The 72,089-nt window shown below is 40.7% G+C and overlaps 1 protein-coding gene across 1 annotated transcript; it reads left to right on the top strand.

The window, feature by feature from the left end:
- Positions 1–20,210: 20,210 nt before the first annotated feature.
- SEPSECS (Sep (O-phosphoserine) tRNA:Sec (selenocysteine) tRNA synthase) lies at positions 20,211–58,140 on the top strand. Its single transcript, XM_047798787.1, has 11 exons — positions 20,211–20,482; positions 21,292–21,446; positions 23,255–23,373; positions 23,723–23,881; positions 26,446–26,599; positions 31,020–31,122; positions 38,514–38,643; positions 38,770–38,861; positions 50,523–50,616; positions 52,990–53,080; positions 53,955–58,140. The coding sequence occupies exons 1-11, from the start codon at positions 20,369–20,371 to the stop codon at positions 54,253–54,255; spliced, it is 1,512 nt and encodes a 503-aa protein (XP_047654743.1). The 5' UTR covers positions 20,211–20,368; the 3' UTR covers positions 54,256–58,140.
- Positions 58,141–72,089: the final 13,949 nt, after the last annotated feature.

Genomic DNA, 72,089 nt, shown 5'->3' with positions numbered 1-72,089 from the left:
GTTCAATCCCTGACCTTGCTCAGTGGGTTAAGGAGCTGGCATTGCCGTGAGCTGTGGTGTAGGCTGCAGATACAGCTCAGATCTGGCGTTGCTGTGGCTCTGGCGTAGGCTGGCAGCTACAGCTCTGATTTGACCCCTGGCCTGGGAACCTCCATATGCCTCGGAAGCAGTCCAAGAAATGGCAAAAAGACAAAAAAGACCAAAAAAAAAAATTAAACTTTATTTTTTCTATAATTGAATTAAAATTAACTTGGAGTCTTCTAATATCAGAAAACTTAAATCTTTTGCTTCTAAGTAAACCCAGTTGCTTTAGGATTTTTATTCCCTTAGGCCCGCTCTCTTTTTTTCTTGGTGAGTCTCTCTAAAGAATTGTCAAATTTGGGAGTTCTGTCATGGCTTGGTGGTAACGAACCTTACTAGTAAACGTGAGGACTAGGGTTCGCTCCCTGGCCTTGCTCAGTGGGTTAAGAATCCAGCATTGCCGTGAGCTGTGGTGTAGGTCGCAGATGCAGCTTGGATCCTGAGTTGCTGTGGCTGTGGCATAAGGCCAGCATTTACAGCTCTGATTCAATGCCTAGCCTGGGAACTTCCATATGCTGCATCTGCAGCCCTAAAAAAAGAAAAATAATTATTGAATTTATTTATCTTTTCAAAGAACTAACTCTGAGTTTCACTGATCTTTTCTATTTTTTTTTTTTGTCTCTGCTTCATTTATTTCTGCTCTGATCTTTATTAATTTCCTTTTTGAAACTTTGGGTTTTGTTTATTCTTTTTCTAGTTCATTTAGGTGTTTCCTCCATATCCATATCTTCAGGTCTTCACTTTTCGTTTTTTTACAATCTTTTTAGGGCTGCACCCGTGGCATATGGAGTTGCCCAGGTTAGGGGTGGAATCAGAGCTGCAACTGCCAGCCTACACCACAGCCACAGCAAGGTGGGATCCAAGCTGTATCTACGATCTACACCACAGCTCATGGCAATGCCTGATCCTTAACCCACTGAGCGAGGTCAGGAATCGAACCCACATCCTCATGGATATTCGGGTTCGTTACCGCTGACCCTTGACGGGAACTCCATGGTCTTCACTTTTCTAGGAAAGCCTCCAAATGCATAAGTAATAATAAACCTTTTCTCCTGTTAATCTGTCTTGCATCAGTCTAATTTGCAGGGTCCCATGTACTGAATCTAAGAAGGTAGAGGAAAAAGTCACTTTTTCCCTTCTTTACATTTGTTATAATTTATCAGTATAAACTAGAAAAGAAATAGTTCATGAAACTAAGTGGCTTGATTTGGTCAATAAAGCTCAGTCTTTGGTCAATTGTTTTTATCACTGGTCGTATCATCTCTCTGGGGGTATACTCTAGAGGCTGTTTATTGTGAGGTAAAATGTGTTGGTGATGCTTTGCTCTTGAGAGAGAAGCTGCCACTGTGATGGTGGAGGCTGAGTCTATAATTTCTGAAGGAATCAGCATGTCCTATGATTGGGTGTTTGAAGAGACAAGCTTTATACAAGAGATACAGATGATCCGGTAAATGCGCACCAGAATATTAACAAAGCATTTATGTTCCATTGTTATAAAACAAAACACTTCCTTCAGAGCAGAAGTGAGGACTGAGACGGCGTGGGTAGTGTTAGCTGTGTGGGCTTCCGCAGAAGGAAGATCTTCAAATCGCAGCTCTGCCATGGATTAGCTGTGCCTTTTGGACAAGTTCCTTTCCCTCTCTGAGCCTCAGCTTCTTTACTGGCAAAGGTGAGATTCACTCACTCATTGCTTCATTTATTAAAACACTATTATTTGGACAACCTGCCTTGGAACTTACTCTTATTAGTTGTAAGATCTCCAACTTTTGAGGGGTATTGTTGGTTCTTACTCTTCACTGCTCTCTCTGTCCCATCACCGCATTATCTAGCTTGATTAATGCTTTGGATCTGAACAAAGTATTATGTACTAGGAATTTCAAAGCAAAAGGAGGAGGGGGCCAGGAGATACCCTTTCCCTCCCCTCCTTCTGCTCTGTTCTGAAGTTCCCTAGGCTCGAGCATTCTAAAGCAGATCTCTTGTGCTTTCTACACTATTTGATATCTTTTACATATTGGGTAATGTACAAAATGCAGAATATACAAAACCAATGAACCATGATCTATGTTCTTTAGAAGCCAGTAATATTCCAAAAAAAATTTTTTTTTTTTTTTTGTCTATTTAGGGCCACACCTGTGGCATATGGAGGTTCCCAGGCTGGGGGTCTAATCAGAGCTGCAGCTGCCGGCCTATGCCAGAGCCACAACTATGCCATATCCGAGCCATGTCTGCAACCTACACCACTGCTCATGGCAACACCAGATCCTTAACCCACTGAGCAAGGCCAGGGATCGAACCTGTATTCTCATGGATGCTAGTCAGATTCATTTCTGCTGAGCCACAAGGAATTCCCCAAATTCTAAAAATGGACCAGACAGACCTCAGAATCTCCAAGAGTGTAAGAAGGATGTTCTTCAATGAATGTTCAGGACAGTGTTTGGCAAAAATAGGCCTCATAATTTTTATAAATTCAAAGGCAACACAGTATCCCATGGGCAGAGAATTTTCCTTGATGTCTTAACTATCGGCTAACTTGCGTCCTGTCCCTTATTCACTTTTACTTCACCTGGACAGCTCCTAACATTCTGAGAAAGAAATGTTTCTAAGCTATAAAGAACTTGGGATGTGTTTTTTAGAGGTATATTTTTCAACATTCAAGGAATTTCAAGAAAGGTACCATTTGCCTAAGGGCAGATAATTTAAAAGATCTCTCTTGGGATGGCTTCCAATAAGTTGGTGATTGGAAAACTGATGCATGAATATAACGCATTATTATTCTGCACTGATGTTTCAGAGGAGGAAACTAGTTGGGGAATATTTTTCTCCCTAACATTTGATCCCTGCTGAAATGAGTCAAAATACCCAATGTTCTTTGTATTCAGAGGTGACACTGGTACTAGCACGACTGTCAGCTGCTGTCAGTCCTGGGCTATTGGAAGCAATGTCACAGTGCTTTAACTTGCTTTTCAGTTTGCTCAGCATGTCTTTGAAGCATCACCTCTACTCATCTCTTCCACAGCTCACTGTTCAGCCAAATTGCACTATTTCAGCAGGAACTCAGCCAAATGCTTAAAAACTACTGGGCCAGTCTCCTCCTTGTTGAGGATTTAGGACTTAAATTCTCAAAGGGGCAGCAGCCATACTGCCTGGGGTGCTTGTTACACTGCCTATTCCTGGACCGTATCCCTTCACCAAAGGATTCAGAAACTCTGGGGATGGAAGATCAGGTAACCTGCATTTTAAGCATATGCCCCTGGTGACTCTTATGCACTGGGGGTTCAGAGTTGAGGGCTTTTATGGTCACCAATTATGTTTTGGTCGAGCCTTCTATTTTCTTTTACACATGGCGACAGGAGCAACCTGCAGAAGCCTGTTCCCAGAAATACACCTGGACATCCCCACAAAAGGCAGGTCTGTTCATAGGATTCAGTCTTCCCAGAAAACTCCCCCTGTTCCTTATATGTTTTACAGCTTATATTTTGAAAATGTCCCACTCGCAATCAAGTAGATCTTTCTAAATAGCTAGGTAGATCTGGAACAAAGACAGAAAACAAACCAAGTCCAAAACATGAACAGACTGTGAGAGAAGAGCTTAAAAACTGAGAGTAGATGGAGTTCCTGTCATGGCGCAGTGGTTAACGAATCTGACTAGGAACCATGAGGTTGCGGGTTCGGTCCCTGCCCTTGCTCAGTGGGTTAATGATCCGGCGTTGCCGTGAGCTGTGGTGTAGGTTGCAGACGCAGCTCGGATCCCGCGTTGCTGTGGCTCTGGTGTAGGCCGGTGGCTACAGCTCCGATTCGACCCCTAGCCTGGGAACCTCCATATGCCGTGGGAGTGGCCCAAGAAATGGCAAAAAGACAAAAAAAAAAAAAACAAACAACAAAAAAAACAGAGTAGATTTGTAACTTCCACGGGAAGGGGAAAAGCCCTCAGCTTGACTGATAACACAGGCAAGAGCTCTTTTAGGTATTTGTCACAAAAATGAAAATAAGTGCAATATCATGGGCTTCCTTCCCAGACAGGTATCTACTCCCCCACCCCTGCTCAGAACAGGCTGCACTTCTTCCCCTGGTGGCCCAGATGCAGCCTCTCGGGCTCAAAACTTCCTTTCTTTCTGTATTGTTTCTACAACCACAGACAGCTGTTCTGCTCATTTTAAAAAAACTTTTGGAGTTCCCGTTGTGGCGCAGTGGTTAACGAATCTGACTAGGAACCATGAGGTTGCGGGTTCGGTCCCTGCCCTTGCTCAGTGGGTTAACGATCCGGCGTTGCCGTGAGCTGTGGTGTAGGTTGCAGATGCGGCTCGGATCCTGCGTTGCTGTGGCTCTGGCGTAGGCCGGTGGCTACAGCTCCGATTCAACCCCTAGCCTGGGAACCTCCATATGCCTCGGGAGCGGCCCAAAGAAATAGCAACAACAACAACAACAATAACAACAACAACAACAACAAAAGACAAAAAAAAAACTTTTGATTTTGGAATAATTATAGATTTGTAGTAAATTGCAAAAAAAAGTGTACAGGGAACTTCCATACACCTTTTGCCCTGTTTCCCCAATGGTGACATCTTGCACGGCTATAGTACAACATCAAAGCCAGGAAACTTAACACTGGTCCTTGGTATGACCCGTGAGCTTCTTCACACTTGACCAGTTATACCTGCACTGTATCTGTATAAATCTATGCAAATCTATCACATGTGTAGATTAGCATAACTACTACCAGAACTAAGCTACAGAACTGTTTCATCACTCAAGGCTCCCTTGTCTACTTCCTGACAGCCACGCGCAGCCTCTTCCATCACCATTGCTAACCCAGCAATAGCTAATCTAGTTGCCATCTCTACAATTTCACACAATTATTTTTAATAGCATTTTAATAGCCTTGAAGCAACTTCCAACCATACTGAGCTTCCTGCATGGACTGTCCAAGTTGCCTCCCAGGGTACCAATTACTGTTTTGTTAGCATTCTAATTACAAAGTTGTATACATTTTTAGTGGTCTGACGATAATCCTCGTATTCCTACAAGCATCCTTTTGAATGCATAATTTTGCTGAGCGTGTGGTTTTTCAGCAATGTCTAGTATGCCACAGAAGAAATATTTGTATAATGGCTCCAACATAATATGAGTTTTTTACTTACAGGGGAGTTCAAGGAAGATCTGTCTGGCAAGCATTCCTCCTCCAACTGGCAGTCAAGTCACCCACATTCTTTTCATCTTGTGACTCTGCCACTTTGATGGCTAATTTTACATGTCAACTGGACCAGGTCATGGGATGCCCAGAGATTTGGGTAAACATTTTCTCTGGGTGTGTCTGTGAGGGTGTTTCTGGATGAGAGTATATTTGAATCAGTAGACTGAGTAATGCTGATTGCCCTCCCCAGTGTGGTGAGGCCTTATGCAATCCACTGAAGGCCTGAACACAATAAAAAGCAAAGAAAGAATTTTTTCTCTCTGCTGACCATCTTTGAGCCAGAACATGGGTCTTCTGTCTTTGAATTCAGATGCAGGCTGGAATTTACATCATTGGCTCTCCTGGTTGTCAGGCCTTTAGACTAAGACTAGAACTGTATTATTGGCTCTTCTAGATCTCGAGCTTGCTATTTGCAAATCTCAGAATTTTCAGCCTCCATAATCAGGTGAGCCAATTCCTTATAGTAAAGCTCTTTATAAATACACACACACACACACACACACACACACACACACACCGTAATAGTTCTGTTTATCTGAAGGACCCTGACTAATACAGCCACCCTCTAGGGCCATGTGTAGCTGTGGCTGCATCTCTCTAGAGGATGGGTACGTAGGGAATGGAAGAGGCACAGCTGCTGCTTCAAGCTTTGACTAGGAAATGGCCTGATCACTTTCACTTTCATCCGATTGGCTAGAGCTCAGTCACCTGGCCACACCCAGCTGCAAAAGGGGTTGAGGAAAGTTGTCTAGATCAAAGGACAGCTCTCTTGTAACTTCTAAAAATGGAGGTTTCATTGAGAGGAAAAACTGGGAAAAGCAATGGCTTTGGGATAGGCAAAAACTGCCCAAAATAAGGATGAATGCAAAGATGATGCCCTAAAAATGTTCATCACAGATTTGTTTATCATAGTGAAAATATTTTAACAATATAAATAAGCCATACTAGGAGATTGGTTAAATACACTAGGATAGATTCATACAACAGAATAAAAGCTGATGTTCAATGATATTTTAGAAGAAAACATGATTTAGACCAACATGGTAAATGTGTATAATGCACTGTTAAGTATGAAGAGCAGGCAATGAGATCAAGACGATATGTTCCTTTTTTTGTAAATACCAAAAACAGTGACTATGTGCACAGAAGAGAGACTAGATGGGTGTACACCACAATTTTAAGTGTGGTTATCCCTCTTAGGGAAATCATGGGTGATTCTTATTTTCTTTTTTTATCTGTACTTTCTAATTTTTTTGAAATATATAAAAAATGTATTACACTTGAAATAGAAACAATAAAAAGTTATTTAAAGGAAGGTAATGAAATGGAAGACTATAACGCAAGAATAAAAGGGACAAGGTTGAAAGAGAAAACTGGTGACCTGGGTTTGAATCTTCACTTTACCACTTACTAGTTGTATGACTGCGAGTGGGTTATTCGCCTTTCGGAGCCTTGATTTCCTCAGCCACAAAATGAGAACGTTGGTAATAAACACACTGACCTCGTGGGCTTGTTATGAGGCTTCAGTAAAATAACATTCTTAGAGTTCGGTACTTGGCACGCAGGAAGTGCTCTAAAAGCTTAACCATTGTTATGATCATCATTATTATTATTATTATTATTTTTTGCCTTTTCTAGGGTCTCTCTTGCAGCATATGGAGGTCCCCAGGCTAGGGGTCTAATCGGAGCTATAGCCACTGGCCGATGCCAGAGCCACAGCAACGCGGGATCCGAGCTGCGGCTGCAACCTACACCACAGCTCATGGCAATGCTGGATCCTTAACCCACTGAGCAAGGCCAGGGATTGAACCCAAACCTCATGGTTCCCAGTTGGATTTGTTAACCATTGAGCCACGAAGGGAACTCCATGATCATTATTAACAGTAGGGTGTCTTGGAGAAACCCAGGGTCATGGGGTAACATGAAAGTTGTTGATGGTTCTCTCCGCTCCTGGGCCAAATATCAATCTTCATAAATAAAGTCCTGCTTCTCCCAAATCTATAACGCTTTTCTTTCACCTTGGTTTTGGCACTATTCTTGTTCCGAAACTCCAAACATGTTTTTTGTTATCATTACTCTTTGGACTAAACTCTATTATCACTTAAAAAATCATATATACAATCTTCTTTATTTCATTTTATTTTATTTATTTTTGTCTTTTTGCCTTTTCTAGGGCTGCTCCTGCAGCATATGGAGGTTCCCAGGCTAGGGGTCTAATCGGAGCTGTAGCCACTGGTCTACGCCACAGCCACAGCAACACGGGATCCAAGCCGAGTCTTCGACCTACACCACAGCTCACAGCAACGCTGGAACCTTAACCCACTGTGCGAGGCCAGGAATCGAACCTGCAACCTCCTGGTTCCTAGTCGGATTCGGTAACCACTGCACCACAACGGGAACTCCTACTTCATTTTAACAGAAGATCATACCATCAAGCAATCATGATTACAGGTCGTTTCTAAAGAATCCAGCCCTTAGGAAGCTGCTAAGCAATGGCAATGACCACATTTTATGGAACACATCTCTCTCGCGACCACACCACACATAGATTCCAATCTCCATTCCCAGGGTTTCTTGTATGGTAGAAGTATCTCGCCTGGCCCTCTCCAGCCCCTCGATCACTCCTCTCCCTCTCCCTAGGCAGGCCTTCCTTCTTCCTTCTCTTTGGGGAGTTTCCCTGGGCCAGCACTCATTATGGTTGAGTCTGGTTAATCCTGGATGCTGTAGGGAAAGCCCACTTGGCAGTGTCTCTAACCTAGACTTTATCAGCAATAAAGAGGACATTTTGGCCCCTATCGGTAGGGGTTTGTTCTTTGTCTTCCTTCTTAATTGGTTCAGAACCTGGATGGGGAAAGCAGTTTTATTTGCTGGGCCCTACTCAGAGTTCTCAAGAAAACACACAAACACACACACACAGTTTGTTAATAATATAATCTCAAAGAATAAAGGTTTTTTTTTTTTTCCTTCAGTGTGTGGGTTTTGTTTTTACTGAAGCTATAGTAAGAAGCAGGCAAGCAGGAAGGTATACTAAAACATCTAGAGACAGAGTTCCCGTCGTGGCTCAGCTGTTAACGAACCTGACTAGTATCCATGAGGACGCAGGTTTGATCCCTGGCTTCACTCAGGGGGTTAAGGGTCCCACATTGCCATGAGCTGCGGTGTAGGTAGCAGATGCGGCTCGGATCTGGCATTGCTGTGGCTGTGGTGTAGGCCAGTGGCTGCTGCAGCTCCAATTTGACCCCTAGCCTGGGAACTTCCATATGCCATGGGTGCAGCCCTAAAAAGACAAAAACAAACAAACAAAAACTGTAAAACATCTAGAGAAATAAAAATATCTGACCAGAATAAGAAAGACTAGGTGAGTGTTCAATGTGGATTCAGTTTGCATTTTTAGGATAGGATAATGCTTCTCAAATTTCAATAGTGCCAAAGAATCACCTGGAGATGTTGTTGAAATTCCTATTCACAACACATTCAGTGGGTTTTGTGTGGAGCCTAAATTCTATATTTCCAATAAGCTTCGGGTAATGCTGATGCCTTTGGCCCATAGACAACACCTTAAGTAGCAAGGATGTAGTATATCATGAACTGCTACTTTCCACACTCAATAAGCACTTGTCAACTTTCTTTTTATTTCAAAGCTAATTTACATCAATAATTACTTTGCTTAATCTGTTTATGATGTGCCTATAATTTCCGGAGTGTACGTCTATCAGGATAGCACATCATATTTGCTCAAGTCATTCACCAGTCCTCACCTCTCTCTTTTTTTCTTTCTGCGCACGCCTGCAGCATATGGAAATTCCCAGGTCAGGGATCAAACCTGTGCCAGAGCAGTGACTCAAGCCACTGCAGTGATAATGCCGGATCCTTAACCCACTGCACCACGGAGAATTCCTGCCCCCACATTTTAATGGCTCCCATTATCAGCAGACTTTTACTGCTTAACAAACCATGCCCAATGCATCTGCTTAAAAAAAAACAACCATCATTTGCTCACAGTTCTTTAGGTTGGGCCCAGCTGGGTGATTCTGCTGCTGGTGTTGCCTGGGCTTGCTCTTGGATCGATGGCCAGCTGCAGGGAGCTAGGTTCCTGTTCTCCTGGCAGTGCTGATTGTGGACTCGGTCAGTGGAGAGAACTGGACCACATGTTTCTCATCACCATCCTACTAGCTAAAGCGGGCTTGTTCACATGGCTGCAGAAGGGTTCCATGTGCAGCATGGGTCACCCACACGTGCAAGCTCTTTGCTTGCCTCTACCTGAAGCACGTTTGCTACCCCTGGTCATCCCCTTGGTCGAAGCAAGTTGTATGGCCAAGTCCAGTGTCAGTGTGGGATAGATTTACTTGAGTTATGGATGCTGGAGAGGGAAGCATTTGTGGCTGCTTTTGCAATCCAAATATTCAAGTTCAAGTTGGCCTTTAAGGTCCACCTCCTACCCCCTGAAAAGCCTATCAGGCTTCTTTTTACCTCCACACTATTACTCTTTCACTGCCCTCCTCCTGGAATACTCTATCTTTGGACAGAGACTTGGTCCATTTTCAGATGGTATGTCCTACTGAAACTTGTTGTCTAAATTGGACGGGATCTTGAATTATATGGCACATCTCATTCCGACTTATAGTTACTTACATACAGGAGGTTCCCAGGCTAGGGGTCAAATTGGAGCTGTAGCTGCCGACCTACGCCAGAGCCACAGCAATGTGGGATCTGAGCTGCGTCTTCGACGTACACCACAGCCCACAGCAATGTCGGATCCTTAACCCACTGAGCAAGGCCAGGGATCGAACCCGCAACCTCATGGTTCCTAGTCGGATTTGCTAACCTCTGAGCCACTACAGGAACTCCATTGATATTTCTAAAGGTTTTTTTCTTTAATGATTTTTTTTCCATTATAGCTGGTTTACAGTGTTCTGTCAATTTTCTACTGTACAGCAAGGTGACCCAGTCACACATACATGCATACATTCTTTTTTCTCACATTATCATGCTCCCTCATAAGTGACCAGGTATAGTTCCTAATGCTACTACACAGCAGGATCTAGACGGTTTTGATTGCAGATCGTTCATCTTTGCATTCCTCTGACATCCAGCAAATAATTTCAATAGGTATTACTTATTGAACGGTACCATTTATTGATCGATTCATCTCATAAATAGTAGATATTCTTTAAATTTTTTTTTAATTTTATGGCTGAACTCATGACATATGGAAGTTCCTGGGACAGAGACTGACTCTGAGCCACATCTGCAACCTATGCCACAGCTGCAGCAACAACAGCTCCTTAACCTACTGTGCCAGGCCAGGGTCCAACCTGCATTTCCACCGTGACCAGAGCTGCTGCAGTCAGCTTCTTAACCCATTGCATCACAGTGGGAACTCCTAAAAATTTTTATTGAATATTATGTCAGTCATAGGTGTACAACATATTCACATTTTTAAAAGGTTATATTCCATTTATAGTTATTATAAAATATTGGCTATATTCCCCATGTTGTACAATATATCCTTATAGCTTATTTTATACAAAATAGTTTATACCTCTTAATTCCCCTACCGCTATATTGCCTCTCCCTGTTCCCTCTCCCCACTAGTTTGTTCTTTCTATCTAAGTGTCTGCCTCTTTTTTGTTATGGTCACTAGTGTGTTGTATTTTTTAGATTCCACATATAAGTGATATCATATGGTATGTCTTTGTCTGACTTATTTCACTTAGCCTAGTGCCAAGTTTGTCTATGTTGGAAGATTGACAAATGGAAACTTTCATGCTTTTTTATGGCTGAGTAGTATTCCTATATATCACTTTTTCATTCATTCATCAATTGATGGACACAGGTTGCTTATGTATCTTGGTGATTGTAAATAATGCTGCTATGAACATTGAGGTACACGTGTCTTTTCAAATTAGTGTTTTTTCTTTCTTTGGATATATATCTAGGAGTGGAATTGTTGGATTACCTGGTAGTTCTATTTTTAGGTTTTCAAGAAACCTCCATACGACTTTCCACAGTGGCTGCACCAACTTACATTCCTACCATCAGTGTATGAGGTTCACAAACTGTTCTCAGTTCTCTATGGAAGAGCTTTCAGACTCGGTAGAACTGAATCACTGGATAAAATGATTCCAGACTCACAAAAAGCTGAAAAAAAGTCTGGCATGCTAACTCAGTAGCATCTAGGGAGACAGAGAAGTTATAATCGCACCAGCACAGGTGTCAGATGGGCAGCATGATCTTTTGTCAAGAGGGAAACCAAGTTAAGATGAAAAGGTTGCAGAGTGTGTTTATTTCCTGCCTCCTTCGGAAAAGGATTTAAGTCCACGGCAAAGGGAGTGGCTATTTTTAAGTAGTACAGTCATCAGCAAGGCATGGTGAGTCATTCTCTAAGAAAAGGCTAAATCTGCCAAGCTGACAGGAAGACTCACATTGAGTCATCCATGCTCCATCTCTCTTGAGCAGTTCTGGAGAAATTCGTCTCTCTCAATGTGTCCATTCTCAATATTCCATGATCACATCCTTTTTTCTTGGTTTGGGGTTGTGAAGTCTGTTCTACTCTGATTTCTCTCCAATGACTCCCTCCCCAGTAGGGCAGGAGCAATTTAGGCAGCTGTCACCAGAGGACGACAATGCCTCAGGCTGAGTTACATAGGGATGGGGTAATTGGTCAACCTTCCTGTAGGTGAGAATAACTCAGGGGAAATAATATTACCCGGTAATGTGGATGACGGTTTAAAAACTTTTTTTATTCATTTGTGAAAAATATGATACACAATTAAGATTGTAAAGGAAAGAAATGTAAACATCTAGTGTGTAGTCAGGATTGAGTGCAGGAAGCAGACATGACTCTAGATATTTTAAATGTGAAGGGACTTAACGCAGGGAATAAGGCATTTACAAAATCACTGGTCAGTCTAGGGATGTGGGCTCTTGACTGGGCCTCTAGAAATACCCCTCAGAATACTGTAGAACCGACCTGCCAGGGGAGCTACCACCTCTGGGGCACCTGCTAGGGTTACCAATGTCAAGAGGTAGCAATGTCACAGGAGCTGAAACTGTGTTCCTGGTATCAAGAAGCCACAATGCCTCTGGACACCCAAAAGTCTAAAGAACGGATGCTGAGAGTTCTCACTGTGGTCCAGTGGGTTAATGATCTGGCTTGTCTTTGTGGCATTGCTGGTTCCAACCCTGACCTGGTGCAGTGGGTTAAGGATCCAGCATTGCTGCAGCTGTGGAATAGGCTGCAGATGCCGTTTAGATTCAGTCCCTGGTCTGGGAACTTCCACATACTGCAGGTGTAGCCAAGAAGCAGAAAAAAAAAAAAGAGAATGGACTGTGAAAGGCCAAAAATTTCATGTCTCTCCTGCCTTGCTTGCCTGTGACAATAAACAGCCAAAAGAAGCAGGAAATACCCTGCACCTTCCAAGTCTCTGATGGGTTAAACTTAACTTGCTTCTAGAGTGCTAGCTGGGAGTTGGCGGAATGTAGTTTGTAGTTGTCCAGCTTTCAGAAAGGCCGGTGAGGAGGCTGATGGGGCCGGTACACACCACACCCCCAGGGCAGGTGGCTTCTTCCTTACTACCACGGCCACGACAGCGGCGACCATGCTCTCCTGTGTGCTGCATGCTCCCTCTGTGCCAGCGCTGGGCTGAGCCATTTACATCCATCACTGCCTTCCCCTCATGTTATTAACCCCCTTTCACAGAGGAGGGTCTAGACAGATTGGGTCCTTTGCACAACATCATGCGGGAGGAAGAGGAGGAGGAGGAGCCAGGCTCTGACCTCCATCTGCCTGCTTCAGGGCCCACCTCCTTTCTCTTGATCACCAGCCACCTGAGCAGCCATCACTCCAAGTCAAGGGCCTCCTCCCTCTCTTTCTAGTGCCAGCAAGCCCCAGGCTCCGCGCAGTTCACAGCCTCCTGACAAGTCTCCCGCAGCTTTCCTCCTGCTCCTGCTTTGACGGGGAATTGTAACTATCTCGCAGTTTTACTGCTTGGAGGGAGCTTGCTCAACCGGGCGCCTCCTCCCTCCGGAGAGAGAACTGCTGCACTCTTCCCAGGGAAGGTCTTAAATTACCTTCTGCTACATCCACATGTACTTGGATTTCATCTCCCTTCATCTGAAATAGAGAAGCTGAAGATGAGACCAGGCTCTCGGAATTCTCAGTCTTAGCAAAATGCAATTACTCCATTTTTTTTTTCTTTTTCCAATCACAGAAGACTTTTCTGAGCACTCTAGTTCCTATTCTACCACACCCTCACTTCCTCCTTCCAACTGCTCTTTGACGCTTGACATTGGCGTGGCTTTTGCTTCAAATTGCTTAAGAGGTCCCATTAAGGAGGTTGACAACAGCCAGATCTCTCCACGCTTTGTGAGACTTGTCATGTTGCCCACCCTAAACATTTTCACACACGTGTGAGTGGAATGACAAAGTGATGAGGTCGTTATTTGTCTATTTGCTTCTGCCTCGGGAAAATCTCTCTTTGACTTGAAACGCCCTCATCACATAAGGTGTCATCTGTTTATCTACGGTCCCTGCTCTCTCCCCCTCTCTCCATATCTGGGTTCATTCAGCAACCACCACATGATAAGCAATCTTTGGGAGCCATTCTTATCACGCACTCATTCAAAAAGGTCTGTGAATTCTTACCACGTGGCAGTCACCGTGCTAAGTGCTAGGAAGAGCAGGTGAAGAGCCACACTTCCTGTCTTCTGGGAGCTTCCATTCCAGACATTACCCAAGTAATCAGCTCATAAAAGAATTTTAAGTGAATCTATAGAGCATTTACTTCAAACTAGGTTCCTACTTAGATAAGGAAGGCTTCTCAGAGGAGGTGACATTTATACGGAAGGAAAAGTCGGAGCTAGCTATGCACACTGAGGAAGGGAAGATCACTTAAGGCAGCAGGCACAGCATGTGTGTAGGTCCTGAGGTGAGAAAGGAAACATTTGGTGCGTTTCAGGAGGTCCGTGGGGTGGGAGCCCAGAGGCTACTGGGGAAGGATAGGACTTGATGTCAGCGGGGGTTAAAACTTGCAGGGCTTTATAGGTCAAGGTAATGAGTCTGGATTGTATGTGCAGTTGTCTAAGGTTGATGACTGGATGGAAAGGGGGAGACGGAGAGACAGGGTTTGGGTGAAGGATGACAAAAGTGTGGTGGATTGCAGAAGTCTGTGATGCCTTCTGGGTGTTCAGAGGCTACCGGAGTTCAGCATTAAGGAATCCTGAGACCAATAAGGCGGTGTCTCTTCTGCCTATAAGATACGATGGGCTTTAAGATGTCATGCGCTTTTGGCAACCGATCCTCTCTCTGCTTCTGGCAATGTTCTTATTAGTCCATCCACTCCCCGGTGGACAGAACTTTGAGGCTGCATATGTACCTCGCCAAAACCTGCACCATGCATACCTCTTGGCTCTGAGAGTGGTGTGTGTGTGTGTGTGTGTGTGTGTGTGTGTGTGTGTGTGTGACAGGGTGATTACGAGCACAGTCGCCAGAACCAGACAACCCAGTCCGAATCCTGGCTATTTCCCTTGACCAACGGTGCCACCTCACCTGGCTTCTCCGAGCCTTAGCCTCTTCCATGGTAAAATGGGGTGAGGATAAAAATGCCTGCCTCACAGAGCTGCTGGGAGGACTGGATGAGTTACTGCAGGCTGAGTCCTCAGAGCAGCACCTGGCACAGGACCTCAGCGTGAGCTCTTATTAGCGTAAATCAGAAGGGACCAGGTGCTTTTGAGCTGCCTTTATTTCGCTCTGCACGCATGCTGATAATAGGAGTTAGTCGTTCAAGGCATTTCCCAAGTAGATCCAACCCCATGGTGGGTTAACAAAAAAAGGCTATTTTACTAAGTAGCTCACAGGGAGATGGAGAGAATGGGGTTTCCTCCAGGGAGTACAGCATTGCACTGCAAAATCCCCGATGACAATCTGGCCCCTTCTCTCCCTGCCTGGCCACTTGCTGCACACCTATCTCCTCGCACACTTCCTTCCTGCAGGTTCCCTGGCCTGGACCAAAACTTCCTTCTCATCTCACCCTTAGTTTTTTTTTTTTTCTTCACAGAAACCACTATTGCTTTTGCCAATCCTCTTTGTTTTCTTTCTTTTTGCTCCTTTCTTTTTTGTTTTTTGTTTTTCGGGGGTTTTTTGTTTTTGTTTTTTAAGGGCTGCACCTGCAGTGTATGGAAGTTCCCAGGCTAGGGATCAAATTGGAGCTACAGCTTTGCTGGCCTACACCACAGCCACAGCAACACCAGATCCAAGCTGCATCTTCAACCTACACCACAACTCATGGCAAGGCCTGATCCCCAAACCACTGAACGAAGCCAGGGATCGAACCCTCATCCTCATGGATACTAGTCGGATTCGTTTCCACTGTGCCACAACAGGAACTCCTCTTTGCTTTCTATTTCCCTAAATTCTAGTCTTATCTTTATTATTTCTTCTATTATCTTCAGGTATATTCTCTTTTCTTTTACTAATTCTTAGGATAAAATCTTAGCTGAGGAAAGTTTAGCCTTTCCCCTTCCATTCCTGGTCCCCTTTTTCTTTCATTCTCTCTCTCTTTTTTTTTTAGGGCCACGCTGGCAGCATATGGAGGTTCCCAGGCTAGGGGTCTAATCAGAGCTACAGCTACTGGCCTACGCAAAAGCCACAGTAACTCGGGATCCAAGCCGCGTCTGTGACCTACACCAGAGCTCACGGCAGGGAAGGATCCTTAACCCCCTAAGCAAGGCCAGGGATCGAACCTGCAACCTCATGGTTCCTAGTCAGATTCGTTTCTGCTGCACCACAATGGGAATTCCCCCTTTTGCTTTTAAACTCATGTTTCTCCCTAAGTATGTTTGCCCTGCTTCCATAAATCTTGATATGTGGTATTTTTATTATCATTCGGTTCAAAATACTTCCTAATTTCTATTATACCATCTTCTGTGATATATGGATTACTTAGATATTGCTTAATTTCCCAATAGCCTTGTTTTTGTTATTGATTCTTAGCTTAGTTGCATTGTATCAGAGGATGAGCTCTGCTTGGTTTTATTGCTTTGAAATTTGTTGTGACTTATTTTATGACCCAGGATATAGTCAATTCTGGTAAATGTTCCATGTGACCTTGAAAAGAATGGGTGGTCCTGCAGTTACTGGATATAGAGACTCTATGCATGTCCATTAGGTCAAGTTTATTAAACATGGGGTTTATCTTTACTAATTTTTGTTCTATCAGTTCCTAAAAGGTGTTTCGTAATATCCCAGAATAACTACAGATTTAATCTATTCTTCCTTTGATCAGTTTTGACTTATGCATTTTTAAATTATGTTATTAGGTATACACAAATTTAGAATTATTTTCCTGATGAATTGAATATTTTTATCAATATGAAGTATGTCCCTTTATGTTTAGAATGCCATTTGCCTTAAAGTCTACTTTACCCAATATTAAAAATCTACGGCAGCTTTCTTTTCATTAGTATTTGTATGTTATATCTCTTTCCAGTCTTTTCCTTTCAATTTTCAGTCTTTATATAACCTTTGGTTTTAGATGTGTTCTCCTCACAAAGCATATAATTGTTTTAAAAATCTAGTCTGATAATTATTACCTTTGAAAGGGAATATTAACCTCACTTATATTTTTTTGTTGTTGCTGTTTTTTTTTGTTGTTGTTTGTTTTCTTTTTTTGTTGTTGTTTTTTAGGGCCGTACCTGCAGCATATGGAGGTTCCCAGGCCAGGGGTCGAATTGGAGCTGTATCTGCTGGCCTACACCACAGCCATAGCAATGCAGGATCCAAGCCACATCTTCGACCTACACCACAGCTCACGCAACACCAGATCATTAACCCACTGAGCAAGGCCAGGGATCGAACCTGCGTCCTCATGGATGCTAGTCAGATTTGTTAACCACTGAGCCATGACAGGGACTCCTAACCTCACTTATATTTAATATGGTTTCCATGTTGTCCTGGCTGTTCTGTTTTTCACTCTTTCTTGCCTTATTTTGAACTGATTTTTGTTGTTGTTATTATTTCACTTTTTCCCTGTTAGATTGAAAATCACACTTTTTTAAAACTATTTCTTTATTGGTTACCCTAGAGATTATAAAATAAATTCTAGATTTGTGAAAACCTAATATCAATTGGTAGTTTTATTCTCTTTTTGAGACAATACAAGCACCTTTGGAACAGCATTTCCCCAAATTTAACGTGCATGTGAATCACAGGGAAGCTTGTTAAAACGGAAGTTCTGATTTAATAAGTCTGGAGAGAGGCTCAAGATTCTGCTTTCTAGTAAGTTCGTGCGCCACTCTATTGATTACAATACCCTCAGAACACTTCTTTTCTAAGGTGCCTATCAAATTAAAAAATGTATTCAAGTCAAATGTTCCTCGGAGTGACCACTAAAGACCCAAATCTTCACTGCTGAGGTTACGCCATTTAAAGAACTAGGCACCAGAATTAGGTTTGTAATGAGAATACACATAAGAAGCAGACATTCTTCCTGGTGGAGGAGAGGTTTTAGGCTTAGACAAATTCAGGGAAGCTGACAATGGTTGGTTGAAAGTGATATTTGTTCTCCTCATGTTTCAAGACCCCTCTGAACACAGGCCCAACAATCTGTGCCCCTTGGCAGGTGGAAAATTAGAGAATTCCCTCTAGGTCAAAGTCAAACTCTCAGGACAAAAAAATAAAGATGAAAGGAGAACCTCATCCAGCTTTACTGGTGACTCAGAACAAAGTTTGTCCAAATGGGTGCCAGTCTGGTAAGAACTGCAGACTCATTAGTCTATGAGGCTGGCTCAAACGACAGGCTTATAGGGCCTTTGCCTGTGTTCTACTCTACGATTCTCTTATGACAACACTTTCCAACAGCATGATGCAAGACAGAAGCACAAAAGGGAACACAAACTCATGGAAATGAATGGTCTGATTCCACCAAGGATGTCAAACATATGGGAACCAATAATAAAACCTGGGTACCAAATTTAGAATAAATAGTCGAGGAACTCAATGCAAAGATAGAGGAGCTCAGACTCAGCACTGACTTACCATGTTGGCACAGACTCTACAGCAGCAATCAGCAAGGCACCAGGGCCTCCGTGAACACCTCAAATGGTTGAAGGCTGGCATCCATGGTGATAGGGCAGACTGTGTCTTACTGGAGTCTCCAGGAAAGCTGTAAATGAATGAAGACCATTCAAACAGACTATCTATTCAGAGCTTGCTAGTGCAAGAGAGTTAGTCACATGCATTTGGCAAACTCAAAGGCAGGCAGGGAGTGGAAAAGCTTTATGGTGAAAAAGAGGATGCGTTCAGGTGTGCTCTGATTGGAGGCTGTGGGCGAGGGGAAGCAGCACATAGAACACCTGTTCAATGGTGTGCAATGCTGTGCTTTGAACACAGATGTCAAATAGAGCCCTTGTCAACCAGGAGCTCACAGTCCAGGTGAGGAAGACAGAATTATTAATGATTGAAATGCAATTTGACAGGTAACATGGCTGATAAATGCAGTAGGAACAGTGGGGAGTAGGTACATGTTAAACAAATGAGTCCTAGGGGTGTGAGAGGTGGGGAGGTAAGGGCCTGATTGTAAGAGTTTGCTGATTCCATGGTGTAAATACACCCACCATGGCCAGTTTAAAACTATCAGCACGTATCCCACCAAAAAGGGAATTGGAAAGAGATGTGCAGTAGGACACCATTATATCTTATTTCCACCTTATAGATACGATAGCTGTAAATAATCTCAAGAGCAAAGATAATAGTAAAACGTAGTGACATAATTAGGAAATCATGAGTTTGAGTATTTACCTGTGCTTTTCATATAATTGACAATTGTAAACTTACAGAATTTTTTTCAAAGAGCAGCTGTATTTAAAAGCCAGCTCATGGAGTTCCCGTCGTGGCGCAGTGGTTAACGAATCCGACTAGGAACCATGAGGTTGCGGGTTCGGTCCCTGCCCTTGCTCAGTGGGTTAACATCCGGCGTTGCCGTGAGCTGTGGTGTAGGTTGTAGACGCGGCTCGGATCCCGCGTTGCTGTGGCTCTGGTGTAGGCCAGCTCCAATTCGACCCCTAGCCTGGGAACCTCCATATGCCGCGGGAGCGGCCCAAGAAATAGCAAAAAGACAAATAAATAAATAAATAAATAAAAGCCAGCTCACAAAATTACTGAACACTTAATCAGCTCTTGCAAGCAATTACGAACCAGTGCAAGTGGGCTCTAGCTCTCTTTTTGGATAAGAGTGATGTTAGGAATTACTGCAGGTTCGTCTAAGGTGAAGATTGCAAGGAAATCGAAGACAGGAATCCTGCCTTTTCATTTCTGTATCTCAGGCAACTAGTGCCGGGTTGTTGAGCAGTCAAAGTAATTCATTAACTCAATATAAATATTTTTAAGCCCCTACTATATACTGGGCACTTTTCTAGGTGTCTGGGGAGTACAGCAACAAAAACCAAGGCCTTAACTTTTAGAGTTTATATTCATAGGGGTGTGTGTGTGTGTGTGTGTGTGTGTGTCTGCCTGTTATATGAGGTGGTGTGTGATGTGCTATGGTCACAAATTCTGCAGTGCAATGGAGAAAAGGAGTGAGGTACAGGTATTTCAAATGGGGTTGCCAGGCAACTGTAAATGCTGACATGGATGAAGGTAAGGATGAAAGGTTCTGGAGTCTGAGAAATAGGGTCTGAGTAAGGCTGAAGCACCGACTCACAGATCTCACCATTCAGCAAGACAGGAACGGAGTAAAACAGAGTAACTTAGGAAATTTTTTCTTCAAGAGAAGCCCACGCACTTGCCCCAGACTCTCCAAGTCTTTTCCACACAGGTGCAAAGTCCCCTTCCAGCCGGTCTCAGGCACAATAGGGTTTAATTGGACCAATCAGATGCAAGGAGGCGGGGCTAATTTGTGTTGGGCCGGATAAAGCCCTGACACCTTTGCGCATGCTCAAATGCTCTCGGCTCTGGCGGACCGTTTGAGCGGTTTACGCATGTACGAGAACGAGCCGAAGATATTTGTCCCAAGGTCTTCCCGTACCGTCTAGGCGGCGAGTCACCTCCCGGTTCCGGCGCGTGTCAGTTGTTCTTCGGCCAGGGTCGCCACCGCGGGCATGAACCGTGAAAGCTTCGCGGCGGGCGAGCGGCTGGTGTCGCCGGCCTACGTGCGGCAGGGCTGTGAGGCCCGTCGCTCGCATGAGCACCTCATACGGCTGCTTCTGGAGAAGGTACCGAGCTGTCGGGTCCCTCCGCAGCCGCCGCGCCCCCCAGGCTCCGGCTCCGCCCCGCGCTCCTGTTAGTCCTACCTCACTGCCTTGTATTTGCTGTTTGAGCTCTGTCCCGAGTCTGTCGCAGTGTGGCATGCCCTATGCTGGCTTGCTGGCTCGGCTCCTTCTCAGCTTCACCAATGCGGGCACAACTCAGAGTGTTAGGATGTTGGGGCGGGGGCGGGGCGGGTAGGGATTTCGAGCCTCCCCACCCCACCTAATTTTGGGAAGCGGAAAGGAGGGGAAGGCCCATATCGTTTACTTTTCTCTTTGCGGATAGGGCAAAGTTCGCGTCTTCCACGTGTCACTGCTCCAAAGGACTCAGTAAACACATAGCGTTTGTAAACCACGGTACACTAACGTGAGCCAGGTGTTGTCGTGCAACTTCACAGGCGTCGTTCTTGCTAGTGTCGTGAATTTTAATGTCGCTAAAGTTTGACAACTCTAGTTCTAACTGGTTTGAAGAATCCTAGTTGGAGATAAAGTTTATTGGTTTTCAGTTACTTTTCCTGAAACCTTAAACCTGAGTAAGTTTCATTGTATGCATTTGTCGTCTCTTCACACAGCCATCTGTAGGTAATTAAACAGAGTAAGACAAAGGTTTTGCTTATTCCAGATTTTTTCATAGTGCTGAATTTATGCTTGGAGTTTAGAAAGCAAGGAGCATGGTAAAATATACATGAACAAATTTTAAAATTCGTTGAAGTAGGGTTCTAGGGAATGATGATTTCTTAAAAATTAAGTGATAAGCATTTTTTTTTTCCTCCTAGGGCAAGTGTCCAGAGGATGGTTGGGATGAAAGTACACTTGAACTCTTTCTACATGAACTTGCAATCATGGATAGCAACAATTTCCTGGGCAACTGCGGTGTGGGAGAAAGGGAAGGAAGAGTAGCCTCTGCATTAGTTGCTCGGCGACATTACAGGTATGTTTTTTGAGTACAAAACATTTCCTTTTCCCTTTTTTTTGTTAAAAACTGATGATACTGTTAATCGTATTAAATTATAACATGTCCATATGTAACCTACTTCTTATTCAAATGGGCGTGTGAACTAGATACAACAGGGAGATGGAAACAATTTTATATGAGTAGATGCTTTTCAAGGCAATAGGGTAAAAGTTCTGGTATGTGGTGGTTATGCTGTCAGATTTTAGGTGGTCAACAATATTGGCTAAATGTTTTGTTAAGAGTGTTTCTACTGGCTTTACATCCTGTTTATAATGTTTAACCTAATAAACCTATTTGGTTTTAAGGGTTTAAAATATGTTAAGGTTGTTTAGAGTTTTCCATGATTCCTTCTTAATACTGTAAGGTTTTTTTAGAGAATGGTAAATGAATAGAACTTTAAAGTGTCGTCTATCTGCATCTAAACTGCATCCAATTTTAGAAACATCTCTTGCTCTGTTGCTAGAGGTGTAGGAAGGGTATATTTAATTTTAGATTACTAGTACTTTTTTCTTTGGAATTATTTCAGAAAGCTTTTCATCAATTCTGATAACTATTTAGTTGGTGGTGGTTCCAAATAGCATCATTTCTCTGTTCTCCAACCTTTCTGTGAAATACTGGTAAACTCCTTTTAAAACTCCTGTCTTCCGTGGTGTTAAATCATGATGAATTTCTCTTAAGGATAGTGGAATTTTATTTCAACCCAAACCACTGCAGTCAAAACAAATGATAATGAATATGTCACTTGGTTGAAAAATTCATGGTAAAAAATGAGCCGATAAGCATATGTAAAAAATGCTTTGTACGTGAGGTTGCAGTAGTAATGAAATGTGACACTTCATGTTCTCTGATAATTCCAGTGTGTAGAATTTCTGATCTATTCAGCTATAAATGACATTTTTGATTTTGAAGTGTATGCGGAGGTATCTTTAAATAGTGTATAACATGAACAAATTTAAAATGAGTGGATTTGCACATTAATTTTCAAGTAGAATGTTGTTACTTTGAAATTAAGGCAATATTTGAAACATCAGCTCATCCCATTTAGAACTTAGCTCACTGCTCTGGTTGGGGAAATGGCAAGAAAAAGAGAATTTAATGTTGTGTATATTCCCATTTTCTATTGCTGTATATCAAGCCTCCTCAAAATTTAGTTGCTTAAAACAGTCATTTAGAGTTATCTCTCACAAATCTGTGGGTTGCGGGGACTTAGCAGGTGACCATCGTTTCAGGTCTCTCATGCAGTACACCCAGGTGTTGGCTGAGAGTTTAGTCGTCTGAAGGTTTAACTGGGAAATTTGTCCAAGTTGAATCACTTCGATGGCTGGAAGCTCTGATGGCCTCTCCGAGTGGCTTGGCTTGGGCTTCTGCCAGCATGCAGCTGGATTTGAAGAGAGCCCTGCCTCCCCTTCACCAAGCAAACTCTTCAAGAGGATAGGTAGAAGCTTTAAGGCTTCTTATGACCTAGCTCAAAAGTTCCAAACCGTCATTTCTGCTGCATTCTTCCTGGCCAAGCAGGAAGCCAAGATGCAAGTGGAGAGGAATCAGACTCCATCTCTCGGTGCGGCAGTGGCCTGTGGGCACAGAGAGAAAAGGAATTGATGGTGGCCATGTTTGGAGACTGGCTACCACAGCGTAACTGAGGAATTAGTTTCAATTGAACTAGGATGTTTTCACATTATGAACAGTCAAGTATAGTGTTTGGTTATTGTATTTGTATACTTATAGAGTGGATTACTAAGAACACTGAATATTTTTGTCCAGTTGTTGGCCCATTTTTTGCTTAGGTTCATTCATGGAATTGGACGATCGGGTGATATTTCTGCTGTGCAACCAAAAGCTGCAGGTTCTAGCCTTTTGAACAAAATTACCAATTCTTTGGTGATGGACATCATAAAGTTGGCTGGTATGTACTGTGTTAATCATAATACTTTTGGCTGACCAGCCACACAAACCTTTGCCTAGTTTTTCTCATTAAAGCTTATTTCCAAAGGGGTATAAATGGCTTTTGAAAAGACACACACACACACACACACACACACACACACACATGCACGCACAAAACTTTAAAAATAAGATAGAAATTCAGAGTTATAAACCTGGAGGATGAATTTAACAGTGAGCTTCCTAAGTGCAAGTACAGAAGAAGAAGCTCTAAGTCTACAACTCTTATTATTTAATAGAAAGATATCATTTCTTTAAGAAAGATGATTTTTCAGTGGAAAAAATAATTTCTGTTTTTTTCTTATTTGTAGGTGTCCATACAGTGACCAACTGCTTTGTAGTTCCTATGGCAACTGGTATGAGTCTAACCCTGTGTTTCTTAACATTACGACACAAGAGACCAAAAGCAAAGTATATTATATGGCCACGAATAGACCAGAAGTCCTGCTTTAAATCCATGATCACTGCAGGTAAAAAAAAGAGAAGTAGCATATGTGTTTTTAATATCATACAAAATTCAAACTTGATATATCGAGATAGGTAAATGAAAAGAAATTAAACCTGTTCCTATTCCTTCTTTTTATTGTCATAAAATACACATAACAAAATTTACCTTTTTACTTTTTGGAAGTTCTAGGGCCAGGGTCGAACCTACACTACAGCAGTGACCTGAGCCACAGCAGTGACAATGCCAGATCCTTCACACACTGAGCTACCAGGGAACTCCAAAATTTATCTTTTTAACCATTTTTAAATGTAGAGTTCTTTGACATGAAGTACATTCATCTTGTTGTGAACCATTAATACCAAATCTCTCTCCAGAAATTTTTCATCCTCTTGGTTTGAAACTGTACCTGTTAAGCAATGACTCTCCCCTCCCCACTCCCTCTAGTCCCTAGCAGTCACCATTCTGCTTTCTGTTTCTGTGAATATGACTACTGTAGGTCCTTCAGAGAGGTGGAATTGTAGAGTATTTGTCTTTTTGTGACTGGCTGGCTTGACTTAGCATAATGTCTTTAGGATTCAGCCATGTTACAGCATGTGGCAGAATTTCTTTTCTTTTTTGAGACTCCTGTTATTCTGTATGTCTCCCACTCTTTGTTTATGCTTTCATTCAGTTGGGTTGCTTCTACCTTTGGGCTATTAAGAATAATTCTGCTATGAACATGGGTATATAGATACCTGTTTGAGTCCTTGCTTTGAATTCTTTAAATATACATTCAAAAGCAGAAGCGCTGGATCATATGTCCCTATTCTTTAAAATGTGGATATTCAGAAGCTTGTTTTGAGGATTAAATGAAATGACATATAAAATGCCCAACAATAATCCATGGAGTATGAAAGGTGCTTTAGGAATGTTTGTTGTATATTTATGAAAGGAATACACATAAGTAATTACCAGGAATCAAAGTACAAGGATACAGGCATCATTGAGTATAAATGAGACAAAAATTTTAAATTGATACTTTAGTATTTGACTTGCCTAAATCCTCAAATTGAAGTTGAGAATTTAAAGTTCTTTTTGAGTGGCCTCAGACTGTTGTATCAAATGAATGGTATTGTGTTCTAATTAAACTTTTTGCATAAATAATCCTAAAGAAAGTCATGTAAAGGGATTCATAAAAGGGCATTTAGCAGAAAAGGATAGACTTTTAAAAGATTTATTTTAAGTGGCATAAAGTTGTCAAGTCTGTTCATTTGCAAACTTTTTTTTTTTTTTTACTTTTTAGGGCCACACCTGTGGCATATGGAGGTTCCCAGGCTAGGGGTCAAATCAGAGCTGCAGCTGCCGGCCTACACCACAGCCACAGCAATGTGGAATCCGGGCTGCGACCAACACCACAGCTCATAGCAACACCAGATACTTAATCCACTGAGTGAGGCCAGGAATCAAACCCTCAACTTACTAGTTGGATTTCATTTCTGCTGTGCCACAACGGGAACTCCATTTTGCAAGCTATTAACCAAAGATCTGATGATCAAACTCAGGGAAAAATTGTCATATTGAAAAACTGGAAACTTTTTCCAAAAGATGTTATGTTTGAAAGCAAAAATAGGATTGGGTCTAGAGAAACTGAGAAATAATTAGCTGTCCTTAGGAAGATACTCATTTAAGTAAAATTTTGTTTGTTTTAATAGCTGTATAGATAGATAACCTAGACCTCTGTGGACCAACATATTTGATTTGATGATTTTATAGTGACTGATGTTTGCTATTTCTATAGATAGAATGCAAACAACTTGATCTGGATTCTAAAACAGAAAAGAAAACCACTTGTTCTCAACTTTGCTTTAACTTGCTCTGTGACCTTGGGGAAGCCACTTAATCTTTCTAAACGTTGACTCCCTTATCTTTGAAATGAGTGAGTTGAGCTAAATGGTTTCTAAATCCTTTATAGCTCTTAAATCCATGAATCTAGCTTGCTGCTAGATCTGGTATTTGGGAAGACTGAAGATGTGACTATATAATAACTTTATGTGCAAACCAATTTTTGTATTTAAATTATAGAAGGCTCTTGTAAGCTATGAGATGGGTCTACTAAAATTCATTCTGTTTTTCTTTAGGGATAACACCTTAAGTTGATGATTGTGATTTATTTCAGTACTTAAGTTACTGTTTTTGTTCAATTCTGAAATAAAGTGAACTTTAAAGTAAAACTTAAATGTTGCCAGAGTATGAGTAGATTTGCTTTTCTGTGGACTGAGATTGAACTGGGCCAAGTGATCCTTTGTGTCATCAGTGACTGTGCTGTTACGTTTATGGGCATCTATTTAACATTTGCTTTCCTTCCCAGGCTTCGTCTTTCTTGTTTTATCACAATGGTAAATAGATTTGTGGTCCTCATTGTGGTCTAGGTGTCCTCCACATTATTTTGACCTACCTTTAACTCCTGCTGGTATTACGCCAGGTCTTTATTATTAGGAAAAGGCTCATTGACCAAAATAAATATTTAAGAGCACTGCTTCCTAGAGTCCAGGACCTCCCCTTATTTTGGTTTATACTAACCTTTTGGTTTCTGGTTGGCTTGGCTAGGTTTCGAGCCGGTGGTGATAGAGAACGTTTTAGAAGGTGACGAGCTGCGCACAGACCTGAAAGCAGTGGAGGCTAAAGTCCAGGAACTTGGGCCTGATTATGTTCTGTGTGTTCATTCCACTACATCCTGTTTTGCTCCAAGGGTGCCTGATAGGTAAATAATTTGTGAATATTGTCCTTAAGTGGTCACCAGTCTTTTAAATAAAGTGCACTTAAGCTAATTCTCTAAGATGCCTAAGTAACATTTGGCAGTGAATGCTACATGAGTGGACTGTTGAAGAAATAGCATAATGGCTTGGGAAAATAAAAAATTTGATATAGAAGAAGGAAAAAGCGACTAGTGGAGATCATTTTATTACTCAAGGGGACGCAGCACATCTCTGTTTTCTTGTTCTTTTTTCTGTGTCTGGACATCTATTATCTTTTTCCTCATTATTTAATAGAAATTTCTAAGCTAAATGTTGGATGTCCATACTTGTTTTCATTGCCATTTTTACTTCTTAGATCTTACAGTTAGTTTTCCTATTTAGGAACTAGCAGTATTAACAGATTTTATTTTATTTTATTTATTTTTTTTGGCCACGCATGCAGCATGTGGTTCTCAGGCCAGGGATTGTGCCCATGCCACAGCAGTGACCTGAGCCATAGCAGTGAAGCAGTGACAACACCAGATCCTTAACCTGTTGAGCTACCAGGGAACTCCTCAACAGATTTTAAGTAGAAAATTTTAGGCTTATTTACAGTCTTCTTTGCATTTTGAGAAAAATGCAAATATTTAAGAAAATTTTTTTGAAAAGGCAAATGTGTACTTTTCTAAAGAATGGCCACAATTTTTTTTTTCTTTTGTTTTTTATGGCCATACCTGTGGCATATGGAAATTCCTGGGCCAGGGATTGACTGAGCTGCAGCTGCAACCTGTGTGGCAGCTTTGGCCATACAGGCTCCTTTAACCCACTGTACCTCTGCAGCAACCTGAGCTGTTGTAGTTGGATTCTTAACCTACTGCAGCACAGCAGCAACTCCTAGGATAACACAAATTTTTATTATGAAAATATAATAGGCTTAAGTATATAATATATATTTTTAGTTTTGACAGCAACTATATGTTTTGACATTTTGAACAGAGTGCTAGTAATTTGCAAAAACTAGATTTACTTTGGACTGTTTTTGGAGCATGAAGTTATACTTGTTTTAATTCATAGAGTGACATAATTTGGCAGTAATGAATGCATCTTAGCTTTTATTATCTTATAGGCAGATTTTAAGAGACAATTTTAAAACCATGCTCTTAAAAATTTACCTTCATTTATGAGCCTGAATTCTGCTTTCAGATTATGTTTCATATGCTTTAGTTGTTTATTCATTACTTATCAAATTTTAACTTTGTATTGAAATGTTAAATAAATATCTTTATTCTTTCTTCACTGATGGTTTTACTACCTAGAAAAATTTTACTGTAATGTAAATAAACCACATTTCCAAAACAGCATATGGTTATTTGTATTAGTTAAAGTATTTATCCTTGAGGATATTTTTCCTTTTGTTTCATTTTGACTTTTTAAAAAAATTGAATTATAGTTGATTTACTCATTAATTAATCTATTAGCTATCCATTTTATATATAGTGGTTTGTATCTGCTAATCCCAAACTCCTAATTTATTCCTCCCATTTCCATTTTGTTAACCATAAACTTGTTTTCTATGTCTGTGAGTCTGTTTCTGTTTTGTAAATTAAGTTCATTTGTATCAAGTTTTAGATGCCACGTATAAGTGATAGATATCATATGATACTGCCTTTGTCTGTCTTACTTAACATGATCATCTATAGGCCCATCTATATTGCTGTGAACGGCGTTATTTCATGCTTTTTTATGACTGAGTAGTATTCCATAAAGTATGGCACCATACTTTTTTTTTTTTTAATTTTTAAAGTTTATTGTAGTGTGATTGTTTTACAAGGTTGTGATAATTTCTGCTGTACAACAAAGTGATTCAGTTATACATGTACACACATCCATTCTTTTTCAGGTTCTCTTCCCATATAGATCATCACAGAACATTGGGCAGAGTTCCCTGTGCTGTATATCAGGTCCCCATTGGCTAGTCATTTCCATATACAGTATCATCTTTATCCATTCATCTGTGGGTGGGCATTTAGGTTACATCCAAGTCTTGTGACTAGTGCTGCTGTGAACATTTGGGTGCATGTATCTTTTAGAGTTATGATTTTCTGCAGATATATGCCCAGGAGTGGGATTGCTGGATCTTATGGCAGCTCTATTTTTAGTTTTTTAAGGAACTTCCATACTGTTTTCTATCATGGTTGTACCAATTTACATTCCCACCAATAGCGTAGGAATGTTCCCTTTTCTCCACACCTCCAGTGTTTATTATTTGTAGATTTTTTTAGTGATGGCCATAATGACCAGTGTGAGGTGATACTTCACTGTAGTTTTAATTTCCATTTCTCTAATAATTATAGTGATGTTGAACATCTTTTCACGTGCCTGTTGGCCATCTGTATCTTTTTGACTAACTTTTTTGGAATGTTTACAAGATGCCTGTTACAGTGCTAAGTACATTTTATATATGTTATCTCCTTTGGGAAAAATTAAAAAGTTTTTTTTTTCCAGTCAATAAAATTCTCATATACTACTTTTTAGTGGTGTTGTATAATGAGTGTTTCTTATTAGAGTGCACTTTGGGAAAATGGCGATGCTCGGTTAGTAGGGTTGAACTTCTGATTTTATTCAATTTAAAAATACATTTTTTGATTTCCTTACATTAAATGTGATTCCTTTGTAGTCTTAAGTTGAATAGGCATATATATGTATATATTGTCTCTATAAGTTAATTAAACAGAGTATTATGGGGCAAAAATCAGTCAAAGAAAATGTTAAAAAAAAAAAAGACTATCTTCAAATTGATGAACACCTTAAGTTGGCTTCTAAGTTCGTATACAATTTGATTCACATAGAAAACATTTTTTCTGCTTCTCTTTGCTTTTCATTGAAAACCTTTATACATCTTGTAAATTGTAGCAAATTTTATCAATTCAGAATGTTTAAAACTACTTACAAGTGATTTTTGTTTATAAATAGTACTGTATGTTATTATGTTGCCTTACTCTCAATTAAGGAATACTTTCATTGTAACACAAACATATGAAAGTACCTTTTATGGAGAAAATACTTATGTGTTTCCCAGAAGGTCTGCTTTGTTAAAAATAATATCTGGTTAGTTTTCTGCCTTGATTTGTGAGGTTTATGAAAATGAATGATAAAATGAGTTTAATTCATAAAACTTTAAGGAGGTAGATTGAAGACTTCTGACAGATGAATAGAATAATGTTTCTCGTATTTGCAGTTTAAAAACAATACACATCTGCTATAAAAATAATACATATTATGCATAAATAGATAATAAAACTATGTATTGAAATACATTCCTGTGGGAAAGAACTTGTATTTGTTCAAAATGCTTTGCTTCCAATTTTTTTGTATTGTAGAGGGAACATTTTTAAAAAGTTTAATTTTATCAAACCATGGAATTTAGTTTTAGCTTCATACTGTGAAGACATTTCTGTTAGCAGTGACCTCAGTGAGAAGTAGTATTTGATTTTGCAAAGGAACATCATTTATTACACTTTGATTGAAATTTATTGCTTTACTTTGCATAAAGTTAGACTCTCAGATTATCCTAATATGGGGAGTGTCAAATGGAAGAGTAAGAGTGAGCTTAAAACCAGCAGCTATTTAAAAGAATCTTTAGTATCCAAGTTGTTGGAAAATGTTATTTTGGTACTGAAATGCTTTAATGTTCTGTATTTTTTAATATATTAAAGTCTGTGAAAATGTATTTTTTACTTTATGAGATGCTGAATGTGAGATTTCTTAAGATTTCAAGATATGTTAATGATTTTGCAGATATTAGCTTTAGTATGATAAGCAACCAAAATTATTTAAAAATGAGCATAGCATCTTGTAAGAGGTCTTTACAAATAATCTGCTTCTTGCTTTTGATATAGGAAATTTTAAATATTTTAAAAGCTACCCTCTATATAGATTTTTATAAATACGTGTTTTCTTATTTATTGGTAACATTAATTTAAACTTTTTTTTTTTTTTTTTGGTCCTTTTTAGGGCTGCACCCGCAGCACATGGAAACTCCCAGGCTAAGGGTCAAATCCGAGCTGCAGCTGCCGGCCTACACCACAGCCACAGCAATGCAGGATCTGAGCCCCGTCTGTAACCTATACCACAGCTCACGGCAATGCCAGATCCTTAACCCACTGAATGAGACCAAGGATCATACCTGCATCCTCATGGATACTAGTCAGGTTCGTTATCACTGAGCCACAATGGGAACTCCTAATTTAAGCTTTTTAAGGTTTATCCTTCAGTGCCTGCCATGTATTTCTAAGGTGCCAAATTATATGCTAAAATACAGCTGTAGAAATTTCACTTTGTCATTTTTTTCCTAGTGTAGTGTAAGGCTAACTATTAAAATTGCACTTTGTAATTTATCAAAGCACAGTATGAATATGTCTTTCTATTGAATATTTATGTTTACAGATTAGAAGAGCTGGCTGTGATTTGTGCTAATTACGGCATTCCACATATAGTCAACAATGCTTATGGAGTGCAGTCTTCAAAGTGTATGCATCTCATTCAGCAGGTAAGTGAGTTCAAAAAGATGTCAAAGGAGTTCCCATCATGGCTCAGTGGTTAACGAATCCGACTGGGAACCATGAGGTTGCGGGTTCGATCCCTGGCTTTGCTCAGTGGGTTAAGGATCTGGCATGGGCAGTGTAGGTGTAGGTCGCAGACGCAGCTTGGATCCTGAGTTGCTGTGGCTCTGGCGTGGGCCGGCAGCTATAGCTCCAATTAGATCCCTAGCCTGGAAACCTCCATATGCTGCAGGAGCAGCCCTAGAAAAGGCAAAAAGACAAAAAAAAATGTCTAGGAAAAAAGATGGATAATAACATGTTTGGAGTTATTGTTTATTTTTCTTATAACCTAATGCAATAAAAACAGTTAATCTAGCATCTTCTACTTCATGGTGCATTAGAAATTTGCATCCAGTGGTCACTTAGTAAAAGTCATGATTCTTCACTAGTGTGGTGGTCATTGGACTATAGCTTTGGTCACAACCAACATAGAAATACTTCAGTATTTCTTTCTGCGAATGTTTCATTACCAGTTATTTTCATGTTTCTAATATACTGGCTTATAGTACTTTAAAAACTGTATTGATTATTCATTCTGTGTTTAGTATTTAATGCATCACTTTACTAAGGAATCACTTTATATTCTATTTATATTCTTTTATATTCTAGACTGGAAATGACTTCATTTATAAACATTCTAACATGTAACTATGGAGCTGACAGATCTTCAAAAACTTTATGATTTTATTTTTATTTTATTTTTGTAAGCATCACCTAGATTCCAGCCATCTGTTTTATTTTATCCTTAGGCTGCACCCACAGCAGAAGTTCTGGGGCCAGGGATCAATCCAGTAACAGTGCCCAATTCTTAACCCCCAGGCCATCAGAGAACTTCCCTAGTCATCTGTTTTAGATTTTTTTTATTATATGATATCACTTATATGTGGAATCCAATAAAAAATTATGAAAGAACTTATTTGTAAAACAAACAAACTCATAGATTTCAAAACCGTTCTTAGGGCTACCATAGAGCAAACTGTGGTGGGGAGGGAGGAATTGGGAGGATGGGATCAGCCTATACACACTACTGTGTAAAATAGGTAATTAACAAGAACCTACATAGAGCATGAGGACATCATCTCAATAGTTTGTAACAGAGGTTCTTTTATATATATATATATATATATATATATATAATAGGTTTTATTTATTAGATAGATAGATGTAATTGATTCACTTTGCTGTTACACCTGAAACTAATACAACATTGTAAGTCAACTACACTCCAATAACATTTAAAAAAAACGTATGTCTGGGCTTGCCATCCCACTCAGAGTAGGAGTCACAGCCATGGCAAGGCTTTGTGTATTTAGGCATCTGCAGTTTGTCTGACTTCGATTCCTGCTGCGCCCCCTCTTTCTTGCCCTCTGACACATTTGCCTCCTTTCTTTTCCTTTCTTGTGCTACCCAGATGCCCCCCACGTCCCTCTTGTTGGGTCGATCTTCTATAGAGTTGTGTGGCTTCTTACCTTACTTTCTTTAGGGCACACAGACACCCTACCTCAAATACATTTTCTTCCTTGCCAGCATTTTCTATCCCTCTTGTCTTGCTTTGCCATATTCACTGATTTTAAGGTACACATTTCCTACATTATAGCATTTCTGAAATTGGAATGTCTTGTAATCAGTGGTGTCTTATAATGTTCGTTGGCAATGTTTATTCTCACTGGATGGTATGTAAAATAATGGTGCTTCTTGAAATTGATGGCCTCTTCTTGCTCTTTCTCCTCATAGCACTTACCGCCTTTTGATGTAATGTTTATTTGTTTATAGTTATAGACAGTGGTTAGAATTAAGGTTCTGTAGAGAAAGGACTTTGTTTTGTTCACTGTTATGTCCTCAGTACTTAGGACAGTACCTGGGATATAGTTGACACTCAATAACTGGTTACTGAAAAAAATTGAATGAATAAAAGTATTATGTTTCCTTACAGTGATTAATTATTCATACTGTACTAGGATGTAGATAGATGTTATCCAGGTATGGTATGAGTTTTATGATCTGTGTGCATAATGATGTTAGACACAGATTCAGTTTGGCTACGTGTGATTTGTGTTACGTGGGCAAGAGTGACTCACAGATGACCTGTCGCTTTCTCCCACGTGGTAAGTGCTCCTCAGCCCTGTAGATGCTCTCTCATAAATCTTTTCAGTTTTTGTTATTTTGAGTGTACTGGTTTTGTTTCTAACACAAATGTGGTTCATATGATAGTGTTGGCTGATTTGCTTAATTTTTTTACTCAAAGGTCGTACCAGTTAGGATGTAATTGACTGCAAGTAACAGAAACCCAAATTGGCCTAACCAACAAGGAGCTAAATTAGCTTACATGACAAAAGTCCAGAGAGGGAGTGGTTGTATGCATGGTATGCCAGGGTTTCTTAAAACCTTTGGAGGAACAGCATTTACTGTTCCCTTGGTATCTTTTCCTGTTATTCCTCAACTTTTTAAGGCTTTATCACAGTTTTAAACTAGATTATATCTAATTTGAATGGTAGCAAAGGAAGATTTTATAATTATGCTGGAAATCTTGAAAAGCATTTCTGTGATTCCTTTTTATTCCTCCTCCTCTTCCCCTCCCTTTTTCCTGCTCTTCAATTTTTAGCGACTTCAATTCTTTTAAAACTCAAATATGTCAGCATTTCTAAAAGCTTAGAAAAATGAGAAAGGAATAGAAGATCACTCGTAATCTTATTACCCTTAGTCATTTATGTATCCACTTTTTTCTCTCTTTTTTAATACATTTGTGTTTTGCTTTTTACATGTTATAGGCATTGTGTATATTTTTATATAACTTTTATGTAACTTTTATATTTTATATATTTTGTATAACTTTTTAAAGTGTAGTAAAAACATTTAATTTTCAACCTAAATACAAAGTTAGATGGTATTTCTACATTCTCTACATGCCTGTAAAGTCTTCATAAGGATCAGTTTAATGATTCTTTTTTTTTTCTTTTTGTCTTTTTAGGACCATACCCACGGCATATGGAGGTTCCCAGGCTAGGGGTCAAATCAGAGCTAAGCTACTGGCCTACACCACAGCCACAGCAGCTTGGGACCCGAGCTGCATCTGTGACCTACACCACGGCTCACGGCAAAATCAGATCCTTAACCCTCTGAGCAAGGCCAGGGACCAAACGTGAGTTCTCATGGATCCTAGTTGGGTTCATTAACCATTGATTGAGCCATGACGGGAACTCCCAGGTTCAATTTAATGATTCTTTAAAATTTACTCAAATGTTTTGTACTTAACCCAGTAGTGCTCATGATGTATTTCTGAATAGTAGGAAATGTGGTGGTATAATTGAAGAAATTAAAACTAAAGGAAAATGAGCATGAGGTATAATATGAAAGCTGCCCATGGAGTTGTGCATCATGAATGCAATATTTTTGTTATCAGGAGTTCCCGTCGTGGCACAGCGGAAACAAATCCAACTAGGAACCATGAGGTTGCAGCTTCAATCCCTGGCCTTGCTCAGTGGGTTAAGGATCTGGCGTTGCCGTGAGCTGTGATGTAGGTCACAGACTTGGTTTGGATCCCGAGTTGCTGTGGCACTGGCGTACGCCAGCGGCTGTAGCTCCGATTGGACCCCTAGCCTGGGAACCTCCATATGCCGTGGGTGCGACCCTAAAAGGACAAAAGACAAAAAAAAATTTTTTTGTCATCACCTTTCTTCATTTGTGAGCTAGTTTTACTAAAATTTTAACCAGAAAATAAAACTAAGATGCGTGAATGAATTTTTGTCAGATAGCTGTTGTACTAATGCAGTTACCGTGTTATCTTTTAGAATTGACATTTAAAAAAAAAAAAAAAGCGGTACGTAAACTTTGGCCCTCACAAAAAGAGGTGGTGTCCTAGTGCTTTAAACCAAATAAATATGGGGTCTTATTCAGTGCCAGTTGTTTCATGACATTCTAAAAAAATGAGCTTCGATTCATCTTAGTAGTTCTTGTTAGTTATACATACCATGTACTGGGTACCCACCTTGTGTCAGGCTTCCTGCTTGTCTTTTCAAGTTTGTTAACCTAGTTTTAATGGCTTAAGCTATACTTCTTACTTTTTCCATTCTACAAATGAAGAAACAAACTCAGAAGTATTAAGTGACTTGTCCAAGACCCCAAGCTGCAAAATGACTCATCTTTTAGTGTGACTCCAAAACCCCTTATTTTTCTCTAAAAAACAAAGTACTGAAACTGCACATGCTTTCTTGAGGAGATGGTATTGCAATAATCAAGCAATCAGTGAAGAAAGGAGTGTAACTAAAGTGTGTCAGATTTTTTTTTTTTAAGGGCAGTGCCCTAGAAGGACTTAACGCTGAGTATATAGAGCATTCTGGTATGCACATGAAGCCCCCAGGAAATTAGCTTCAAAGAACCTGTACTTCTAATGTATACCAAACTAATTTAGGAGACTCATGGAATTATGGATGTGAGGACATACTAATGGAGAGGATTGTAGTGGAGTCACAAAAATACACAGAACTAGTTATTTTAGAGTTAGAATGGATTGTAAAATTCCCGAAGTGTGGGAAGCAGCAACTTTGCTTATTGAGAATTTGAGAGGAGTAGGTGTTATACTGCTTATTCACAGACCTAATCGTCAGTTCATTCAACAAATATTTGCAGGGTACAGGCACATGATAGGCAAAGGATGCAGTAGTAAATGCAGCAAAATCCTTATGCCCAAGGGACAGAAGCAGGCAGTAGGCAATGAGGATGGCAGGTCTTGATAAATGCTGTACTATTTGGGGGGCGGGTGGGAGTGTCAGATGGAGCGATCCAGGAAGTCCTCTCTGAGGGGTAACATTTGAGCAGAACGCTGAATAATGGATGGCTCTCTGGAGAGATTTGAGGCAGAGGGTAAGACACCAAGTGCCAAGGCGCTGAGGCCGGGGTGTGCTTGGAATGTGGGAGGAAGGGCAGCGAGGCCAGGAGAGCTGGACCAGGGCAGATGAGGACAGCAGTGGTGGTAAAGAGGTTTGACGTGCGTTAAAGGATTTGAGATTTTACTGTTGGTATGATCTTCAACCATTGGAGGGTGTGGAGCAGGGGGGTGACATGTGACTTCCTTTTTTAAACCATCATTCTGGCTGTGCTCTGGGGAGTGAACTAGAGGAAGCTGAGTGGAGGGCTGTTGCTGCAGTTCACGCGAATATGGTGGTGCCCTGGGCCAGGGGGGTAGGTGTGAAGGTGTTAAGAAATGGTTGGATTCAGATGTGTTTTGAAAGTTGATCTTACAGGGTATGCTGATGAATCAGAAGCAAGGCGCGAGGAAATGAGAGTTCACAAACTCCAAGATGTTTGGCCCAATTAGCTGGAAGAACAGAAATGCCACAAGAATAATATTTCGTTTTTTAAACATGGGCTCTTCATCCAGATCACCTAGGTTTTTGCCTGGGTGACTTTTATTAAGGCGCTTTAGCAGCCTGAATTTGAATGCTGGCTGTGCTATTAATTAAGTTCATTTCTGACCTTGGGCACATCACTTTGATTTCATTTTGCCTTAATTTTCTCATCTGTAAATAGCTATTATCATGGCATCTGCCCGGATGGTTATTGCGAGGGTTAAATGAAGTAAGAATGTAAAGGGCTTAGAACGGAGCCTGATGCCATAGTGAGTTCTCAGTAAATTCTGGCCATAATTATTATGTGAACAATGATCTGTTTTATCCACTGCGGCTGTGCCCAGAACCTGGAACACTGGCAGATGATAGGTGCCCAAATATTTGTTTTCTGAATAAGTGAAAAAACGAATGAACTGATGATAAAGGCAACTGTTTACCTCATCAGTGCTCCTGTTTTCTCTCCTGTTTGAGCACTTCCAGCCTTCTAGTGTTTTTCTTTCCTTTTCACTGATAGCCTCAGATTTAATGTGGGGAATGAGGTCTAGACACCATTCCTGGGATTGGGTCCAGCCTCTTTGTTTTCTTGCCACAGAGTTTGCCACCGTTTGAATGTTTTCTCTGTGTTAGTGATGAATGGCTTCTAGTAAAGTCTGGAGCGCCGACCGCTCTCTTAGTACTACTGCTCCCAATTTAGGTTCGATTTCTCTCAGGAAGCCTTGGGCAACACTTAAATGTTAATAAAAATGCACTTTATTTTTATGTGCAACTACTTTGCATGGTTTTCAGTTGTTTATTCAATTAGTCTCATATGCTTCTGTCTGTTTTCCTGTGATAAGGTGAGATTTTCTGTGATCATAGTTTATGAGGAAATTACAGAGGAGAATAACAGGGGATAGTTAAGATTTAAACAATCATGTGATAGCCTGCAGAGTAGTCTGTGCCCTTTTTCTGCTTTTGCTGCTTCCACCTATTGCCTGGATCTGGTCTCTTAGATTAGGCTCCCTATCTGCTCCTTCTCTTCTCCCTAAGATATGGATGTGGAGATATAAAGTGGGAAGATGAAGGTCAAATGTGGTTACAATATTAATAGGAATGTAGATTGTGAATACAGATTGAAAATCTGTGGCTACTGATAAAGGAAAAAAACTATCTTAGTTGAAATTTAGATAGTATCTCGGTTTTTAAGAGGAGAAAATCGAAGCACATTAGGCAGAAGGTCATAGACGATGTTGCATGGGACTAGAATTTAGTTTTACATGTCTAGTAAGTATTCCATTTTTCACCAGAATATGAGATTTTCACTGGAATGAGATCATGTAAGATTTTAACATTAGGAAACATAAGTTATGTAGAAACATTGCCAAGAATATATAAAAAGAGTCCATTAGTTGAGGTTAAAAATACGTTTTTTTCTTCTCTCTTTTGTTATCTGAGTGGTAGTAGGAGCAGAGCTTGTTGCTCGAAGTGGTCATGCAGGTGGTAGGTTACCCAGGCATCAAAGAGAGGCACTTAATGCATAACTTATTGATTGGCAGTGTGGATGGCTATAGTCCATTAGACCACTGTTGAACTCACAGAGGGCGTGTAAAACCACTTCATAGTTGTGAGACCCACTGTTGACATTATTGTCAAACAGAAGATCACAGATGAGATCCACTTTCTCTTACCCAATTTTAAGGTGAAAAGTTCTGTTTCAGTATAGTTCACACCTGAACTCATACTGAAACCCTGCTTTCCTCACAGGCTTGTTGTGAAGATAGAGTGATATATGTATGAAAGCAGCTTGTAAAAAATAAAAAGTGCTCTTCCACATGTAAGGAGCAGCATTTGAAAACTCAATTTAATACTTAAAGATATTTTACTGGCACTAATATGAAGAAAATAAAAATAGTTGATCTGTTTTTTACTTCAGTGCATTGTTTTAATGGTATTTATTAATATAAGTTGTTGTCTCTTCTAAAAACTAATATGTGATACTACATATTCCCTTCTAGGGTGCTCGAGTTGGTAGAATAGATGCTTTCGTTCAGAGTTTGGACAAAAATTTTATGGTTCCAGTAGGTGGCGCTATAATTGCTGGCTTTAATGATTCCTTCATTCAGGAAATCAGCAAGATGTATCCAGGTAAATAAATCAGCTGCTCTTCAGAAAAGTAACAAACAAAAATCCATTTGTGCATGGGAAACTATAATAAATCTTAATTTACATAATTTCCGCCCTACTGAATGTAACTTATCATCCTTATTTCAGGAAGAGCTTCAGCTTCACCTTCTTTAGATGTCCTTATTACTTTATTATCACTTGGCTCAAATGGCTATAAGAAGCTATTGAAAGAAAGAAAGGTAAGCTTTCCCTTTAGGTGTAAAATAATACTCTTGACTAAAATAGTATCCCAGAATATTGGTGTTTTTGCCTATTGGTTTATCATTTGGGGATATAGATACTTTGTATAGTCCTAGAGGATTTACTTTGATCTGGATCCAGCCTAGGTGGTTTTCAGTTAATCACTGTTTTCCTGTCTATTCAGATTTTCTGAGGAATCTTGGACAGGTGATTTTCCTTTTTTTTTTTTTTTCCCCTGAGAAACTCCTATATCAGGGATTCTTATTAGTTCAATAAAATTTAATTCCTTTGTCTCTTACAGATAGAGACTCTTAAAAAACAAATGGACAGGTTTCTTATTTGTAGTTTTGGAAATCTGAAGACTTGTTGAGACATGAGATGTCAGTTGTTGGAGGAAGAATGAAGTCAGAAGTTGGCCAGCTTCTCATTTTAAAATCATAAATCCATCCCTTGCTGTTATTGAAATGCTGAACTCATTGCTTATGTTGGCTGTGAAAAGAAAAGTGACATTTGTGCTTGAAAACTGGACTTCATCTCCAGCACTAAAAACTGGCTTATTTCAGGACAACTCCAAAATTATAGACACAGACACTGTTGGTAGGGCAGATCAGATAGGATGTTTTATTTATCTCCCGTCTGGGAGATCTAGAGGTCCCAGTACAGTTTTTATATCTGTAGAAATTTCTAACAGTAGCAATTATAGTCTCTTAAATTTATAATAATACTTTACGTATTTTAAAATATTTTCTTGTATATCATCTGAGAGAGCATCTTAACAGCCTTATGAATATATAACAGAAGTTTAAAAATCCTTGTGACCTATTTTACCCTAGTCCTGTTTCCTGCATTAATTCAGTACTTAGGAAAGTAATTATTTTCTATTTATTGTAAGACAGCTCTTAAGATTTATGTGAAGGTTTACATGATATAGGAAAAGATGCTCAAAGTCAGTCATTAGGAAAATGCAAGTTAAAAACCACAATGAGATGCCACTACATACCTAGGAAAAAAGTTAATATGTATATGGACTTTGCCAGATGTCAAAGCAAAGATCTCAAAGCAAGTAGAACTCTTAGATGTTGTTGATAGGAATGTGAAATAGTACAGAAACTTTAGAAAACATATGCTTACTGTACCAACTAGCTATCCAATAAATTGGGGGCTCAGGTTTTACAGTAATCAAGAAGGGATGTTGACTTAGATTTAAATGCACCAGTGGAGGTGATGAAAGAGAGACATCAAGAATAACTCTGAGATGTTTGACCTGAACATTTGGAAGAATGAAGGACCCATCAACTGAGATTGGGAAGCCTGTGGGTCTGGGGGGAAGGCCAAGAGTTCACTTTCAGCTAAAGTTGAATTTGGGATGTCCTCTGACATCTAGAGAGAGATGTCAAGTACAGAGTGGGATAGGAGTCTGGTGTTAAGAATGAGAGCTCAGCTGGAGATAAAACATTGGGGGAATTATTTGGGTGAGAGACTAGCTCACTAAGGGAGTGAGTCTAAACACAGAAGAAGGGCAAGGACTGAGCTCTGGGCACTCCAACACTAGGAGGCCTGGGAGAAGGAAAGGGACCAGCAGAGGAGTTTGAGAAGGAGGGAAAGCCAAAGCATGGAGTCCTGGAAGCCAAGTGAAGGAAGTGTATCAAGAAGGGGAGCGTGCCCGGGGCCGCTGATAGCCCGAGTAGGGGAAGCAGCACTGGGTAGAAAAGTTTCGTGTAAAATTATTCTTAACATAGTCTTTGAATGCAAGGCTTATGTGTCTTCATAAATACCTTATGTGTGTAGATACACTTGTGTATCTCTATTTAATCTCATATTTCATATAGAAGTGATAACCCCTAATACTGAGCATGGACTTTGTGGCAGACTTTTCTGAAGCACATTGTCATGTGTTCATTTAATCCTCACAGCAACCCTCTAAGGTGTTATCCTCATTTTTATAGGAAACATAGGGACAGAGAAGTAACACGTATGAGGCAAATTGTGGGACATGGATTTAAACCTAGGCAGTTGGGCGTCTGATCCTGTGTCTTCAGACCTCTAAACTGTACTGTGTGTGTGTGTGTGTGTGTGTGTGTGTGTGTGTGTGTTAGAGATAAATAATAGCCTGGTAGCTGTATCACTATCTTAAATAGCTATAAATGTGAAGACTTAGGTCTACTAATATCCAGAGGAGGCAAAAGCAATGAGTATGTTTTGTTGCTTTGGCCAAAGCTCAGTTATGTTTTAGAGAGGATATATATACTTTTTGCCTGTGCAGAATCACTGTTGTTGGGAAACTCCTCTCCCTGACTCTAGGTGGTTCTGATCAGATGTCACTTACCACGTCCCTTCTTCCTCTCTCACGGGATGGGCATATGATCTGGTTAGCCTGGTTGCAGGTGGATATGTGGAGATAGAATCCTTCCAGTAGATTTAATTGATCTACTGGAAGATACTGTGATGTTGTGTCTGTTGCTTTGCAGACAGTAAACTGTAAGGAATGTAATCTTGTGACTCTCGGCTTCCATATTTCTGGCCATGGCAACAAAACCTTCTCCAGAGTAGAGAGTAGAAGAGGGAAAACAGAACTAAGAGTCATTCGATTCTTTGGGATCCTGCCTTACCTGCCTGTAGACCTGGCTGTTATGGCTGTTAAATGAACCAATAAATTACCTTTTTTGTTTTAAACTAGATTTCTTTTTTTTTTTTTTTTAAGGGCCATGCCTGTGGCATATGGAAGTTCCCAGGCTAAGGGTCAAATCAGAGCTATAGCTCCTGGCTGGCACCACAGCCACAGCAACGCCAGATCCAAGCCACGTCTATGACCTACACCACAGCTCACAGCCACACAGGATCATTAACCCACTGAGCAAGGCCAGGGATCGAACCCGCATCCTCATGAATCATAGTTGGATTTGTTTCCACTGCGCCACTATGGGAACTCCCTAAACTAGATTTCTAATGCTGATACTTTTGATTCCTCTATGTTTCAAACATTCATTTCTTCTTTTCCATTGCCCCTGCCACCACTCCCTAACTCAAAACCTTACACCTTGATGGTTACAATAATTTATTGACTCTTCTGATCCCCAGTCTTGGTCTACTCTAATTTGTTGTGTTGTAGAGCAGTGCTAGATTGTATTCTAAAAATGCAGCTTTCTTCAAGTTCTTCCACTTGGGTTCTGGTTGCCAGTAAGACAAAGTCCAGTCTCCTCAGCTTACCGTCATGATCCAACAGGACCCTTTGTGGTATGGTCCTCATTCATTTATTCAAGCAAAGAAATGTTTATGCATAGGCCCTAAGGTTAAATTCATAAATGAAACTGACACAGTCTTTACCCTTAAGGGAAGTATAGTCAGAAGGAAATCTGCATATTAAATAAATAATTACAAGTCTGATGAGAGCTATGAAGGGACAAGAAGAGTCTATGAGAGTAGGCATCACCTAACCCAGTGGGCACCTAGCCCGGCTCTGAGAGCATCAAGGAAGGCCTCCCTGAGGAAGTGGAATCTATTCTACAAAAGTGCAACTCCTGCATTTATTAACTGTTATTAACTGGCCCCCGTGGTGTAATCATAGGCTAGCATTGATGGCTAACATAACTGTAAAAGTCTTAAAGGGTATCTTAGAGTGAGTCTAGAAAGCAGAGCACTGTGAAGTTACTGGAGAGTGTGTGTTTTCGATCGCTTCGTAACATTAACTGTCCTTTAGGGTAAGTTCAGACTTGGGAGGTCTGGGGTGGGGCTTAGACAACTGCATTTTGAACAAACTTGCCTGATAAGTTGGATGCACACCCATTGTTTTGGGACATACAGGTCATGTGTTTTGTTTTTCATTTTCTTTTTTATGGCCACACCTGCAGCACATGGAAGTTCCTGGGCCAGGGGTCAAATGGCGCTGCAGCCAAGGAGGCCTACACCACAGCCATGGCACCGGATCTGAGCCACATCTGCGACCTACACCACACCTTACGGCAATGCCGGATCCTTAACTCATTGAGCAAAGTCAGGAATTGAATCAGCATCCTCATGAGGACAGCACTGGGTTCTTAACCTGCTGAGCCACAACGGGAACTCCGGGTCACATGTATTTATAACAGAAACTTGGAGGGGAAACGTATGTCATAGCATTTTCATACTTATGCATAGGTAGATGCTGTTTCATAGAGTTGAAGGTAAACTATGAATATCCCAAATATCAAAACTTGAAAATATAACTTGTTAGTTTTCTATTTATTTTTAGTTGTCATAGTTAAACTATTTTCTTATATCATAGCTAGTTTTACCTTATCTTGATCATTCTGCAGGTTTGGCTAAAGTTTCTGGGCTAGGGATTGAACCTGCCCTGCAGTTGCAGCCTGAACCACAGCTGTAGCAATGCTGGATCCTTAACCCATTGTACCACAAGGGAACTTCCTCATTTAAATTTTTAAATTTTTAATATTTTTAACAATTTACCCCTTTATTTATTTTACTTTAATTGAAGTATTGTTGATTTACAATGTTGTATTAATTTCTGCTTTACAGCAAAGTGATTCAGTTATGCATATATATAAACTCTTTTTTAAAATATTCTTTTCAGTATGGTTTTTCATAGGACATTGAATATAGTTTTCTGTGCTATACAATAGGATCTTGTGATTATCCCCGTTATGTATAATAGTTTACATCTGCTAACCTCAACCTCCCACTCCGTCTCTCCCCCAAAGCCTTCCCCGTATGCAACCACATTTTGTTCTCTATGTCTGTGAATCTGTTTCTGTTTTGTAAATAGGTTCATTTGTATCATTAACATTTCATTTTTAAGCTAAATAAATGGAATATGTAATAGCTCAGACAATAAGACTGTTACACAAAGTTTTAAGTCAGATGTTTTATTTATTTTTATTTTATTTTAATTTTTTTTGTCTTTTCTAGGACTGCTCCCACGGCATGTGGAGGTTCCCAGGCTAGGGGTCTAATTGAAGCTGTAGCCACTGGCCTGCGCCAGAGCCACAGCAACGTGGGATCTGAGCCGCGTCTGCAACCTACAGCACAGCTCACAGCAACGCCGGATCCTTAACCCACTGAGCAAGGCCAGGGATCGAACCCACAACCTCATGGTTCCTAGCCGGATTCGTTAACCACTGAGCCACAACGGGAACTCCTAAGTCAGACGTTTTAAAAGTGTACTTTATTATATAGATAGAAACTTCAAAAATTTTTATATGCTGTTGTTATGCTATTAAGTAAGCATACTACTTGGTATTTCCTGTTTTCTTGAATTGGAACTGTAAATAATAATAGCTAATAATATTAAATATTAGCTAAAATAAAATGATATGTCATGGGTGACTTTATAGTTAACTTAATTAGCATATTAAACTGTCTGAATGCACACCCCTAAACTATTACCATCAGATGTCTGAAATGAAACTTGGTCTTTGATTTGGGGTAATCTAATAGATTAGCATCCACCTCGGAGTTTGTTTGCCCATTGATCCCTCTCTTCCTAGCATCCTTTGCTTGGTATGTGGCAGATAAGCATTACCTGTTTGTAGAACGAACCAGTGTGGGACATTTAGGAGTACAAAGGTCCACTGTTGTACACTCTTTTCTCTTTTTAAACAAAATAAAGTTCTGTAAAATTAGAAAGCACATAACATTTTGATACTGACTTCCATTATGAATTAGATGTTCTTATAAAAGCATTTCTCTATATGGATGTAGTTGAAAACTTGTGAAAAGAAGTGAGTGGAGATGGTGATTACGTGTTGTATATGACAGGTACTGGACTTTTGGGAGTGGAGCTTTCTCCTTGACAAATACTCCTCTTCCAGAAGTACTTTTCTTACCCCCTAAGGGTTTTGGAATTGTTGTTTTTAGGGGTGTTCTGTCATCTTTTTTGGAATCTAAGAATTTTCTTTTATGTGATAGTTCTTCTGTTTGTGATGTTTAGGGTTTGACTTAAACATTTTCAGCTACTTTTAGATGATGCCAAGGCCCATGCTTGCGTGCATTGTGCTTAGCGTGATTGAAAATCCGCCTGTTTTGAGAACAAGCTGCGGGAACATGTAGCTCAGCTGGTGAATGGATCTGTAGGCAGCCCAGCTCTGCTTTTTACAGGGACTTTGTTCATTATTAATCATCGGGAAATATTTTGTGGGAGAAATTTTATGTTCTAGTTTTATGAATTGGTTGATTCTATCTCAGATGTCAGGAAGTAACTCGCTGTGTATCATTCAGAACTTTGTTCTTTTCCTTTTATCTAGATAGTGTATCATGGAATAAACTGGGCACCGGACAAGAATAGGATTATAGCTGCAAGGTATTATCATATTCCTATAGGAGCCCTGCTGGCTAATGTTATTTAACCTGAAAACTCTTGTAGTAAACTAATATTTTTATGAATGTCTGTTGTATGCCACGAACTCTGCTAGGTTCATTATATTCATTATTTCATGTACTGCTCAGAGCAAGTTTATGAAGTAGGTATCATCCCCATTTTACAGATGAAACTGAGGCTGGGAGAAGTTAAATACTTATCCAAGGACCACCTATAAATGCCAGAACTGCCACTGAAACCCAAGTCTGTGTGTTGCTAAAGCTTCTGTCATACCCCTCTTCCCATTGCTTCCAGTTACCTATCCACGGTTGAGGAAGTGTTTCCCTGCTCTGTGCTAGGCATTTGAGCCATAAAAATGATAATGCCATGACCTCCAGTCTTACCTAGTGGAGGTATGTCAGACTGCAAAGGCTCCAGTGTCTTCACTGGTTTAATTTAATAATTCTTTGTATAGAATTTACTTAGAACGGAGACTGTCTACAGTAGTAATCCTCAAAGTATAAAAATGCTCGTTTGAGAACTCTATCGTTGGAAGAGAATAAAAGTTTGCTTTTTAACAACTTCACTCAACAGGCAAGTCTTTTTGTTGAAAAATGTGGATGTCCTCCATAAACCATAATTGCATATATGTAGCATAAATATTGTTTTTTTATTGGATTTGTTGCAGAAGTAAGGGCCTCTTCTGTTTAAATGGACTTGCTTTTGAACTGTGAAAATTTAATCGTGATAGTTTATTGGTTCAGCTCTGGAGAAGCTGAGGCAAAGCTATTTTGCTCCAGCCAGAGCTATTTATATACCATCACCGAGAGCTCCTTTTTATATTTTTGGTGTTATTGCGTACTAAAAAAGGAATGTTAAAAGAAAACTTAGGATTTTTTTTTTTTTATTCTCTGCCCTTATTCACCACAATGATATTTTTAGAGGTTATTTCATCTAGCTATATCTCTTCCACAAAGGCTTTATCTTTTTCACGGTAGAGGCGGACAAGAACTCAGCTGGAAGCCATTCCTTCTCAAGCCTTCTTTTTTGAAGGGTGAAAGGATCAAAGAGAATGGAACTCTGTGTGCGACTTGAACTTTGGCCTTAGCCCCTTCCTGTTCAGTGCATCTTGCTTCCTGGAGGGAGAAGTGATGTGAAGTTTAATGGAAGAGGCCTTTAAGAAGAGTGGTGAAAACTAAAGAAACTGTTTCTTTGAGTTGCTCTATGCAAAAAGAAAGATCAGTCTCAGATGTTCATCCTCACTTCAGGTTTGATTCCAGAGGAGACCGTTATAATTCTGGCTAGCTTTACTTTAAGAAGAGTGCTCTGCTGCTGAACAGGACAGGCAGATAATCATTCACTGTTGCAAATATCTGCTGAATTGGACAAGTGCAGAAGAGGAATGATAGCAGAATGGTTGCTTTAGTGGGTGGAATCTGTTAGCTGAAACTTGGAGAACATCAGACATAATTTTATACGATGTCCTGTAACAAGACTAAGTTTGGAAACTTAGTAAATTTGCAGCCCTAAAAGTAGAGTCGTTAAATCTCAACAAAAGCGTCAGATTTCAAGCCTAGATTATGGCGCCTCTGCAAAAGAGTTTGAAAGCAGTGCTTTAGCCTGTGAGGCAGGGAGTATGCCTGGATCCTCTGGGCTAGTCACATCCTAGGTAGCAGCAGCCCATGTTTAGTGCTGTTATCTTCACATGGGGACATCTGTGTGTGTAGATGCATACATTACAGTCCGTTGTCCATCCATCCTTACATGTTACTGAAATACCAGAGACTACTTGTTGTTTCCTTTTTGGTTTGTTACTCATCCTGTGAGACATGTCATAATAATATATGAAGTTCTCTTTTATCCTGAAACTTGAAACAGGGTGTTTCAAAAGACATGATTACATAAGACCCCTTTCTTTAAAATTTAGTGAATTATGCACATCTTTGGGTTACAGGAAGGGATAGGCTGGATGTTGGGCTTCTCACGACAGCAAATCAATTTGCAAAAGGCTGTACGATAGATAATGCTTAATATTCAACTTCTCTTCCATTAACATCTTGAACTACGGTGTAAAGTTTTGTATTTTCATTCTAGAAATACAGCTGACATTAGCATTCAGGTATGGAGTTCAGTTTATCTCTAGCGAAGAGTCTTTTAAAATTAAGTTAAATACAGCACAAAAGACATAGAAAATCAATAATATTTCATTTCTTTTAAGTAAGACCTTTCTATATACATTTGCTTGGGGTGCTTATAAATTTCTCCCTTTACAGAAGTATTTTATAATAAATGTCAGTTATAGATTTAACTGTAGTGAAAAAAAATAGTGCAGGTTCTGAAGTACCTTTAATATATCAGATTAAAAAACTGCTTAGCTAAGTATTAGTGTAGGGAATAATGGTACAGTCTCTTAAACAGTATTTTTAAAATGTAGTGATATTAATGGGAGAACATCTAGGACCTTAATATGTGAGATACCATGGGATTCAGTACATTGCACTTTGATATATTTTAAGCTTCTTTGCTCATTGGATTACCTCTCATAACCCTTTATATAGAGTAGTGGTACTAAAATATGTGCAGGTAGATGTAAACTTGACTCGCAAATATATATTCTTTTTTGTTTAATTACTTCCATACTAGTGATATGTGATTTAATTACTTTAGTTATGTTTATAGTCCTAATGGTAGCTACATTCTAGTGGCATTACAAGTGATTGATGGAACTGGTTAGAGCTTATTTGTTAAAGTATTAGAAATTGAACATTGGGAAAATCTGTTTTTTAATAGCCACATATGCATTAGTAAATTTAAAAGCACCCTCTGGGGTGTTACTAAGGAAACTTTTCTTTTTCTCTTCTTTTTTTTTCTTCTCAGAAATAGCTAAGTACAAATTAAGGATGAATTAACTCCTCATCAGATTCCTCTTGCTCTGCAAGTATGACTGCATTGGTGATTACTGTGGCAGACATACTAGATGGAATAATATTTTAAAATGGCCCTCACGATTGAAATAAGTTTTTTGTTGTTACTGGGGGGGGCGGCGAAGGAGTCTGTAAAAGGCATTTTCTGGGTATCAGATTTGTTTCTGATTATGAGAGGTTGAATTTGAGAGTAAGAGAGAATTAGATGCAGATTAATTTGGTGTATTATATAATGAAGAAGAATCAACAAAATTAATAACTAAAGTGACTCTTTTTTTCTTTTTTAAACAACGCAGAGAATTTAAATTAGTGACCTAGTTATTCTACAGTAGATGAAAATGTATAAATGAAGCCTAGAAATTCTATTCTTCATTAACACTGTAGTATGGTACTGTAAAGACTCTGAATTGTTCCAGTTGCAGGAAACAGTGTTAAAATTTCATTTGATTATCTTACTGTTTCACCTTCTGAAGTTAACGTCAGAATGTTAGTTTAAGAAAGAGGGGACAGGAAATCTTTACATGTCCAGGAAAAGATGCCTACTCTTTTTTTTTTGTTTCTGCAAACGGTGATAACACTGGCCTCCTTAAACATTTCTGTACACTTTTTTTTAATGACAAAAGACTTATTTCATGTATTAGTACATTTACCTATAGTTTTGTTGGGTATAATAAATGTGGTTAACTTTTTGAATATAAGAAGAATCAGTATATTTTAGTGACCTAAGATTTCATAATTCTGCATGCTGAAAATTGATCTTATAAAATACCCCCCGAATTTTAGAATGACTGCGTATAGAGGGTTTTTAGGTCATGGTATAGAATGTACTGTGTTGACAGGGATGAAAATGTTTGTGGTCTTAAGGAGACTCATTAATAATTCATCAACCTGGTAGGAATTTTCCCCTACTTCTAATCTCTACCTAACAAAAGATGGAGTTAGTCATCTACCACGTGCTTTGGACATGAAAAAGCTACTCTGGGTCCCAGTGTGGGATCAGACCATCCAATTCTTACTTTAGAGAAAACTGAAGCTGCTTATGCGGCCTTTGAAGCTGAAGTAACATTTCATCTTGTCTCCACGTGGGTACTCTTTTGGCCCTTGGCTCTTTAGTGCATCATTAGAGTTTATGTATTTTGACTGTGGCTGGAGGAGGTCAGTGCAGATGGGTTTGTTCATCTGCAGACTTACTTGGGGAGATTTTTCATTTCAACACTTTTTAAAGTGCTTACTAGGAGAAGAAAGTGTAATTTTAGGTCAAACTTAATATTTATTTGTAGCTTCATTAAATTCGCACATACATGTGCATGTGCACGTGAGATATTATATCTGTAAAATGTGTGGGTTTTTTTTACTATTAGATATACAGCATTTTTCAGAGTAGGAATACAATTTTTAGTTGCTGTATTATTTTAATGGAGTTGAGGGAATTGTTGATTTTAAGTTTATAGTATTTAAAGGAAATAAATACATTTTTAAACTACTTCTTCCCTAAGTCACTTACACACTAAAAGCCTGGCGCATTTTTCTTGGTGTTGGGAAAACAGTGGTGAAGAACACATAAAGCCCCTGCTTTCAAGGAGTTTTTCCATTCTGTAGGTAGTCATAGGTAATGTTTATTTAAGCAAATAAAAGGTCATTTCAGACTGTAATAAGTGTCGTGAAGGAACCAAAATAGGTAATGGGGATGGATGGAGATTGGAAGTTGGGGGCGAGCAGAGTCGGAGAGCTACTTTAATTAGGACAGTAGTGAAGAAAGGTCTCCTTAGACTGAGACAAAAGGGACCACTCATGGGATGATCTGGGAGAAGGGCTTTCCAAGTCCAGGGAAGCAGGCACAAAGGTTTTGACATGTTCAGGGATTGGAAAGGAGGCTGATGTGGCTGGCGTGGAGGAAGGGAAGAGAATGCCAGTTGCTGAGTTGGGTGTGTTGGCTGGGCTGGATCATGTGGGGGTTTATAGATGAAGAGTTTGGGGTTTTTTTTAGTACTTTCAGGAGGAAGTTGTTGGGAAGGACATGATCTGATTTATGGTTTTGAAAGACCACTCTGCCCTCTGTCTGGAGAACAGATTGTGAGGGGCAGGAAAGTGGGCAGAGAAGTCATTTAGAATCTATTGCTGTGGTCCAGGGAAGAGGTTGATGGCTGTTTGGACTAGAGTGGTAGCCCTGGAGGTTCTGAAAAGAGAATGGGTTTGTGATAGATACATGATAGCCCCCCAAGCAGGAAATGTGCTGGTTCTTTACCTTTAAATCCTCTGGTTTCTGATAATTCTGGCAGCTTTAAATCTTACTATATTGTAGCAAAGGAAAGAATTGCTCCTAGGGCATGTGGATGAGTTAATTTACAGCATAGACTGTATACCACTCAGGTTTGTCTTACCAAATCTGGCAAGTTGCAGTGAGTATTTATTTGATTTTCTTTAAATGTAACATTTTGTTGTTTCAGGAAATGTTTTCATATTTGTCCAACCAACTAAAGAAGCTATCAGAAGCCTACAATGAAAGACTGTTGCATACACCTCACAATCCCATATCTTTAGGTAATTTTTTTCTTCAAAAAAAAAAAAATAGTACTTCTGAAACCATCCCCAGTGGGAAGCTGGTATTTCTAGAAAGAGTATGAATTCTTTATGGTTACAGTGAAGTTCATTAACAGTTCTAATTTGTAAGTTTAAAAAATTTACTTAGCCTTTATAAGTGCTTTCATATATTTCTAAGATAAAACCTATACACCAGGATTAAAATCTCTATTAAATGTTATAATGAATATGTGGAAAATAATACTTTTTTTTAACTCCTGCTTCTCACCAAAAGAAATTAGTCACTAATAAGAACTCTATATAAATATTTAAAAATGCCTACGTGTTAACAAAATACCATAACATTGGATATTAAAGATATTCTTATAATTTAATGCTATTATTATTATTTGATATTCTTATAATTTTTTTTAAGATTTAAAACATTTATTGGGCATAAATATATTACATATACACTACAGATACAGTTAGGTATTACATATAGCATAGTATTTGCAAAATCTATACATTCAAATTGATATGGCAGTTTTAATACAATGTATATGAAATAGTCTAAAATTGACAATACAGGAAAACATATGATTATTTTTTTTTCTCCTAAAGTTGAAAAGTTTGGAATGTATGTCCAACAGTGAGGTAAAACATTTTGTCTTTCAATTTAAAGAATTGTGCAAGGATAACATTCAAACACATTCAATTATGCACTTTTCAATTTTGACAGGAATACTGAATTACTGTAGCCAACAAAACATGGCTAGAAAACGCCAACTTTTCAAGTTGATAAGAACAAGGCAGCTAATATGCAAAAAAAAAATTATAAAAAGTTTTCTTTTGAAACAATTTGATGACAAAGGGCATTTTGCTTCACATGACTGGAATTTCTTGTGCCAGGGAGGATGATATTCTTATAATTTTAATGCTATTATTATTTAGAGAAATCTGTATAATTCACTTTGTCATGTAGTACAAGAGCTACTAAGCAGGATTATATGAATGTTAACTTTTATTTATACATTTAAGTTTCATAATCACTCCTTTTAATCTGTGAAGATAGATAATGTATTTCATATTTTATGAATATCTGAGGAAAGTAAGAAAATAATCATTTGTAACTGAAGCCTTTTTTAGGAATGGGCCACTGATAATAACATCACCCCAGTCAGTCCTTTGTTGGTTTATAGTCTGCGTAGATGCTATGGAAGGAGATGGGGTGTGGTTTGAATTCCGGTTCTGCCATGTGCTGGCCTCCAGCTTCCTCTTCCCTGTAAGGAGAGGGAATGGTCCTGCACATACAAAGTTGTTAAAAATGGTTGCGATTGTATGTGTGAAGTGTCTGGTGTGGTCAGTCAGTCCTCAGGAAATGGGAGCTAATAGTGGTTGTATGACTAGAATAGAGTTTACCCACAGAACCTCAGATAATTTCCTTTCCATATGCAGAAGTTGATCTTACTAAAGTCTTAAATATGTGCTGAAAATATATCCCACATTCTCACTTTACGAGTTCCAGGAACATGGTTGAACCAGCTACCATTTTTTTTTTTTTTGTCTTTTGTCTGTTGTTGTTGTTGTTGCTGCTATTTCTTGGGCCGCTCCTGCGGCATATGGAGATTCCCAGGCTGGGGGTTGAATCGGAGCTGTAGCCACCGGCCTACGCCAGAGCCACAGCAGTGCGGGATCTGAGCCGCGTCTGCAACCTACACCACAGCTCACGGCAACGCCGGATCATTAGCCCACTGAGCAAGGGCAGGGACCGAACCCGCAACCTCATGGTTCCTAGTCGGATTCGTTAACCACTGCGCCACGACGGGAACTCCCCAGCTACCATATTGATCATGTCACTGTTCTCTTTATTTATTGGAAAATTCACTCTTTGGAAGAGCTGTATGGAAATTCTGAGTATGTTAGTTATAGTAATCCTTACTATATATAGTAATCCTTACTATAATTTACTAAGTACATTAAAGTGAAATGGTGCCACTTGAGACTGGACAAAAAGTGATGTCTCCCTGAAATAAGCCAGTTACAAGAAGACAGATGCTCTTTGATTCCACCTGTATGAGATACGTGGAGTATTCAGAGTGTGGTGGTGGTTGCCAGGGAGAGGGGAGAATAGGGAGTTACTGTTTAAGGCCTATCAAATTCCAGTTTTACAAGACAGAAAGGATGGCGAGAGGGGTGGATAGTGGTGATGGTCGTCCCATCGTTGAATGTATTTAAAACCACTCAACTGTATGCCTAACAGTGGGTACGATGGTGAATTTGATGTTTATGTGTTTTAACACAATTTTAAAAAGTAATGCCTTTATGATTAAGTGCTTTTTTCTTGAGTGGTTCTGTGCCGGTGAAGCACTGGAATGCTTTTTTCTTTTTCAGCCATGACACTTAAAACGTTAGATAAACACTGTGATAGAGCTGTCACTCAGCTTGGCTCCATGCTTTTTACCAGACAAGTTTCTGGAGCCAGGTAAGTACGTTTAAAAAAGGATTGGATTTATTTCGCTTTTCAAAATTAACTCTAATGAGGTAGTTTTCCTTAACAATAGTCCCCCACATACATTCTGAACTACACTTGAGAATTCATCGTGGAGGGAAAGAATAATTGGGTAGAGAATCTGTGTAAGGCTCTTACACATCCACCTGTGGTGTGTCAGATAGTCGCAGAAAGATATGAATCTGGTTTATTTTAATATACATACAGAAACAAAGTTCATTGCCCCTCTGTACAAATTTTTGTCTTTATTTTCCTTTGTTAGATGGTCTTCAGTGGTCACATTATGGTGTTGGAAATACAAGTCATCTTCATTACTAAGTTTAAGCAAAAATGTTTTTAAGGAAAAATTACCCTAAACTAAAAAAAAAACAAAAAGAAAAAACTATGCAGTTCTTAAGTACTACCTTTGAGAAGTATACTGTTTGCTTTTATATGTATACAGCTTGAAATGAATTTCATTTTTCATTTTATATCTGATAAGGTCAGAGAAAAATGAAAGGAAGTATCTTGCTCTACGTACCTTCTTTACATGCTTCTACTAAACAATTTTTGACAAGAGGTTAAAAGATTTCACATCAACAAACAATTTAAAAAAAAAAACCTTAGATTGCATTGTCAAATTATTGCTTGAGGTGGTATGTGGCAATTAATCAGTGGTTTGACTTAAAACTTTAAATATTCCATTAATGTGTGTATATGTGAAGTCAGCTTCCATATTTGGTATAAAAACAAATAATTTTCTTTTTACCTTTTTGAAGGTATAAAGGTGTTTATGACTCCTAGAGTTTGGGTGATATGCTATTAATGTAACTGGACATATTAAATTGGTAAACCTTTTCCCTTTCAGGGTTGTGCCTCTTGGGTCTGTGCAAACTGTGAGTGGCTACACTTTCAGAGGCTTTATGTCACATACAAATAATTACCCTTGTGCTTACCTCAATGCTGCATCAGCCATTGGAATGAAGATGCAGGATGTGGACTTGTTCATAAAGAGACTTGACAAGTGCTTAAAGACAGTAAGAAAAGAACAAGATGAAGAGAGCAAGGTATCTGGAGCTGACAATTATGACAAAACTGAAGATGTGGATATTGAAAACGTGGCTTTAAAACTAGATAATGTACTTCTTGACACATATCATGATTCTTGATCACATGTGAAGGGTTTCTTTTTGATAATTTGAAATAAATGATGAGGCTATAGTATAAGCTAGCAATTTAACTGTAAGACTTCAGATTTTTGAGTTGAGAATTTTGTGGAGAATATTGGTCAAGGAATAGAATGTGGTCTGAGCTAGCTATTGATGATGGTTACATTTTTTCTTCTTAGACCGCCTCAGCCATTACCATCCTTAACAGATTATAATATACAATTAGCATTTTTCTAATTGTTAAATATTTGCCAATTAAGCACTATGATTCAGATAATTCTTACTAATTTGATGGTAAAATTACACATTACCTCTAACTGTCTTTGAAATATGTAGACTGCTTCCTTTGACTGTTCTCTGTCATTCATAAATGGCTTATGTTTCTGACCACACAGAATTTAGAAGGATCTCTAATGCTATTAATTACTAGATCTTTGTTGGTGTATGTAAGTCACAGTAAGTCTTTAAAATGGACATTTCCCGGGAATGCAGAGTCAAGGTGTAAGCTTTAATTTCACTCAATAGCAATTCTTAACTGGGGATGCTTTGCTTATATCTAGGCAACATCTAGGGATCTTTTTGATTGTCAAAACTAGTGGGGTGCTGTTAACATCTAGTGAGTGGAGGCCAGAGGTGCTGTTCAACATCCTGCAATGGACAAGACAGCCTCCCCAAACAAAGATTTACCCAGCCCCACATCTCAGTAGTGCGAGGCTGAGAAACACTGCTCTAAAGTAAACTCCGCAAGGAAAGAGAAGTTTTCCATAGCAATTTTAGTCATTCAGTCATACTTCAAAGAAGATACCTTTATAAATTGTACCAACTATATAATAGCATACAGATTCTTAAGTGATAACTGAAGTTGCTGGTTCTAAACATGTAATTATAAATTGTTTATGTGGCGTGTGTGCATTTTTCCATTTGGGAAAGTGAAAACTTTATTCCAGTGTTTTTGCTTTAAGCAGTCTGTATATTCAGGTGTTTTGCACAGCCATCAAGAGTGGCTAACATGGGAATTCTGAGCAAATTTTTGCTGGGGAGGTAAAAATGATAAGTATGATGAACAGGTGTATTCCCTTCTCATTGCCCATATGCTTACTTTCTGAACCCAAAATTCCAGACGTACTGGCCATCACTATTATTTTTGTTGTTAATTTTAAGAAATAGATTGATGTCTCATAGCCTAAGGAATTAGTGAAGCTTCTGAAGGCACTGAACTGTCAAAGCTGTAATTCTCAAGACATGCTCTTGTGGAGCATTTATTCCTAAGAGCTGCTCTTGGATATAAAAAGTTCCGTGGACAAATATAATTTGGGCACTTTGCAGACCTGCCTATTGGGCCTATTAAAGGCACTAAGAATTCCTTCTAATCCAGTTTGAAAGTATCCTTATCCAAAGATGGAACCGGTTTTTTAAAAAATTAAATGCTTTTTGACATACCATTGAACATACTTTTGAAGACACTGCGGTGGAGAATGCCATCTTGATTTCTGGATTGTGTTTTTTTCTGTATTGATTTGGCATCGTGAACTGTGTTAAACGTCAGCTCAGACAGCTGCCACTCCCACAAGTAAGTTAGACTATTAGGCAGGAGCTTGGCAACCCTGGAAGTCTACCCTGTGGAGATAAAGTACTTAATTACAAATATGGTAAAGGTTACTTTTAGATTATTGTATCTTTGGGGTTCAGATACTTGAAGTATCTGGGGTTTTTAAACAGCTATATACTTTCAAAAAAAGTATATCCTGGGTTAAAAAGTCGTATAAGGTTTTTTATGTGAATTTGGGACTGAACTGTCGCACCGATAAAGCTGGAGTTGCTGTAGACCCTCTTGAGTCCGTGAAAGAGAAGGGAGGGCTTTTGCAGATGTAGACGCTGGCAGTGCAGCGTGGCCCACCAAGCACATCGGCCAAGACTGTTTGACAGAACAAGTGATTTGTATTGTGCGATCACCACTTAGCTTAAGAGAGGCCAGAGCCAAGAGACTGGCAAATGTTTTCTCATCTGTAGTGTATCAGCAGTTCTTGGGTTTCAGCTGCTGAATAGATAATGATTCTAATTGAAGATAAATTACATGAACCCACATGTGAGTGAGTGATATGTTATAACATTTCATTCCTGGTGCATAAAATCAGCTGCAGTTTTTAATTATCAGCGCTTTCTTTTAAGAGGTTTTGGAATTCCAGTTCTGTTCCTACTGGTTTAAATTTAACCTTGAGGTCATAGAAGAAAGAGAATTTCTGAGGAGATGTTGTGGGTTCTGCATATTTAGACTTTCCTTTGTCCCTATCCCAGTGTCTTTTGACTTGCTGTCTCTCATTTCCACATAGCAGTATAAAAAAGTCTGTGCGTACAGTTCCTTAACTTGCTAGCGACGATTGGTAAGCCTCCTGATGGCCTTAGTTGTCCCCTCACTGTGGTCGAGGGGCAGCAGATGATGTCTTTTGCAGTCACTCCCTGAGATGACCTCTTCTGTATGATCCAGCTGCCTTTCTTCAGACCATCAGGTAGCATTGTGAAGTTTGGTTTTTAAAGTCATTGGGCTGTGGTAGTCTGTCCAAAAAAGAAAGCTGAAGAACGTGAAATAGTCTTTAGGTCCCTACCCCCAACGAGTTACTGATACACACAGCAGGGAAAGGTATTTTAAATCCGATTCTCAATTTGGCTCTTAATTTCTCTGCTGACAAATGCTCCCTCTACCAGAGAGTGATATGTGATACTGGCCTTAGGAACTCTGTGTTCAACTATAAATCTTTTTATTTAACTTTTTGCTTTAGTTGACAGCTTGACTGAATATGAATTATTGAATACAGTTGTGCTCAGCCAATAGGCACTTGATAAACAGAATGGTAAGTTTAAATACAAATACAAAATAAGTTTTTTCTAACACTTTGCCCTTTAACTACCATAAGAAGAACTGTCATTGAAGCCTAAGCTCCAGGATGTGCTTTTATTTTTACACTATATGGCTGTGATAGGTTTTAGTGAAATTAAAATTAAACAGATAATTTTTTAGCCAGTGCTGTTTTTTTAATACTGAATTAGTAAGCCATTGTGAGCTAAATTCTTGTGTTCTTTTGTAGAAGAAAATAGCCGACCATTAACAATAGCAACAAAACCTGATGAGTCTCATTGATTATACACTCAGAAAATGTTTTGAATACTTATACATTTTGGTGCAAATAAAAGTTGGGTTTTCTGTCCCCCACTGTCTAAGATGTACTAATTTCCACCAAGCCTTAAACGGGTTTGTAATGGTTTGCATTCATGAAGCTGACCGTATTTTGTAACTAAGTTTGTATACACAGAAGTGTGATCATTTCAGAAGTTTGGTACCCTCTGAATGATTTGATAAAAACAATTGAATGTACAGTTAACAGTAAACAGCATTCCTGTAAACAGTTTTTGTCCTTGCCCTTCACATTGTGCTGATCATTTGTTACTTACAGCCACCCTTACTGTGCAGGTCTAAGACTTAGCCACTGCATCTTTTTGTGCCTTCCTTTGACTTTCTTTTTGGCCATTAGCACAGGTACCCATATAAGATGCTGAGGTCAAGGCTAATGAATATGTCTTTATAGTATCTCACCTAATGTTCTACAATTCAGTCTGAGGCCTTAAGCAAAATCTGAAAATGTTTATATGGCCTTGTTTTTATCAAGTTGTGTCAACTTGGACTTTTAGAGAAATGTGAAGAAAGTCTATATTTAAATGTATAATTGTGGAGGATTTTAGCTCTTAGAATTGAAACCGATGTCAGCCTGCTAACCTATATGTTTTATCAAAAGAAAGAGATGCTTCCAAAAATATTTTTGGTGTAGGGTATTTAAAAATAAAGCTGAATTGTGTAATTTATTATGTGAAATAAATTTGTAATGAATCATTGACAGTACATTGTTATTTTACCTAATGATTGCTGCAGATAGTCTGAAGGTACAGATAACTAACATTAAATTGTCCATTTTTTGATTCCATCATCAGTATCAACTTGCTCAGAAATCAGCAAGAAAAGGTGTACTTTATGAGAATCATGAGTCATGGGAGCAGAGGCTGTAATATTTAAAAGAAAAAAAAGCCAGAATTCTGTTGTGGCACAGTCAGAAACAAATCTCACTCGTATTCATAAGGATGCAGGTTCCATCCCTGGCCTTGTTCAGTGCGTGAAGGAGCTAGGGTTGCCATGAGCTGTGATGTAGGTCGCAGACGTGGCTCAGATCCTGTGTGGCTGTGGTGCAGGCCGGCAGCTGTAGCTCTCATCGCCCCTAGCCTGGGAGCTTCCATATGTCACAGGTGCAGCCCTAAAAAGAAAAAAAAGAAAAAAAAAAAAAAGAATTTATTGACTATAGAAAGTTGGGGGCTTAGAGATATTTAATCTTTTCTAAAAGAAACACCTTAATTACAAATATCATTTCCTTCCGTAGCAGATTTCAGTTTTAAATTGTACTGTTTGAATTTCGCAGGTAGTTCTCATTTGATTTGGAATTAGATCTTTGCACTGAAACTTACCCTGTGAATTCACATATTTAACCTCTTCTGAATCTCAGTCTCATATGTGAAATAAGTACAATCTTAGAAGATTGAGGGTTAAATGCGGTAATACATAAAGTGACTAAGTCAGTGCCTAAAACATAATACCTGCTGCTAATAACTGCTGTAATGTTCTGCACAAAGCTGTAATGTACCAGTTTATATTAGATTTAAATTAAATTCTAAAAATTAAATTTATTCATTAGTGTATTAGTAGAATTTTTTGAGAGGGAGTCATCAATGAATTTTGTTCAGCTCAGTGGATGTTAAAAAAGTTTGTTGTTGATTTGAGATGACCATCTTTTTTTTTTTTCTTTTTCCACAGTTTTTCTGTTTTGATTTCTGCGAGTTTCTCGCTGCTTTGTGTTTACATCTGAGAATTTTTTAAAAGAAATAACTCATAGTGCATGAACTATTTTATGTACTTGAAATTTCAGATCACAACCCAGCAAAGCTATACAGAGAAAGTTCATTCACTGTGACTTCCACGTCAGTTAGTTGTATTGCCTGGCCAAAGTTTTTGGTATAGTCAGCAGACCTACAAGCACAGCAGTTTATTATATTTAGTCCTATCCTTAAATGCCTGTGTAGTGGAATGACTGATCATGGCTCCCAAACTTACATCTTCAGCAGACTCTTTCCCGAGCTCCACACCTTGAGATTATCTTTTTTTTTTTCCTACACACAAATACATATATGTTCTTCATATTATTATGATTTATCTCAGGATATAGAATATAATTCTCTGTGCTATACAGTGGGTGGGAACTTGTTGTTTATCCAGCACATATATAATACTTTGCCTCTGCTAATCCCAAACTCCCAGTCCTTCCCTCCCCTACATACCCTCCCCCTTGTCAACTACACATCTGTTCTCTACATCTGTGAATCTTTTTTTCATAGATATGTTGATATTTGTCATATTTTAGATTCCACTGATATGTAGTATCATGGTATTTCTCTTTGTCTTTCTTACTTACTTAGTGTGATAATGTCTAGGTCCATCGATGTTGCTGCAAATGCCATTATTTCATTCTTTTTAATGGCTGAGTAATATTCCATAATTATCTTCTTGTCCTCTCTTTCTCACTTCCCACATCTAACCCATCAAGAAATCATGTTAGATCTACCTTAAAGTGTTACCTAGAATGAAACTGTTTCTCACCTCCTCCCATGCTACCCCTGTCCACACCCTCCTCCCCCCCAAATTCCCCTGCTCTCTACTCATACCCCATTGCAGTCCGTTTTCGATGCAACAGCCAGGGTGATCATGTTAACATGTATCACAATCCCTTATCTGCTCTAACTCTTGTAGTGACTCCTCTTATCCCTGAGAATAAGCCAGAATCCTTGCTGTGTCCCCAGTGGTCCTACAGCATCTGGCCATTCTACTCCCACCCCCTTCATCTTCCCGACTCTTCCGACTCTTTATCCTTTCCCCATCCACCCAAACTGGCCATCTTGCTGTTCCTCGAACACTCTTGGTGCCATTGCCTCAGAGCCTCCAGTCCAGCTATTTTCCTCTGCTTGGGAACATCTCAACCCAGATGCTTGGCTGATTCCCCTCCTTTATGCTTTTTTTTTCTTTTTTTTTTTTTCCCCCAGGCCTGGACCTCCTTTATGCTTTTAATCCAAGTTTCCCTCTCCAGTGAGGTCTGCCTGGATGACCGTTTTTAATACTGGTAGTTATCTCCTCTGTTTTATTTAAAATTTTTCTTAAAAGTGAAAGTGGAGCCTCGGTATTACTGTGTCTGAAAATCACATGGGGTTCTTGTTAAAATGCAGATTTGAATTCCATCAACCTGGGGTGAGGCTGGTGTTTCCAGCAAACCCAGGTGACACTGATGCTGTTGGCCCATGGACCGCAGTGAAGGGCGAAGGTCTAGCTGACTGTGTAACTTATGTATTTTATTATGTTCATTTGTTCTCACTCCCTCTGGCTAGAACATAAGCTCCTACAGAGCAAGATCTTTGTCCCCTCACATATCCCAAGTACCTAAACACCATCTGGCACATAATAGACACATATTTGTCATATGAATGATTCAGTAGGTGTTATTAAATATAAAAACTATGGATGAAATCCCATCATGTCTGATTGACTCTATTCAGTGGTTTTCTATTGCTTCTAGTCCAAAGCTCCAAATATCCTACTTGATGTGGCAGACACAAAGAGGTCATGCTTTGATCTTCTGTCAAGAAAAGACTTGCTGGAGTTCCCATTGTGGCCCAGTGGGTTAAGATCCTGACTGGTATCCATGAGAATGTGGGTTCGATCCCTAGCCTCACTCAGTCGGTTAAGGATCTGGCGTTACTGCAAGTTGTGGCGTAGGTCACAGATGTGGTTCAGATCTGGCATTGCTGTGGCTGTGGCATGGGCCGGCAGCTGCAGCTCTAATTTAACCCCTAGCTTGGGAACTTCCATATGCCACAGCTACAGCCGTGAAAAAGAAAAGGAAAAAAAAAAATAGACTTGCCGCCTGGCTGCAAGAGTGTACTCAGCTGACAACCTCCCATCTGTTTGCTCCCTCAAGGTTAGCTCAAACCTCAGTTTTTGAGTGAGGAACAATTCTAAGGTGTTGGGGTCTGGCTCTTTCCACCCAATTCAGGATGCCTCTATAACAGCCAGTCTTTGCCTCAAAGCCCGCCACAGGGCTGAACATTGTGGGGTCTGCATTATAGTCCAGTGCATCACCCACCCTGACCTGCTTCCTTTTCCTCCACAAACGTTATTCCCTCATAAACCTTGTGTACCCTTGACCTTGGCTCAGCATCTGTTTCCTGGAGAATCCAGCCTCGCCTGTGGCTTAAAAGGTGGGCCTCACTCCCCACCTACCTTTCCAGTCTCCTTCATCACCCACCCCTCTTGCTCCAAACAGACCTACCAAACCCCAGAGTGCACCCATTTACTACTATTTAAATGATACCATTCCAACTTAGAATTGCTCGTTAGCCTAATAAAACTTTGTTGGTCATCAGTTACTATTATGTGGTTTTAGTTTGGCATCGAATTTTTAGCTGTTTTATAATGTAAAAATACCAGTTACCACTTTAAAGTATTTGGCAAGACGTAATGATTTAGCACACCTTTGATTAGTGGTCTACATACGGAGAAGGAGTAAATCTCTTGGTGAACCTTCAGGACGAGTTTCCGTTCAAGGTTTTACAACATGACCTAATTAAAGGGCCAGACTGCCATCGGGTTGAGTCACATTGCACATGTTCCTTTTGACTCTTCTGTAAAATGGGCCTAACCTTGTAAAAAGTAGAAATAAAGATCAAATTAAATCATGTTTGTAAAATACACAGCAAGGAGTTGGGTAAACAGCAGGTGCTCTGATAGTAGCTATTATTATGTAGCAGTTAACGACAATAACAAAAAAAACTGGGAAAGATCTGCAATGAAATAGCACCAGAAATGGTCTTTTTTCGTTGTTGTTGTTTTTTGTTTTTTAGGGCCCCACTCAAGGCATATGGAAGTTCCCAGGCTAGGAGTCAAATCGGAGCTACAGCCACCAGCCTACACCACAGCCACAGCAACACTGGATCTGAGCCACATCTTCGACCTACACCGCAGCTCACGGCAATGCCAGATTCCCACTAAGATGTCGCAGACATGTTTCTTTGAAAACCTTCTTTACTGTATCCCGTCTTCTCGCCTTACTTTATCCCATCTTCCTGCTTGAAAAAGTCACAGTGCTAGTAAATGACTTAAGCTTAAGAACTGTTATGTGCCTAGAAGTGAGAGTAAGAGCTTAACCTTTTACCAGCTAAGTGGCTTTTAAAATAGTAAAAGAACTTATATAATAGTAAACAAACCCTATATCATCCACCCATAGCCACTCCTCACTTGATCTCATCTGAAGAGCACAATAAAAGCAGTGTGGTTTCTTGAGGCAGGGCCCTTGGTCCCTGAGACCTCGAGTCCCCTGGTTCCCACCTTTGCTTAAGATATATGTCTCTGTGTCTTGTTTTATGTTAACTTTTTCCTTAAGTTCCACAGCACCCGTTCTTTAGCCCCATCCTGCTGAGCTGGCCTCGGCACTAAGTGAGGCCAGGGATGGAACCCAAGTCTTCTTGAATCTTAGTCGGGTTTGTTTCTACTAAACCATGACGGGAACTCCCAGAAACAGTCTCTTTAAAATGTAGATGTGTTTGTTGGCCGGGTCTTTATTACATCCTATTAGGTCAGATAACAGAAAATTGATACTGGAACTGGACTCAGAGCTCTTGGTTCTAGTGGCCTTTCTCCTCTTGGGCCCCTCCCTCCCTCCTCTCGCCTTTGACCTTTTTTTGCCAGCTTTGGTCTCATTTCCTTGCCTTGGGTCTTTTTTTCTCCTGTTAAAATGCAGATACATCAAGAAATAGATCACTACTCTTTATCCTTCTCAGCTCGTGACATGTTGGTTTGGATGAGTTTATCAGATGTTTCTGTAAGAGTGGGCTAGTAAAAAAATAGAAAATTTCAAATATAGACGAAAGTAGAGAGAACCATATAATGAGGCCCAGTATTATTCATCACGCAGCTTTGACACTTCTCACGTTCACTTTTGTTTCACCTGCACCACTCTGTTATTTTAAAGCCAATCTCAGGCCTTTCAAGGTGTAGCTCACATTTCAATATGTATCTCTGACAATAATCTTGATAGCAAATATGCTGTCATTGTTCATTTCTCTAATTTTCTTTTTACATTTGAGTCATGATCCAAATAAGATCCCTAAGGGTAGATTTTAGTGGAAAAGGAAGAAGAGGCGAGAAACAGGTGGCTTGAGGAACCGGAGGAAATTAGACAAGCGCCGAGATGGGGGATTCACAGGGCCCGAGGTGGTGCTTTTCTAACAGCTTTCCCATGGATTCGTAATACTGGGTTCATGGAGGGTGTTCCTACTCCGAATGGGCTCCGAAAGATGATCCAGGATGCTAGAGAAATTCCCTTTTGACCTGCTTCATAAGAAATCATAAGAAATGGACTTCAGTCCACACTCTGGTGTAAATTCAGTTTCAATGCCCATGTCCTTAACTAGGCTCAGAACCCAAATTCAATTAGGCCTAGAAGGCGGTGTGGGTGATCGTTCTAGCTGTAGAGAGGGAACCCTTATTCCAAATAAATGTACTGATGGCTAGTTGAGCCATTGTGTTGGGCTCTAGCCAGCCAGGCTCAATGAGCAGCAAAGTACCACCTCAGAATCCATTTTCAGAGGAAAAAGGAGGCAGACAGGGCTGCTAGGATAAATCAGAGGAATTGAGTCTGATGCTCGGATGGGAAGAAGGCCTGATGTGTCGCATGGACCACATTAGAGAGACAGGAACTTTTAAGAAGTACGCAGAGCTTTTGACCAGGTAAAAACTGAGGGAGTGTTTTTCCACACTCCCTGATCCAAAAAATTTGTTCATGGGCAACGAATAAGTCCTTCACACCATAAAGGTAGAAGGTACTTTTAGTTAGAAAGCTGTCCAGCACCCCCCAAGCCCCACCCCCTTAACACAAACAAAAAAATGGAACAGAACAAAAGCAAAACCTCTCCTTGCAGAAGTTAACCCAGCAATGTGAGCTCCCAAACTCTTAGGAAACAAATCGGTCTTAGGAAGCGCCCCCTTTTAAGCTTCCCCAGTAAGAAAGCAGCTTTCGAGAATGACCAAGTACCCGAAGTCACACAGCTAATTAAGGTCGGAACCAAGGCAGATCTTGGAGGCTAGAGCCATCAACAGGCCCAGGACAGGGCGGAGGCAGCTGTGAAGGAGGTGAAGAAACCCTTTGCAAGATAAACAGTTGATCCAGAAAACATTTTCACAGCCTTGGGGTAAATTTTCCTTTGTTCCCCTATAAAATGCATCAATTTCTCTTTGTGCCTTCAATTTCCCAAGCCTGACCTTACCATGTCCAGTTTATGCCCTATTTCTCATTGTCTGGTGGCTTGAAACCTTCCTGGGTGAAAGTGGGTGGGTGGCGGTGATGGCGTGTGGGCATTAGGAGCCTTTTTGCACATGACTCATCCTAACTTTTCTTGAAAGCCAGTAACACCCCCCCCCCAAAAAAAAACCACGACTCTTTACTGTTAATCTGCTAATTTTAAGCAAATGAACCTTTCAACATTAGGGATTTAACATTTTTGTTTGCATTTATGAGCATTGTCTATTTTCCATTTATTCCCATCTATTTGCAATGTGTATTTGGGGGCCAACTTGGTTTATGCTGCTCCCCAGGAAAAAAAAGAGAAAAAGCCCACAACCAAGCAAACTGCTTCTATAGCCATCCCCACGGAGCCCAGTGCTTCCTAGGCATGAAATTGACTGACACACACAAAGGCAGCAGGTGCAGGGCCACATGCCACTTGCCGCCTTTTTTTTAGTGTGTGCTTATAATCAGTAAATGGCTGTGGCTGTTTAAACCGTTCCCTAATACTGATGGAGAGCGGATGCCATTATAACTTGAACTTGTATTGCCACGCAGATGGTGGAAATAAACATTCAATTCTGCACACAGTTTTGTTTGCCTCGCACTTTTAAAAGATGGGCTGAGCATCAGGCATCCACGGTGCCAACAGGGGCACTTGGGCAGGCGGGGGTGCAGGAGAGCAGGGTTGCTGTTGGGTTCCAGGGTGGCTTTGGGGTTGAGAGCCCCCAAGACAGCAGGTTTCCTGTAAGTGGGAAAGGGTTCATTGCAGCGGTGGACCCCACCCAGAATTACCAGGCAACAGCTCCAAACACCCCTTCTCACTCGAGATGTGCCTCACACCCTGGCCCTTGTCTATGACAAAGCTATTCCAGGGTGGAGGCAGGGAGGGAATGGGATGGACTGGGAGTTTGGAGTTAGTAGGTGCAAACTATTGCATTTAGAAAACAAGATCCCTCGGAGTTCCCATCGTGGCTCAGTGGTTAATGAATCCGACTAGGAACCATGAGATTGCAGGTTCGATCTCTGGCCTTGCTCAGTGGGTTAAGGATCCGGCGTTACCATGAGCTGTGGTGTGGGTCACAGACGTGGCTCAGATCCCGCCTTGCTGTGGCTCTGGTGTAGGCCAGGGGCTATGGCTCCGATTGGACCCCTAGCCTGGGAATCTCCATATGCCGTGGGTGCGGCCCTAGAAAAGACCAAAAAAAAAAAAAGAAGAAGATCTTACCGTGTAGCACAGGGAATTATATCCAATCTGAGATAGGCCCTGATGGGAAAGAATATCAGAAAGAATGTGTGTATATGCATAACTGAGTCACTTTGCTGGATAGCAGAAATTGGCACAATGCTGTAAATTAACTATAATAACAATAATAAAGCTATTCCATGCTTTGGGAACTCTCGCTGTACCTTCCCCTCCACTTTCACTTTCTTAGACATCTTGTAAAATAGGGCTGGTTCAGTACAGTGGTGACAGCACCGCACCAGATTCAATTTCACCCTCTGAGCCTCCCCTCGTGGCCCCTCAGATCGTCTTCCTCTGGGGATCATGGATCTACTTACTATATTTCCCCCCTCCGCACATTGGAGGACCTTCCTGAGGTTTTAGTTGATCCAATGATCAACTAACTGTTCACCCTATGGAAATACCCCATAGGGTTTAATGGTAGCCTGGTCCGGAAATAAATATTTAAACCAATGTCTTAACAAGTTTGGAATAAACACAGAAATGAATCTCTGCCATCTCTAGCACATCGGTGAGCAGAAAGAACAGGGCGGATGTGGGGACAGGTGCGTATTCCTCGCACTTTGAGGTCCCCCAAGGAAGAAGCCCACTCCTTGGGAAGCAGCCAAACCGGGAAAGGCCAGCAAGGCCATTTCTCTGGGGCAGAATCACTGGCCCCAGACAGGCATGCTTGACGGGTGAGTCCTCCCTGCAGGGCCAAAGACACCGCTAGTTTGGCGAGGGGCACAGGGCTTCTGCCAAAGGCCATTTCTAGCAGGTTTGGTCTCTTACATGAATGAGTCATGCAAAAGCAAGGCAGAACTCCACCCTCTCCCAAACCGGCTTCTTTTCCTCATGCCAGACCTCCTTCCTCAGAATCAAAGACGGCGGGAATCTCCCCATTTCTATAGAGGGCTTTCCAATTGCAAAATGCTGTCACATACATTATCTCGTTTTCATTGTCAGTCAGTCTGTGGAGCTGGGCAGAGCCTGGGGATGATGTGTATTTTTCAGTGAAGCCCCAGAGAGGTTGGGTGACTTAGATGGCTTGTCTGGCCTTATTCCGAGGGGTAGGAGTGTCTGGAAACCCTGGGGCCCAGCGGTCTGATGCCGGCCTTGGAGCTTCCTTGGAAACTGGAACAAGGGTTAAGATCCTGTTGGGTCTTTAGAGCAGGGATAGGCAAACCTTTCCTGTAAAGGGCCAGGTAGTAAATATTTTAGGCTTTGTGAGCCATGCAGCCGCCGCGGCAGCTACTCGAAAGCAGCGGCAGACAGTATGTAAATGAAGGGGCCTGGCTGTGTTCCATGAACACTTTATTTATGGACAGTGAAATTTGAATTTCATATAATTTTTATGAGTTGCGGAATATTCAGCTTCTGATTTTTTTTTTCAGTCATTTAAAAGTGTGAAAACTATTCTTAGCTCATGAGCCACACAAAAATAGGAGGCTGGTTGGGTTTGGCTTGTGGGCCAGGGTGTGCTGACCCTCTTTTAGAGCTGGTTCTGCCTTTTATGAAGCATGCGATTTGGGGCAGATCACCGAGATGAGCCTTAGTGACCTCAGGGACAAGATGGGAAAAGGCACAATGAGGTCCACCCGCAGGGACCGGAGGATGCAATGCCATCATCGTGGAGTGTTTGGTGTGTCTCTTACATGGTTAGCCCTCAGTAGGTGGGACATGGCATGATTCAATGATGCAAAACTCCAGGGACTCATCTGTCCTCCCAAAACACACCAGTAGGGGATTCTGTTCTCTTTCAAACAACCCCAGCCTTTTCTGCACCTCTTCTCATGAAAAGTTGTGTATTGAAGGGAAATCCAGAAATGCCCACAGGACAGAACTACTTTTTTTCCTAAGCCGAAGATAAGCCTTTACAAAAAAATAACTCCTAGTCACAAGAAAGGCCCCAACGAAATGAAAACAGGCTGCACGTTTGGTTGGCTGACACAAAATCAGCATAAGGATCTTCTGCTTTCCAGCCTCAGTTTCTTCATCTGTAAAATGGAAAAATAACAATGGTCTCTACTTCATAGGATGGGGAAGATGAGATAGGGTAATAGGTGTCAGGTGCACAGCACCGGTCAGCCGTCTTCCAGAGCAGGTGAAGAATTCTCCGTTCTGCACCTCACCGGCGCCCCCTCCAGGCTAGGGTTCTGAAGAGAACTGTGTTGGTGTTGATTGGGGGGCGGGGGCTATGCACATTTTGTTTTTATTTATTTATTTTTTTAATTTGCTTTTTAGGGCCGCACTCTTGGCATATAGAGGTTCCCAGGCTAGGGGTTGAATCAGAGATGGAGCTGCCAGTCTACACCACAGCCACAGCAATGCCAGATCCGAGCCATGTCTGACCTACGCCACAGCTCTAAGGTAACACTGGATCCCCAACCTACTAAGCGAGGCCAGGGATCGAACCCTCATCCTCACGGATACCAGTCAGATTCACTTCCGCTGCGCCACGACGGAAAGTGCCAGATGTGCACCTTTTATGCCTGAGCACTAAGGAGACTGAGATCTTGGGAAGCCCTTTGCTCCTGGCACCCAGAGGATTCAGCTCCAAGCCTGGGGTTGTGGTCTGTGGGGCTCCAGCATCACCACGGGAGGCTGGGAGGGCAGAGGGCCAAAGGCGTCTGCAAGCACAGAGAGCAGCTGAGGAGGAAAATGTCCCGAGTCTGTCTGCTCAGCATGTGCCAACCTGGCCTAGATTTGCCCAAATCTGGCTCCCTGCTCTCCCCGTTCAGAAGCAGAAGCTTGTGACTTGGCACCTGCTTCTGGAATCCTCCTTAGACCAACCTTCTCCACCCGGGAGGCAGGGAGGTGTGGAGGTGAGAGCAGGGCTCCTGGGATCCAAGAGGCTGAGTAGGATGTCTGACTCCTGGGCCTGAAATTCTCCACTTGTCATCTGGCGCCTCTGCCCCCTCCACCACCCCCAGACTGCTGACACTGGCACTGACCATGCTGCAAGGTCCATTTTGCATCCTGGGTGGCAGCTGGTGCGAACCACTGGTAAGCAAGCAGATGAAGTCCTGGGAGGTGCAAATGAGGAAGGTCAGCCCTGTCCTTGGCTGCCCAGGGACAGCCTCATTGTCAGCCAGTCATCCCTTCCCGGCTCGGGGGCTGCTCTGGCAGGGATGCGGGGCCTGCCTGTGAAGTGAGCGGGGCAATGCCACAGGTTGAAGAGGGGCTGCTTCTGCCTGGCGCCTCCCTCTCACCTGAGCCAGCCTTCCACCTTCAGACTCTCAATCCGTCAGGCAGTGGTCACAGCCTTGTATAGGTAGGACCTGCGCATATTACAGGTCAACTGGCTTTCAGTTCAGTGGGACTCCCCAGGGCTCAGGTGGAAAGGGCTGAGGCCCCTGAACCATTTATCTGTCTGATCGAAAATTACTGAGCACTGCTAGCTTCTTCTCAATAGTGCCACCTCTCCCTTAGGACCCTGACTTTTACCAGGAATAATGGCACTGTGGATTAAATTTCCAAAGGATTAAATTTCCCAGCGTGCCTTGGAGTTAGCTGTAACCACCTTGTAAGATCAGGCCAGTGAGATGAAAGCTGAGTTATTGTGTGGGACTGCTGGAAGCCCATGTTTGGGCTTCCTTGTTCTTAATGCAGAATTCAGTTGTGATGGCTGGAGCTCAAGCAACCTTCTTGGACCATGAAGCAGACACACTAAGCCTAGTAGAATAACTAAGTGGAAGGAGTTTGGGCCGCTGACAATGATAGTGCCACAAAATTTTCCCTAGGCTGCATACCTACCTGCCTCATGAAAGGCAGATAAACTGCTACCTTTCAAAACAACTATTGTCATGAGTGCATTTGTTACATACGGCCAAAACCAATCTAAACTGATACATGACCCTGCTGTGTGCCTGGTACTCTTTCAGCTGGTGGGGCCATAGCAGTGAGGATGGTACACGTGGTGCCTGCTCTGGCCTGCCCTATACCCTCACATGCTAGAGGAGAGAGAACCACAAATGAGGAAACACAATAATTCCAGGAAATTATCAGTGCTATGAAGTAAAGAAACTAAGGTAGTATTGAGTGAGACATGGTTCTAGGCCTGTCATGGGTATTAGCCAATTTAATTTTCATGTCAGTTCTATGAGGTAGGAGCTAGTATTAATCGCTTTGCACGGCGGCCTGTGTAAGGACACACAGCCAGTGAGTGGACCAAACAGCATGCGAATCCCAGCACTTAGGCTCCAGAGCCCACCCTTTAACGGCGGGCTCTACTTCCCCAACCACGCCCCTCTGACAGGCTAAAGAGAGAAAGCCACTCAGCTGGCATTGATCCCTCCGATTCCCACCCAGTGGTCTTTCTATCAATGCTGTGCCTTTTCAGCAAGACGGTTCTGGGCTGTGAGACTTCCTAGGAGCCAGTGTCCTTAGGGTACCAGCTGATAGCTGCATGACTTTTCTGATCTGAGTCATGCTGTCTCTCTTCCGTTGTATTTTATTGGGTCCGGGTGAGACACAAATACTGGCCCAGCTCCAGGGGAAGGGGACACAGACCTCTAGCTTTCTATATAGGTGTGTCATAGAATTTGTAGTAGACACACTTAAAACCAGTGCACATATCAAGAAGGCATAACTTTCTAAAGATACGAGTGTCACAGAACTTGTAGACATGTTCAAAACTCCCATACATATCAATGAAGCATGGCTCAGTAATGGTTGCTCTGGTTGCAAAGCTCCCTAGGAAGAGAGTAGAGCACAGATGTGATGACTGGAGCTCAAGCAGCCATCTTGAGCCGTGAAGACTCCACAGAGCAACACCAGGAGCCAAGAGCACAGCACTGATGATAGGGACCATGGACAGTCAGTCTTTCCAGATCTAAACTAACGTGGCTGGATTCTGGCATCTAGGAAGTTGAAGAGGCCTAGACATTAATTCCAATGAGCACTGCTGGCTGAGCTCCTGAGGGTCCTGTGAGCCACCACCCTATGAATACCAGCAGACCTGGGAAGAACTGAGGCGCTGTGTCCAGTTTAGATGTGCGTAGGCACAGGGGAGTGTCCACATCAGGGCAGGACCACCCTTGAAGGTCTGACCCGTCCCCAGATAAGCCAGATCTTTATAGATGAGCTGGTGGCAAAATCAGTGGACTATTGTGACCTTCCAACATCTTAGAAGAGGTAGATTTGAGATCAACCAGCTTTTCTGGAATCAGGACAATCTTCTAAGAGGAGTCCCTGGAGGGACCCCAAACCTGTGGAACTGCCTCGGGTTTGAGGAGTATGGACCAGTGTAAGAGAAGCTTGGGGTCTTGCACCCCTACTTCTCTCATATCACCTAGGAGACAGTGGGCCCCTGGTCCCAAGAAGTATCACTAGATGGTTCACTGGAATAGCAAACAGAAGAATGAATTGATATCATCATATATTATATCAAAACCTTATCATATGCTGTCTGGTTTAATCTTCACAACAGCAGTCAAGAGACCATCATTATCCCCCTTTTACAGAGAGGAATGCTGACATTCAGAAAGATGTAAGTCACATGCCAAAGGTCACAGCAAGTGGCAAGGGCAGGATGCAAAGCCAGACCTGCCTGGATTTGAGCCTCGCTTTTCTTCCTCTGCCCTATTCCAACCCTCACACCTTGGTGAGATGGAGGGAAAATCAGGCTTGGACAAGCTTCGGGATCCTTGAGTGACAGCAGATACAGCTCAGCAACTGCCTCAAGTCCTTCGAGAGTAAGCTCGCCCAGGTTCAAGGACACATCCCACAGGAGGGGGGCATTCTCGCACTCAGCAAGTCCTAGGGGTTGCCCCCCGGAGGCCCTACCTGGGTTCCCCCCAGACACAGCGCAGACCATCTGCAGCTCAGGACAGCTGGGCTCTGGGCGGTGGCAGAGATGCCTGGTGAACTCTCCCCAGGAAAGGAGTCTGGAATTAAGGAAAGATTTGTTTCGATAAGACATCTCTCCCTGCCTCTCATTCTGCAGCTGGCTTTGACCGAGAACAAAGCACCATCTTTTCATACTTGGAACAAATGGTTTGTCCCATCAGTTTCTTGGGAACCCCCCACCCCAACCTCACCCTGGCTGTGACCTGAGAGGGGGGAAGTCTCTCTGCCTGACACTTCCCTTCCTGGAAGGGCGAAGCGTGAGCAGAGACTCGCATCTCAGCTTGGCTTGGCTCCATTTCACAGCCACACCCCGTTACCCTTGCCCCCACCTCCCAACC

Source organism: Phacochoerus africanus, chromosome 10 (genome assembly GCF_016906955.1).
Source record: "Phacochoerus africanus isolate WHEZ1 chromosome 10, ROS_Pafr_v1, whole genome shotgun sequence".
Lineage (NCBI taxonomy): Eukaryota > Metazoa > Chordata > Mammalia > Artiodactyla > Suidae > Phacochoerus > Phacochoerus africanus.
The sequence above is the reverse complement of the archived record's forward strand: the minus strand, read 5'-3'. Positions and strand labels throughout refer to the sequence as shown.

Excerpts from the sequence above, each read along its gene's own strand:
- SEPSECS (XM_047798787.1), top strand. The coding sequence starts at position 20,369 with ATGAACCGTGAAAGCTTCGCGGCGGGCGAGCGGCTGGTGTCGCCGGCC. Across the intron at positions 20,483-21,291 it reads TACGGCTGCTTCTGGAGAAG|GGCAAGTGTCCAGAGGATGG; the intron begins GTACCGAGCTGT and ends TTTTCCTCCTAG. Across the intron at positions 53,081-53,954 it reads AGACAAGTTTCTGGAGCCAG|GGTTGTGCCTCTTGGGTCTG; the intron begins GTAAGTACGTTT and ends TTTCCCTTTCAG.